Source organism: Sebastes umbrosus, chromosome 18 (genome assembly GCF_015220745.1).
Source record: "Sebastes umbrosus isolate fSebUmb1 chromosome 18, fSebUmb1.pri, whole genome shotgun sequence".
Lineage (NCBI taxonomy): Eukaryota > Metazoa > Chordata > Actinopteri > Perciformes > Sebastidae > Sebastes > Sebastes umbrosus.
The window spans coordinates 22,015,223-22,087,311 of record NC_051286.1 but is presented as its reverse complement, the minus strand read 5'-3'; the positions used below and the strand labels follow the sequence as shown (position 1 = coordinate 22,087,311).

The window sequence follows — 72,089 nt, the reverse complement described above, 5'->3', positions numbered from 1 at the left end:
TGCAGGACACTCCAACACCTGAGAGAAAGGATCCCGAGCTGGATTTCGTAGCACACTTATGAGGATTAGAGAGACAATACGTTAACTCCTGAACAGAGTCGGACAGGAAAAACAAAAGGAAAGAGGAAAACAGACATCCGTCTGTCTGTGAATGGTGCATTCGTGTGCTAAAATATCTGGACAACCAAAAGCCGAGCTTCAATTTCAGACACATTCGGTGTTACTAACCAAAAGTGTTGAATTCATTCCCTTCCTCGTAAAATATTTGCATAGCTGATTTATTTATAATTTTTCCCATTTTAAAACCTGCATTGTTTATGTCCACATTTACCTGATGCATTGGTGTGCATCCTTGTGCATGTGCGCGTGACTAACAGGGTAACTTTACGCCAGAAATTCCCAAACTTTTTCAAACCACGACAACCCAAAAGTGACGGTGGTGGGTGATTGATTGCTGCACAACAACAAATGTGGCTTTGACAGTTGCTGTTTCTTAATGTATTTCTTACTGCTGAACAACTCAAGTGCTGTAAATGGCATTGCAGCACCAATGTCACCTATCTGAGCAATCATCCTGGGCATTGGCCAAAAGAGCGATGTGACATCACATTACAATCATATATCACTGTTATTATTTGTAATGTCCAATCTCCATGATACTAACTAGCTTGCCATTTGCAAATTATTTCATTAGCTAACATTATTAAGCAAAACCACCTCGAGTTCTTTATATAGAAATCAGTCCACAGGCTGTTCTAGGCAACCGAGAAAGTCGTGGAAGGTCACAGTTTTTAAGTTACATTACAATCTGTTCACACAATGGCAACACAAAGCAATTCATACATGTAATTTGTTACATTTAATCCCCTTAACAGGGTATTCAACATGGTGATTTCAATGTTCGTAACATGTAAATGCAGCTAATGTAAGAAAAGGCTGCCTAATTTGTTTGTGGTGAAAAGTTATTAGAAATGCACAATAAAATTCTTTACCAAGAACTTCTTTTTTGGCCTCCTGATGGGGGTGAAACACTCCAACCTGGTCTCACTGGAAGGTGTATAAATACCATGACATTACAAGGACATTATGTGTGTTATGAGTACGCATTTTAGCCTTTTCACATGTCATTTGCACGAAACCTTTTGCATGTCATTTGTACACCATGCAAACATCCGCAGCTAGGTTTAGACAAGAAAACCACAAACTTGGGTTCAGGCAATGAAACCACTTTGTTAGGGTAATGGAAAATATCATGGTTGGGCTTAAAATAAGTAAGTAAACTAAGTAAAACGTACGGAAATAACGTAACACAGCTACGGAAAACGCGTCATAAACGTCGCTAACGTAACTTTCAAGACAAAACACCGGTTAACAACGGTCTCGAACACGGATCTCCTGGTTGAAAGTTCCGTGTTAAGTCTGGTGTTTGTTGGACTCATCCATCTCCCTACCTGTCCACCATAAGCTCGCTTTTTATACTACGTCACTAAATCTTACCGTAGCATTTCTATGCGGATACATTTTCATTGCAGTTAGTACATGATACATGGCGTTCAAATGACACGCGAAAATCAAGAAAGGCGTACTTGTTGCACGTTAAATGCCTTGCGCTTTATCGTGGCATCATACACCTTTTTGTGCAAATGACCTGAACACTCATATGGGTCATTTTGGATTAGGTAGGACTTGTTGATTTTAGTAGCCTGTTTAATTTGCAGAGGATAAACCCTATCATTAAAATGTTAGCTTTGCTCATATAGTGTCCTGAGGATGCCAAAGTGAATAAAAGTTTACGGTGAATCCACTGCTCTTCACCCGTAATCACTTTTGCTCCGGCTTTAGTGAAAACTGCACTGTGTTATTATGGAAAAATCATGATACCTCTCTGGACCACCAATTTTTTGGACCGCTAATGGACAAGTGGATCTGCCAGCGAAGCTGTTCACGCACACTGTTCGACTACATTTCCCTCTCATCATGCATGTATACATTTCAGCATATGGAGTACTTCCAAACTATAGTGGAGGATTGTCCTCCTCCTTACTAAGAGGTAGTCATTAAAGCATGCTGTTCCTTTTGATGCAGCAGCACATTTTAGTTATTGACAGTGTGAAAAGGAAAATTAGGTCACCGAAATGTGGAGCACGCGGCGTTCTCAGGACACACAAAGACAGTCTTTAGCTTTATAGGTTTATCTTCCAGCCCGTTTGAAGTCAGTGATTTCAGGTCATTGGCATTCAAGCACTGATGAGCAACAGAGATGGTTACTTTGTGTCTGAGGGTGACTGACGTTTTCGATTAAAGTAAATTTCGTGAGTTAACTTTAAGAGGTGGGTATTGATTGATCTTGTTTTTTAAAAGTCTTCATGCGTATGATTGAAACTGCTCAATCGCTCCTGGTTTCCTGGCCCGAATGTGAGTCATTGTAAGCTCCCCGAGGAGAAATGTGGTGGTTTGAAGCCGAGATCAAGAAGACTCGGCCGAATAAAAACAACACCAAAATACATTTCGCATTGATCAGTTTCCAGGCTTTTCAATAGCAATTGATTGCAGTTTAAACGAATGGACAGACCATTGGAGCTCTCATTGAGCCTACAGTACAAAGGCATGTCGGTAAAGATGACTCTTTCTATCTGGAGATTTTTTGTCCCCGTATTGAATAAGTCAGAAACAAAAAGAAAAAGAAAAAAATACACGTCACTAAAGCACACATAAAATAAGCATACACAGCATGAAATGCACTTTTCACCTCACCCTATAGCTTTGTGTGTAGGCTGGTAATGCACCACTAGGCCTATAGTTGCATCTTTTTAAATAACTTCCTCCACTTCTTATTAAAACTCAGGAAACTTTAGGACATAAACTCATAACTCAATCATAAATACATTATACAAACCCATAGCAACTGGAAACGATTGTATATCATTTTATGTTATCTCCACACAAATGTAAACTTAGCCAGATTTCCATCCACCTAGCAAATGTATAATTGAAGCAGACATTCATTTAATGAAAGTCAATGTATTCTCATACAACAGCTTGTGTGATATCTTACGAAAAAGTTATTCCTCCTTTTTTGTTCGTTTTCCTACGAATGAATAAACCTCCATCTTCACAGGAAAAAGCTTGGTTAGGTTAAGCCAATACAACTACTTAGTTAGATTCAGGAAAAGATTATCGTTTGGCTTAAAATAACTCCAGAAGTGGCGTTACTTAAGTACGTAACTTACGTGACAAATAAATCGTTGATTCCTGGTTTCATACGGGAAACAAACATCGGTCTCCTGGGTGAAAGTCTGGTATTTTTCTGACCCACCCTTCCACCCCGATCTCCTCCCTACGCGGCGTTCAACGCTATTTATATTTCCTGGTTCATGATTAAGTTAATGACAAACAAATTGATTTCGTGGGATATACACGTGTTACAGTGCATTACTTTTCATAGGTATAGCTACGAACAGTATGAGACCAGCCTGTATTCAGCAAGCTGTCAAAGTACTTGCATGGATAATGGATTTTTTTGGCCACTTGGGCCATCGCAACAAGTCGTAAACATGTATTAGTGCCTTAGAAAGCTAACTTTCCAAACATGTTAGCAAACGAGCTAAGTGTGTACTAGACATCCTCAGATACAGACCAAAATTTGGAATTATTAGAAGTCATGTTTCTATCCATCTGCCAAATTTAAGTCCATTATTCCTCAGGGATCTCCTCAAGGAAATATCTTTAGTTGCTAAATGCTTCACTATATTCATTAGCTAGTAGCGTAGAGTACAGTGTTTGGAAACAAGCTTTATGAAAGTGGTACTAAAACCTTAAAGTTGCAGGTTGTAAAACCAAAACAATGAAAGAAGATAAAATGCTCCATAGAACTGAGGAACTGCAGAGTTGGGTGATTGCCTAATTATATGTGGGTTCATCACTACAAGCAACCCTATAGTCAACTTTTTCATTGTTAAAATAAAAATGAGTACTGTCAAAGTTAACGTGATAAATTTGTTTTAACAACACTCATTTCTTTACCACTAATTTCTTTGACACTAACCATGTCATACTAGATGCAAAGGAGGCTAAATAATGCTCCAATCTTACGCTAAATTGTGGTGAGGAAAAACTGTCATGGCCATTTTCAAAGGGGTCCCTTGACCTCTGACCTCCAGATATGAGAATGAAAATGGGTTCTATGGGTACCCACGAGTCTCCCCTTTACAGACATGCCCACTTTATGATAATCACATGCAGTTTGGGGCAAGTCATAGTCTGACACTGACAGCTGTTGTTGCCTGTTGGGCTTGAGCTTGCCATGTTATGTACTTGAGCATATTGTTTTGGGTTGTTAATCTATTTCCATTAATAAATATACACATACATTTACATAAAGCAAGCATGTTTGCCCACTCCCATGTTGGTAAGAATAATAAATACTTGACAAATCTCCTTTTAGGTACATTTTAAACAGATAAAAAATGTGCGATTAATCGTGATCAACTATATTAATCGATTGACAGCCCTATAGAAAACATATTAAAACCTACGAAGGGGTGTTATTTTCATTTTAAGTGCTGCTCAAATTAAAGTGTCATGATTTACTGATTCATTATTATTAATTACAATGTTCTTAATTATTATTTTTGAAAGACAAGAGTTGACGAGGAGAATCCTCCCACAGAGTTCCCCGACAGCCTCCCTTGTGTGTTGTCTGAGCGGAGAGGTGGAGCCGCGTCATGAGAAGATAACACCAGGAGATTGAGCAATCCAGCGAGCATGACATCGCCTCTGGCTGGACTTCTTGATTACCAGCCGTTTGCTGCTTGTGAAACCTCAGCGGGGTCCTCCACCGTAGAAACTCCTCATCACTCGCCTCCCACCGCGCCTCATTACAGAGCCACCGCCGCGGGCACTGGTCCAGGATCAGCTCACCCGGGCCTCGGCGCTTAAAAACTCACACGTCGCCCGTTATTTAAGCTGATATGGGGTCAGAGCCCAGAGACGGTGGAAATTGGATGTGTGCCGCCGTGCCTGAAAGTCTGATTGTGGTTTCAGCATCAAATAGGCGTCCTGGTGTGATGATGTTATTGGCTCACCTATGCAGATGGATCATATGCTAATCAGGTTGGTGTGACATCTTCTTTTAGATCTGTTTGGTGGTACGACTCATCTACAGTGTTTGAATATTTCTACAGATGAAGGCAACAGAGGCTCTGATTGGAAAATCAATTTGGAATGTGGAAAGATCTTTAATGACTCAATTGAGCTGGTAAATAGAGTATTTTGCACAGTAAGATTCAGATCAAAGTAGTCATTTATCATAAAGACAAGCTCTTAAAGGACTATTCAGTCATTTTTGATGTTTGGCCAATATCAAATATCTAATATCTGACGAGAATATACAGCAGGTATTAGTGTGTGTGTCTGGTACATAGCTCTAGCTTTAGCATTAAGCATGTAAAATGATCATACAACAGAGGTAATTTTTGTGGCCTTTTACAGTATGTAAATTTTACCAATCCCCTAAACAAACTTGGCACGGTAACTGATTTAATTTGAATTACCTTATAGCTTTAAAGCTGCTAAAATATGTACTGAATCCGCACTTCCTCCTTTTAAAGTGGCAGTAGGCAAAAAAAAATGTTGGCATCATTGGGCAAAAATTCCATAATAACCTTTCAGTATATTGTAATTCAAGTGTTCTGAGAGAAAACTAGATTTCTGCACCTCCTCTTGGCTCTGTTTTCAGGCTTTAAAAAATCGGGAGACTTTGGCCAATCGCAGGTCATTTCAGAGAGGCAGCTGTCAATCACTCGCAAACTCTGATCAAACGGTCAAACTAGGCAGCGCTGATCAAATATGAATCAATATTCTGTTACTGCAATGCCTATTTCTCATCTCAAATGTTTTCAGGAACATTTTGTAGTGTACTGTTTAGCTGTAAAATGAGAAAGTTTGCTCCGGCTGGTGGACGGTGCTTGGTATTTCCTCGACTGATCTCAACATGGCTGCCGGGTTACAAACGTTCTCATTTTACAGCTAAACAGCATTACAGTTATAGAATATTGATTCATATTTGATCAGCGCTGCCTAATTTGACTGTTGATCGGAGTTTGCTTGTGATTGACAGCTGCTCAGAGACGGCAAGACTCCAGCTCGGCTCTGATTGGTTGTTTTCCTCCGGTCTGCCATTAGGAGCACCGGAGGACACCAGAAGACAGAGAGGCACATGTTTTATTTTTTTGTCATGTGCACTACTGTCAGGATATAGTGACCGTTTTATAAAAATTATCCGTGTCAATATTAAATGCTCAGAGAAAGTGGTCGGGGAGTGTGGTGACGAAGTTTAAAGAGCGAAAAAAACACACTTAGGGTGTGAGGGAGATGTGGTGGATGGGTCCAACAAACACAAGGCTTCCATCCAGGAGACCGCTCGTGTCTCGTGTGAAATCAACATGTTCTTTATCTTTGTGTTCACAACGTTATGTTTCACTTTCCCTTTACAAACGTAGTAATTTTAAGCCGTGATGTTTTTTCCTTAACCTTAGTGGCTTGGTTGCCAAAACATAAGCAAGTGTTTTTGGTGGAATTCACAATGTGAACCACCTATGTACTGCGACCGTAGTGGAGCGTCATAGCTTGACACGCTGGGCTATCCAGTGCGTTAGAAAGTAACGCTGAGGGGTCCTGACCAAGCATTGGGATAAGAATGTGTTGGGACAACATATTCGACTCAGGAAGCCCCGCCCCCGCTGCTGCACAGAGAGCTATCACTTGTTCATTCAAAGTTTATTAATATAACAAATTGCACCAAATTTGACACTGCACATCCTTGGGTCCCCAGCAATACACCCGCCAAGTGTGACGTAGATCGGATGAACGGTTCTTGAGATATGAGAAGGACACATACACACACATACATACAGATATTCCTTGCTTTCTTGTTAGAGGCAACAGACCACATGTTAGAACATGCATCAGTGATGACTGGCTTCATGTGAGAATCAGTAATTGCACACCACTCTTTTAGGTAGTGTCCTGGGACCGCAGCGCTAAGGGGTTCGATTCAGGCAGGAGTCTAAAGCTGACAGAGAGGAAAAATAAAGTTGGCTCCTCTGCTGTTCTGCTGTTGGGATGTAGCTGTAGATGTAGTTGGGGTACCCTGGAGGCATCAGCAGAGAGAGGGATGAGTACTCACATCTGTATCCCAGACAACACCTCTTATTGTCTCTGTGGTCGACTGATGCAACCGAGGAGCACCTTCATCATGCAGCACAAATCACTTTGGGTGCTGCTTCGTGCCGGCGGCCATCACATCTCGACACTCCATGTCCTGCTTCCAGTCCAAAGAGCTGCAGCCTCAGCCAGCCACGATGCAGCAGGGTCTGTGGGAAATACCCTAGATTGACTTTCGCAGACGATCAAGAGTAATTCATGCAAGATTTGCGTGCATTGTTTTCAATGTGTAGTGATCTGTGACATTTTTAACATGTAAGTAAGTATATCTAAAATCTATCTTTGTACATTGTGCAATCTGTGAATTTAATCTAGTATTGATCCCTAAATTCTTTATACATTCTTGTCTTAAATCGAACTGCAATGGCCATTTTTTTCTCAGGAATGATTCAAGGTTTTATTGTATAACACTAAGGTACCGTGCAATTCTTAGAAGGAAGGACAGTTCAGAAAAGGGTGAGGATTATTGACTTTTTATTTGCTTTCTTGCTGAAAAGAGTCTATTTGGAGTTTATTTTGGGTGGAGGTCTTCAGTGAATAAAGTAGCAAAAAATAAAATGCAAATGTATCACATAAAGTGACTGTAAGAACTCTTGAGTAAGAAAGGGCAGACTCGTGGGTACCCATAGAACCCATTTTCATTCACATATCTTGAGGTCAGAGCTCAAGGGACCCCTTTTGAAAATGGCCATGCCAGTTTTTCTTCGCCAAAATTTTGTGTAAGTTTGGAGCGTTATTTGGTCTCCTTCGTGACAAGCTTGTATGAGCTGGTAGCAATAACAATGGATTCCTTAGGCTTTATAGTTTCATATCTTACCAGTATCTTCACTCTAGCTTTAAAACTGAGCCCTCTACAATCTAAAAATTGCAAGTTATGTTAATGTGTCAAAGAAATGAGTGGTGTTAAAATAAAATTTCCGTTAATTTGTTATTATTGCATTAACTTTGAAAACTCTAATATTGGGTAAACAGGACATAATATTTCGATAATTCCACTTCTTATTGTGGTATTTGTGTGAAAATGATCATTACATAAACATATTGTGGTTTCTATTGGAGTACACCATTTTCTAAAGTTATTAATATTATCTTAAATGCTCCATGCACTTTTAGTTATTAATGGCAAAATGAATTGTGCCAACTCAATAGTGTTGTATTACTTTAAGATATTGTGGAGAAGGTGGTCTATTTTTTCTTTTCAAGTCATGGGGACAGTGCAAAGGAAATAGTAATGCTGGAGAAGGCCTTGCTTTAATAAAAAATAAATAAAAAAGCAAAGTTCACTCCCTACCTTCACACAGTCCCTAATGATTTTTCACTATGCTCTTTCTTTTCTAGTTACCTTTATGTGTTGTCCACCTTGAAAACAAATATTGTCCTTCTTATTTGTAACCATAACAGTAAAACAAATTTTCAGAATAAATGAGACATGCAAGAATTTTGAAGGAATAATAGAATGAATGGAGGACTGAATGAAAGTGTCCTCATTTGTTTGGACGATTGGCTGTTTAAAGAAGGATAATAGCTTCCTACTCTTGAAAAGAGAATTTGTCCTTTCGGTAAGAATACAGAGGCAAACACAGGCCGCAATGCAAGACTGAGGCCATTGCCAGGACTAAAAAATTCATTACTGCCCCATAATGACTGTGATTAATTGTCAACCTCGCTGAATTCAGCCCCCTTAAAACTGTTTCAAACGGTTATGAATCCGGAAATCCAATAAGGTGCTAAAGTGCATTAACGCTCGTGGTGAATTCCAATTAGTTACAATTAGAGCCTTCGGTGGTGTACGGCACGGCTTCTATTCGGCTGAGTGTTTTGCTGAGGTTGCCCCGTCCGTCTCTCAGGGAGCCTGCGGTTCCTGCTCAAGTAAACTGGTGCGCCCTCAGAAGCATATTCCCATTTTCTGCTTCACTGAACTGGTGGTCCCCAATAATCCTAACACCATCATTTAGTCAGGCAGGCTGTGTTCTCATTTTTTTTTCACTCTCCATACCACACAGTAGGCTTGGATTCCCCGAGCCTAGCAGAGTAGAATTAATGTGTATAGTTTGTTGGCCTCCTTTTTTTATGCACCTTGAAAGGAAGCGGAGTAGAATCGCCTCAAGAAAAGGTGTTTTTAAATTCAGTTTTCGGAAGCTTTTCTTCTGTTGTGATTTCTTCTTCTTATCCCGCTGCCGGTTCCTATCCTGCAGAAGGAGTTTTTTTTTGTGAGAGACCGCTCCCCTCTACTCAAGAAAAGGCTTTCAAATACAGGAGGCCTGGGCGAAGTGCTTTTCCATCATCTCTCCCGTGCTCTGTGATGCGGACAGCAGGTTGGAACCGAATGGCTGCTGAGAGAAAAGGGAGCGAGGGAGAAAGAATGAGGCGCTGGTGGTGAAAAAAAAAAAGAGAGAAAGGGAGGGAAAGTAAAGCCTCGCTGTGATGCTGGCACTCGGTCAGGTGCTACTAACTCTCCAAATCAGAGAGATGAAAAAATGGACAGAACTTATCTGTAATACCGAAAACTGGAAGGGACTGAAACAAAAAAAAAGACACGTTAAAAAAAGCTCAGCCAGATACTGTAGAGGCAAGGGAAATAAAAGTTAAGCCGCCTTGCTTGTCCTTTGCACCATGTCCTTTAAGACGCTGGCGTTTTTCCTCTTTAAAGATAAGGATTTGATTATCCAGGACAAGCTGTCCTTAAGCTTAGCCCTCTTAGTTCCACAGGCGGGGAAAAGGCATCATAGATGAAACAATATGTTGTGGATATGAATCAAATGGGGAACACTACACGCTGGCTGTGTTTACAGAGGTCTGTGAAGAACAAAGGCGGCAGAGGCTTACGTTTGATGGACGCAAATCCTGAGTCTCGGTAACTACCAGCTTCGACTTCCATTCCGCGCACGCCTGACGAGAACTTTGATCTCTCACATCCAGTCACCTGGCTCTCTTCCACTAGCCTGGATACGTCTAGACAGATAACGCGCACACAACTTTGTTCCATGAATTTCAACTGTTTACACCGTCGGGCCGGATTCTTTCTCTCAGCCGTTCCTCCTACATGAATTTGCGGGATCAGAGATAAAAAATGTACTTGTCACAATGATAAAAAAAAAACTGTTTCTTATCAAGGTTAAGGAACGTGAAAGATACTGACAATAAATTCACAAGCACATCCAATATGTGTTGTTCATGCTGGGACTGAATCCCTCCCGAAGCTACCAGGGCTGACTGTGGATTCATGAAAGTGAAACAAGCCTACAAACACATATGCGTCGGAGCCAAGAACTTGTGTATGATTGTGTGTGTGTGCCAGTGTGTATGTGTGTGTGTGTGTGTGGTGGCTGGTTGATGTCAGTTTAGTGTTTCACATCCACCTCTCCTCACCTCCTGCGCTTTGCCACCATATAATCGTGTCATGTGTGTTGTCAAGAGAGCAGGTTACAAGCAAACCACAGCGTCAGGGGCACGCTGACAACACTCCACAATACATTAGCTTTAAGTGGGCATTTCATTGGAAAAAGCAGTGTTTTACAAAAACACATTACAGTAATGTGACTTTTTTCAAAATGAGCAGTAATTTGCAATTTGACATTGAGTAATTACACTACTGAGTAATGTTTAAGAAGAGGAAGTTAAATTAGGCTACTAATCCCAGCAACGCTCCGGTACCGTCACCCATTGGTTTGTGGACTGCTGTTGAAGCGTGGAGTTCAGCATTTTGTCCGTCGCCATCTTGTTTTTTTGCAACCTGAAGTGACACAAGAGGGTGGAGCCAAGTACAGAACGCTGATTAAGACATTTTTAGGCAACCAAATTGTTACAATTAACATTCATGAGCTGAAAACACACTGTGAAAGGGTTAAAGTTCCAAGACGAAAGCACCCAAAAACTCCCATACTGGACAACGTCGTGGTAGCGACCTGTCAATCACAAGGTAGCCACGCCCTAAAGCATACCCTGTTTTATGTTCTATTCTAAATGTACGACTCTAAATGGGACCATAATTTACTAAATGAACATCATGCTGTATCGAAGAAGACTTGAAACTAGCGATTGAGACCATAAACTCATGTTTACAATGTTTCTCATTTTCTCATAGACCTCTATACAGTCAGACTTATTTTTGCAACCAGAGGAGTCGCCCCCTGCTGGCTATTAGAAAGAATGCAAGTTTAAGGCACTTCTGCATTGACTTCACTTTTCAGACCCGGAGGTTGCCCACTGCTTTGAAGGCTCGGCTTGTTCGCTGGAGTTTGATGGAGGGTTGATATCTGTTTTGTCTATCTTGGTTCAGTTGATAGACTGGTCCCATACATGTTAGCTTGGTGAGGGGGCTGGAGATTTGGGGAGGTGGTTAAGATCTATGAAAAGAGGAGAAATGCACCTCCAAAAATGTCTTGTTTACTTGTTGTATAAACACCACAATTAAAATTATAAGCTAATTGTTAGTATCTGACAATCAATAATTATATTACACCAATGCAATCCTTGTGTTTTGTGTTTACTGCTTTCAAAGAAACTATGTTTGGGTTTATTTTGGGAGAAAAAAGTTTTGGTCTGCCGAGGGGGTTTAAGGGTCCCGGTTTGGGGGTATGGAAATATGGTCACCCATATGTTAACGTCAGCATCCTAATGTGCTCAACAACAATGCTAACATGCTGAAGTTTAGACAGTTTAACATTTTTCACATTGTTAGTTCAGCGCTTTAACATGCTAACATGTGCTAATTAGCACTAAACACAAAGTAGGCTACAGCTGAGGCTGATGGGTATGTGCTTAGTTTGGCGGGTTAAAACAAATTATTGGACAAATTAAAGTTTTGACCTGATGATGACATTAAGGGAAAAGCTAAGGGTTAAGTTATTACAATTCATTACAAGCCACATGATAAGGAGGAGATGGACGCTGGGTAAGGGTTGGTAAGTGGCACACTTTCAGTTGAATTTTTCTGTCTTGATAAGTGATTTGAAAATATAAAGATGGTCTAACTGCCAGGGGGTTGGTTCTTCCTTCAAAAACAGTTTCTCTTCCTCTCTCTCTCTTGTGAGCAGCATCTGAATATAAAATATCAGAAGCAATTGAGAGACAAGAGATTTAAGCTTGAGTGCTGGAATTAGGTGAGGCTAAATCGCTGTCAGGCCTGTGTGTTAGTTCATAGCTGTCATTCTCTTGGCCTTTCAGAGAGGAATCTTCCAGGTCACGTGCGCCCTCAAAGTTTAAAGGGCTCCATTTTCTCTCCATTTCCAGCGTTTCATTCCGAGGGGCTCAGATGAAGCCATTATTGAATCCTCTGATCAGACGCTTGATATGGTGTCCCTGCCTGTATAAGCTGGCTGAAATATTGCAGGTTGATCTCTGTCCTTTGGAGAACATTAAGCCTCGCTGATCGCACAATATATTTTACCGGGCAGCGGCCTCTAATTCTAGGGTTTGTTTTAAAAGAAAAGATGCCATTACTCAAACAGGAACCCAAGTGAGAAATTTACTCTCCTCAGACTTTTTTTTTTCCCCTCGCTCCCTCAACACCTGCTGTCAAGGTGCCCTTGTGTAACAGTCTGTACTCCTAACTGCTTCAGTGGAGCTGTTGAGGAGCCATCAGAGGGGGGCTGAGTATGTACTGGTATTTCAGCCGATTAGACTGTCATCAGGCTATTAAATAAGCATTATCAGTCACCATAAGCCCCAAAGATGTGGGTCAATAGGGGCCTTCTACACCCACTAGGAAGTTTCATCATCTATTCACACGGTAGATCACCGAAAGAAGGTTTAAAAGAAAATGACAGTGACCTTTGAGGACTGTAGTAATTATGACAGGAGCAGAAGCGGAAATCAGGCTCTGTAGTATAGACAGCTTGAAACTCCATATGGGGTAGAGATTTTCACCCAGAAGACCAGAGTTCGCATCCCGTGTGAAACCAACAATGTGTAGTTGTCTTTGTGTTCATAGTTATTTTAACCCAAAACACATTTTTCCCTTAACTAAGTGTTATTTTGTAGTTTTGTTACCTAAACCTAATGAAGTTGTAGTCTTGTTCCCTAAACCCAAAGAAGTTGTAGTTTTATTGAATAAACCTTAAGAAGTTATTGCCTAAATCATAACAAGTTGTAGTCTAAACCTAAAGACATTGTAGTTTTGTTCCCTAAACCTAAAGAAGCCTTTTTGTTTGTGTTCAAAACGTGAAGTTTCATTCAGTTTTACAACTTAACAGCCCACTTCTTCTAAAATACTTAGGATGGGTTAAATGCAAAAGTCAAATTTCATGTATGTACCTGTATGTATATGACAAATAAATATTTCTTCTTCTTCTTCTTCTTCATGTTAGAACACTTTTTAAGTTTCACTTTCTGTTTTACAATGCAGTAGGCGTAGCAGGGCCCTAATGACCTACATCAATGTAGTTTATCGCGACTGATAACACCTGTTTAATTGCCTGATAACAGTCGAATTTGGTGGGTATTTCAACTGTAAGTGCAAAGGCTTAAACAAATACGTTGTTTCTCTTGTTTCAGTTAAGCAGCAGCAGCAGCAGCAGCAGCAGCAGCAGCAGTCCATGACCTGACCCTATGTTTAAGAAATCCTTAACAAATCACCACAAACTGTTTTACTCTTGTAACGATCATAAGCCCAATAAAAAGGCCTTTTCATCAAACGAATCCAAATGAGGAAGATGTACGACTAGCGATAAAATGAAAAGAATTAGACCTAATTCTGCACCTTTTTAATCCCTCCTTCTGTTGTCGCATCAGACATCTTTTAGTTTTGTAAGATCCAAGGATTTTTTTTTTTTATCTCCCTTTGACTGTCGCCAGTGCCAACTAAAGGGAATAAGGGATTCACCCAATTAATTTACTGAAGCCTGTAATAAAAAGGCTGAAAAGCAAGCGGACGGCCTCACTTTTCAATTAATTAAGTAGAGTGTGTATTCTGCTACACATGAAACACACAGTGTGGTTAAGAAGATGATGTCATGGTGCTAATGGAGAGGGAAAGTTGAGACTTTTGTCAACACTGCAGATGCATGTATGGAATGGGCGTCTCAGAGTTACGAGACTTCTGTTTGTTTAGACTTTATATGCAAACTTGAGTTCATGAAGCTTCAATAAGCAGTGTGTACTGTGTGGTGCATTCAATTTACTTCCTTGTGTAAAAGGTAGTCAACAAAATTGCCCCACTGAGATATTAAAGTTTTATATTTCTGCATAACAGACTTTGTCAAGCCTTGTACAGGTCTATAGGAAAATATAGCAGAGTAGGAATATTGATATTAGTCCACTCCTTGATCCTATGATTGAATTAAACCACACTGGTTGACAAATAACTCCTCATTCATGAAACATCTGTGCAAATTTGAAATTGTGCATACAAGCAAAATAAAAGCTTTTGTCAAATATTTTCTTACTTTTCTGCAGGAAGGAAAATAAATGTTTGGAACGGACTACTTCTTCACTGATACGCACAGATTCTTATTGTGGTTTGTGGTGCCTTCTAGTCAGGAAACAGAAAATAAAACATAATTATCATTGAGATTTACCAAATACAAATATTCTAACAGAATTAGTTTTACTTACGAGGTATTTTTGGGGTGTTTTTTTTTTGTCTTTATTACAAACAGTGGAGAGATGACAGGAAATTAGAGGAAGTACGTTTCCATGCACCTGCTTTTATTTGTGCTTAAAAACAACTGAATTGAAAAGTTTGAAATTCAAATGAAAAAGTGGAAATATTGCAAAAAAAAAATCCTTACACTTGCTGGTGGAAAAGTTTTCTGGAAATTTGGTTTAAATCTGCACTACATTTGAATGAAAACACAGATCCCCAATCAGACTCGAACCAGGGATGTGATATTGTTTTATAGTCACCATTAGGGGTGTAAATCACAGTTTTCATCACAATACGATATTATATTGATTCTTTGGACAACGATACGATATTTGCTAATATCCCAAGTCTGCCGCGATATGATGTGAATATCCCAAGTCTACCACGAAATGTGGTGTTTGTTGACAAAACTAAGATCCAATCAGCTCCTTGATTGATTCCGGGCAGGCCTGGCACATCTCGAACGAGCCTTCTGATTCGCCTGCTCAACTGTTTCCACTTTCCCTAATCAGCCCTGCAGGAAGCTCTTTTGCATCATCACCTGACCTTCCACCTGCCCACATGATCACCTGTTTCCACTTGCCCTCATCAGCCCTGCTGTATATATACCAGCCGGTAAGTTGCAATGTTGCTATATACCATTGCTGTCAAAGCCGTTTGACCCCTGTAGCTGAACCTGTACTCTGTTACCTGAACCCTTTACCCTGAAATCTGTCCCTACCTACCTGCCTGTGTTACCTTCTGCCAGATCCACTGACTAAATGAGTCTTTGCCTAAACCTTTTGGATGAGTCAGCCTGTTCACATTGTCTTCCTGGTTTTGATGTACCTCTCATTTTCTCATTAAAACCCTGACCTGTATCCGTCTGCCTAGTTGTTTTTGCATTTGGCTCCTATCCTTGTTGCCCCACTCACACCAGCTGTGACAAAAGGTTTATAATTATGTCCCAGTGTCCTGCCCCCCATGACCCTTATATCACACCTGACACCCAACAGATGTTTTTGGTTACACCCTCTTTCTATTTTCACATGCAGGTCATGGTGATAACAGAGCAATACGACCTTTTTCCCCAGCTTCTTTCTCCAGCTCGCCCTAGGGGATCCCTATGCGGTCCCAGGCCAGCTGGGCCATTTAATCCCTCCAGCATTTTATTATTAGGACTTCTTCTTATTATTGCCCTCGTTTGCTCAGGTAAGATGGCTTGCACACGGCACTAAGAATTGCACTTAAACAGGGTAATTTGGACGTTTCCTGAGTGATTGCCTGGAATGTCCATCCAATTTAAAAACAACCCTGATTCACAAATGTTTGCACGTGGGTAGGAAATCACTGGTCTTCACGTGTTTCGTGAATCTGTTTTGTTTTTCTCTTACCTTGTTTTTACAAACAAAATTAATATTTAAAAATGAGGCTTTCTGGCGGGTGGAAGGGGTGTTGGATGGGTCAAACAAACACAGGACTTTCAACCAGCTGCGTAGCTTTGGGTGGGCCTAGGTGGGCCTGGGTCCACCAATTTGGCACTCAGGGCCACCCAATCAGAAGGCTTCCTTTTTTTTGCTGGATTATCCAGTGAATAGCAGTCAGCGCTGTTTCAATTATCTGACTACAACCATAAAGTGGTAGTGCATTTCACAGCAGCCCCTCCTCTTTCACTCAGTGTACAGCCAGTGTCTGTCGGCTTCGTGATTGCTCGTAGTGACGGCAGCTGTCAAAAACACAAACAGAAAGCCTAGAATTTTACTTTATCCATTTAAAATAAATTCTCCTCTGTGTTTATTATCTACGTCAACCAGTTACATAAAAGTTACTACAAGTATGCATATACTTTTGGCTGAATGTCACTTGTTAAACAGAAACACGTGTACATTGAGGAACAGAAGCCTGAGGAGCAGGAGGAAGAAGTTCAGCCATCATTCTGAACCGTATATTGAAATGTGTATGTGTTTTGTGTTAGAGTGAGTGTCTTTGTCTGGTGAGGATCTTTGTTTCCCATCTAGGTGCTCTCTCTCTCTGATTGGCTGGAGGTGTGGGTTCGGTCTTGGGTGTGTCGGCTGCTGATTGGTCCAACAATCATCTCTGCAATTTAAAAATGCTCAGGTAGTCTGACAGCAGCCTTGTTCTGTCCTCAGCCTCCAAACTTTTGTGTTAAAGCTGTGATCTGGAGTTGAATTAGTAGCCTTGGTGCCATAGTTGGCTTCGTAATTGTGTAACTTGTTGTAGGTTTTCTTTGTTGCTAAAGATAGCACTTCAGTGGTAGGGGTGAACTGCCCTCTTCACCCTACCAATAACAAGGCCTACTGGTGGAAGACTCTTTTTAACTCTCAGTTGGATAAAAACTGGCATCAGGGCATCACATCAGACTGAACTCTTTGTCCCTGCTCACCTTTGAAAGGTACTATGAAGTCATTTCAGTGTTCAACAACAAGCCTCGTCGTCTCCTGCTGGAATCATCAAAAGTAAGCAAATTTACAATTATGGACTAATGGCCTATTTCATTATTATTGTTTCTTGGGTATATAATTTATGTTCGGTGAACAAATTGGATTTTATGCTGATGTTGCTGCCAGCTGTGTGTATGAATATGTGGCAGCTGTGCTAGGATATGTTAAATTGTATTTAACGTTAATGCAGGTGATCTATCCATACGTTTGATTAAACTGTGTGTGTGAATATGTGGCCACCGTGCCAGGCTATGTTATGCTATTCTATGCTATGCTGTTTATGTTTGTCTTGTTGGATCAAAATCAACTTGATTGTCCAGGTATGAGTAGACCTGCACACACAGAGGCTACCAGGAATTTGACTCTGGTTAATTTGCTCTCATTGTACGATGGAAATAGAAATGCAGCTAAAAACAAAGTCAACAAATCTGAACAAGAGTGAGGAAAGAAAATAAATATACATGTCAGGTGCCTGTAACATTACCTCTGATGATGATGTATAAGGCTTATAGGATTAAACTGTGGTGCATTCAGGCAAGTATAGCTGTAAGGGCCTATTTTGGTTAACATATGCCTTTCAGAATCTTATAAGTAGATGTTTGGTCTTGGACGGGACAGGCCCACCTGATTTTCTCTGTTTTATTAAGTAACACCACATACGTAACAAACATACATATTTTAGGTCAGAAATATACTTATTTTAACCCAAACCACAATCTTTTCCTAAGCCTAACCGAGTACTATTTCTTGCCTAAACCTAACAGGGCCATATAGGCGGTTGTTTAGGGCACCACCTTCTGAGAGGCGCTTGTCGACCTCTAAAAAAAAAAAAAAGGAAATGCCAGTGGGCAAATTTGTTTTTCTGCATTGAGGTAAATAATAAAAAAAAGAAATATACCTTTCACCTCTGTTACGCTTGATGTAGTGGAACTGACTAAACACTTTTAAGCCAACAATATCAGGGACCAATCGTTCATTTATATTATAATAAATACAGTTATTTATGAAAATAAAAATCGTATTTTTTGTCTCAAAACCATTGTAATGTCTGATGTGTGTTGCAGTTTATGTGGCTAGGGTTAGGGTTCTGGGAGGTTGAATCCTAACCTTAGAGTGGCGGACAAATTCAAATTTCGCCTATAGGGCACCAAAATGGCTAGAGCTGGCCTTGAAACCTAACCAAATAAACCTACGTTGGAAGGTTATTTTGAACGTCTCAAAAGACTCAAATAATGTTTTTAAAATGTCTAAAAAAAAGCTTGCAAATTCTGATCCTTATAAATTATGTTTCTGTTTTAACTGTTGTTGGATGTGACCAGATTCACAGTGCACTTTTTAGTAATTATTTAGATTGAAAAGCGAGAAAAACTGCCCTCAAACAAAATGAGCGCTGTGTCTTTTGTCGGCATTATGTCATGTTCTTTCTGTGCTGAAGAAAATGCCTGTGAGCCTAAAGTTCCTCATCCACGGCGTATCAAAGGGAACACCTTGTCTGGCTGCAAGCTGCAGCCTACACGTACAGATTACCTTCACAGCCAGCATCTTTCAAAGCACATCGACAGAATGGTGAAATAAGGGGAGATAAAGAGGCAAAGTCACATTTTCACTCTCAGCGAGGAGCGACGCTCTTGTAAAAACCCGGGAAATAATCAATTACTTTTCACTGTCATGTTTGTCCAATTCGAGCCGGCATCAAAGCTCGGTTCAGTCGAGAAAGAAGAATTTGCTTGCGTTTGAATAACAACTTTGATTTCTCTGCATAAATTTTCCCTGGTACTGATGCAGCGACTGCAGGCATTATCTGAGGACACGCGTCTGTGGGAAAATTCAAGAGGCAGCTTCTTGAAGAGCAACTTTGTTTACATCGCGAGCTTAAACTTTGACGACGACCCCTCTCCCCCTCCCCCCTCAGCCGTTTGCTGTGCTCATTCTATCAAACTCCCTCAAAACTGTCAAACGAAATTTCATACTGTCAAACTCTGACGTTTTTAAACTCTCTACCTTGTAAGTCACCCATACATTCTGGTCCAAGCCTCAATTGTTTAGTATGTTTATTTAGATGCAGTGTAGACTTTGGTTATATCCTCGGCTTTTAACAAACGCCTGAAATTAACTTTAACCCTTTGAGACCTACAATAGGCCCGTTTTTGTCTTTTTTTAGGGGGTACAGTGGGTCTTTAGGGGGAGATAGCAGGTCAACAGTAGATGTCACATAGAAGTGGTGTACATCATCTGACAGCTGGGAACCTGGAGATTAATTTGAGACGCAGCTCAGCACTGTGTGTCAAGTTGTTTTAGTCATATATCAGAAATGAACATGAATTAATTAATTAAAATAAAGTATGAAAGGGTATAAGGGTTTAGAACATTATAAAGGAAATATATGATGACCATTCACATGCTCTATTATGTTTCATAAGTTGTTGCAGCAATTTTTGGGTTGATACACAGATTTGGTGCTAAATTTAACCATTTTTCACCACTCGAGAATTGATAAAAATGATCAATAATCTCTCCAAAATACCACATTAAGACACCAAGGCCTTGAGGAACACCATAGAAAAAGCCATGCTGTGATTCTGTAACAAAAACGTTTGACTTTTGGAGATTTCTGCAAGAATTGCATTTTTGGCGATTGGATGGTGAGCACTTCTGTTCTGGAAACTGCTGAGAAACCCCCTTATTGTCAATCTAGCTAGGAAAACTATCCATCCTCTGAATGCTCTAGGTCACTAGTTTGTGGCTGTAAAGTTTCATGAGGCTGTGATTATCCTAGAGGTCACCATAGGTCATTTTATACAGTGACGTCAAATTTCAAAAAATTGTCTCAATACAATGAAATGGCTACTATGGGGACTAACATCATCACACATGAATCCAGTTGGGCTCATTTGATCCACAAAAGTCTCAGCTTTACAGTGAGACCCAATTTATGTAATTCCAAGACTGTTTAGGGACCTAAGTATATAGAATAGGAGAAAATATCACATTTATACCGCATAAAACTGCATGGTTTTTGCCCCAAACTGCATGTGATTATCATAAAGTGGGCATGTCTGTAAAGGGGAGACTTGTGGGTACCCATAGAATCCATTTTCATTCACATATCTTGAGGTCAGAGGTCATGTCCATGGCAGTTTTTCCTCGCCAAAATGTAGCCCAACTTTGGAGCGTTATTTAGCCTCCTTGCCAACAAGCTAGCATGAAATCGTTGGTACCAATGGATGGCTCATGTTCTAGTTTCATATGATGTCAGAACCTTCAGTAGCTCCAAAACTGAACATGCTACAGCCTCTGAAAGACAGTAAAGTCGGTCAGGATCGGCCAAACCATCTTATTTATCACCCACTCTAACAAACTGTACACAATGTGTCTCCAAGTTCCACTTGTCAAGGAAAACCACAGTAAACATTAAATATGTTATATCAATTATCAGCAACTTTTTAAATATCCTTTTTGAAAGTTGTTTAGCTCCGGGAGGTTTTACACGTCCTTTGGATTCTGAAAGATGGTTTCATCATTCACTTTCCTGTTATTGTTTGCTGCAACACATGGACGGCGAGATAATGCCTCGTCTACTGCATGCACTGATGGTACACATTTTGAATAGATTGTAAGAAACAGCCATGTCTCACAGAATATGAGAAATAACTATCAACCCTTGTCACTTACAACCAAACTGCTGTATTGATTTTTGCATATTGTACAACTACAGTCACTGTCCCATTCTCCCAGAACAATATCAGGTCTGCAGGCTGGTTATGTTCCCCCTTGCTCATATAGAGTGTTTGTTAAAGCTGAGGGGACCAAACATGCAGTATGACATTGTGTAACCTAACTTGATAATCAGACCGAATGGCCATTTGATTTGATTTAATTCCTTCAGTCTGACATCATGTTCATCATGTTAGCCAATTTATTTTTAGGAGGAGGATTATTTTGTTTTGTTACGACCATTATAACCAATCAGCAGTGATTGATATATGTATCCTGCCGATGTCTTTTTCAGTTGATATGGAAGCTGACAACACGTTCCCATCCCAGCTCGTCACATACCGCCGCTTTGTCACACCCTGTGGCGTCACTGTAGGATTAGGCAACAAAACCACTATATTTAGGTCTAGGAAAGAATTACATGGTTGGGCCTAAAACTACTACGTTATACAGTGAAAATGACACTGAACGTTGTGAACATGTGACACAAATGAACAGCGGTCTGCTTGATGAAAGCCTTGTGTTTGTTGGACCCACCCGGTGTATGTCTTTTCGCTCTTTAAACTACGTCACAACACTTCCGGCACTATTTCTTGGAGCTTTTTTATTAACATAATGACAAAATACTTTAATGAAGTTCTCTGCAAAGTTGCAAAATATTTATAATGAATGTATCCACAATATGTGTCAATCACATACGTTCATTACATCCATATTGGACAATTCCATACCTGACAATGTATGTCTAATGACAACAGTCAGTGCTAATGCAGGAAGTGCTGTGCCCTTAAGCGAGGCAGAAAGAAAGGGTGTAGAGGTTAGGGTTGTGGATGGGCGTGTAGCAGGGTCACAAAATTTCCTTTTTATTAACCATTTAAATTGTTATTTTTTAAAATTGTATTTATTTATTTTATAAACTTTTAATTGTATTTATTTATTTTCACATTTAGTTTGTATTTAATTTAAATGTATTTATTAATTATTAAATTGTATGTATTTATTTATGCATGATTTTCTCATTGCATTTTCCACCCTATTTATTTCCCCAAACTTATTTATTTCTGTATTCTTTTCTCTATACATTTCTTTTTACATTTCTTTATGCATTTCTGCCTCATTATTAAAATGAGGCGGCTTCATTCAATGTATGTCGTGGGGTCAGAGTGCATGGATTGATTATATGCTAGCTTGTTAACGCTGTGTGCTTATCAACTCCGGTCGTCATTCCCGGCTCCGCACAGCAGGTACGCTGTAAAATATAAACATCATTTTTAAGAGACAGGGTAGCTCCATCACTCACCAGTCGCTATATTTTCATTGAGACTATTAATAGTTCGTGGACAGGCTTTGAGCTTGTTTTTGGAAGACAGGATGAATTGAAAAGCCATCATTAACAACCCATATCTGACGTTAATGTGTAGCCTGGTCCCAGACCTGCCTGCCTCTCAAATGTTGTCATACCTTTGACCTGTAATGCTCATTAAGTCACACTGATTATGCATGTATGTGGGAAATTAAACATGATTTTGATGAGTTCAAAAGGAAATATTGCTTATCGTATTGATTCACAGAGGGGTTTTTCACACTAAAACACCAGTGTGTGAGGCGTGGGCGTTTTCCTATCACATGAGAAATCAAACACAAACTGAAAAAAAAAACAGGCAGAGAGGCAAAGAGAGAAAAATAAAAGGATGTGGGGCTGCATTGTAAACAACTCTCACCCTGGGCACCGCACGGTGTTCATATGAGGAGCACGGCACAAAAAAGCTCATCACATTCACAGATGGCTACCCAATCCAAGGCAAATGGCAAAATGAGTCACGTGACTGCCAGCGCACCTGTGAAAAAAAAAGCACACGATGGATTTACAGATGGTTGTGTGTGCAGGGAGATGATGGAAACCCCATCACAAATGTCTCTGTATCATCTTATTTTCACGGACATCAAATCAAAACACTCCCATTTGGTCAGGATGTTTATATTTGCTGATATCAAGAATAGAGGGATCCAAAACAATCATTTGTGTCGCTTTTAGATTAAATCAAATCATGCCAGAAAACACTCGCAGGAAGATAAGCAATGAGATTCGGTCAAATATAACTTGCTTGGAGTACTTTACATTGAGGCATTAACAAACCACAAAGAAGATACTGTTTCATGGAGATAAGCAGCAACACTTATGCTCCATGCAGGCTACTGTTTCACTAAAGGTCACTTTTAACTCAATGTAAATTAGCCCACTTTCCCACTTTCCCACTTTTTTAGTATTTCACATTTTGCTCCCTTGGGATGATTTGAATGACAAAGCTCCGCTCAGCTTTGAGGCTGAAGGCATGAGAGTCCGCACAAAGCCGCATTCTCTCCAAGAATATTCCCATCCAATACATATGCTAATACGTCAAGTCACAGCTGATCGAAGAACTTACAGTATGAAACATTTTTACAGTTAAATTTATTCAAACTAGCTTTTCAAAAATGTATCCGGGCGGTTCTGTCGGGCGAAATTGAGCAAAATTATATCCAAAAAAGTCGCCTTGTTTGTGAGCTTCTGTTCCTCAGCCAGGCAGGCAGGGATCCAAGATTGTCTTATTCTCAAGGAAAAAATATGCAGGTTAGAGAATAACACATCCTTTTGCATTCGAGACTCACTGCTATGGAAGATTCAACATGCCCCAAGAAAAACAAATCAAACACAGAAATAAAGTAAAATACAATAAACACTGTTGCTTGTATTTCCTTTTTATATACGCAATGTAATGTGTTAATTTTTAAATGAAAAACATACATATAATGAAAAATATGTATTTTTGTTTTTTTCTTTAATAATTGAATGAACTGTTTTTCATTATGGGCTTTTCCATCAGCAATCCTAGCTCCTACAAAATTATGTTCCCATACAACTAAATTGCATTCTCAATTACCTTTCAAGGGAAACATGTTTTTTCCCAGATTGCGGTAGCAGTTTTAAACATGTATCTAACATTGTAAATTGAACCAAAACAAAACAAAAAGGTAAAACTACCTTGGTTATGTTTATTAAACACTAAGACTGTCAAAGTTAATGCAATATTAAAGCAAATTTGTTTTAACGCCTTAACGCAACTTTGGGTTTTTAGGTTGTAGCGGGCTCAGTTTTAAAGCTAGGGTAAAGATTCTGACATCATATGAAACTAGAAAAACCTAAGAAATTAATTAGAAAGAAATTGTCATACTAGCTTGTCATGAAAGAGGCTAAATAAAGCTCCAAACTTAACCCAAATTTTGGCAAGTAAAAACTGGCATGGGCATTTTCAAAGGGGTCCCTTGACCTCTGACCTCAAGATATGTGAATGTAAACGGGTTCTATGGGTACCCACGAGTCTCCCCTTTACAGACATGCCCACTTTATGATAATCACATGCAGTTTGGGACAAGTCATAGTCAAGTCAGCACACTGACACACTGACAGCTGTTGTTGCCTGTTGGGCTGCAGTTTGCCATGTTATGATTTGAGCTTATCTTTTTTACGCTAAATGCAGTACCTGTGAGGGTTTTTGGACAATATTTGTCATTGTTTGGTGTTGTTAACTGATTTCCAATAATAAATACATCCATACATTTGCATAAAGCAGCATATTTGCCCACTCATGTTGATAAGATGTTGATATTAAATACTTGACAAATCTCCCTTTAAGATACATTTTGAACAGATAAAAAATGTGTGATAAGTTTACAATTAATCACAATTAACTATTTCAATCGATTGACAGCCCTTGTAAAAGTATCGTGTTTGACTCAAAAATAGGTATATATGTTACGTTATTTAAGTTACAGACATAAATCAAAATAAGTCAATGACATTTGATTTCACACGGGACACGAACAGCGGTCTCCTGGGTCAAAGTCCTGTGTTTATTTGACCCACCCATCCACCCTGATATCCTCTCTATGCGGACTTCCACGGACTATGATTAGAAAAGTATTTGTCAAAGACAAACATAATCCAGGAGAAAATACATTTCCCTCAAAACGCAATTATTATAATATTATGATATATTTAATATTTTCTAGGAGACCAGGCTGCCACCACAGGAACTTTCCCATGGTACCAAGAACCTTTTGAAGAACTAAGGAACTAAACCCGCGTTTCAAAAACTAAACTTAGTTCCTTCCAGGGGGTTATTAAGGTCAGAAAGCTAATTGTCCTGTAACGTATGTTTTTCATTTAATCCTGCCACATCAAATGCATACATAAAAATACATACCAATCTACGTTATATGTGTTTGATTTATTTTTATGTCTGCATTTTAAATCTTCCGTAGCCTGCAGGCAGCACATCAAAACAAGCGATAAAACCAGTTTGCCCTTTAGCCCATGTCTGTGTCTTTGAGCATAAAAGAGCTCTAACTGCTTCAAATAGGATATTATCACTCAAAATAATCTAAAAGGCAGAATGTCTGTAAATTGGAGAGAGGGTGTGTGTGTGTGTGCGTGTGTGTGTGTGTGTGTGTGTGTGTGTGCTTTAAGCATAAATGAACAATAGAAATTAAGGATGCTCAGGGGACGTCAGAACTGATTCCTAATTGAAAACATTGACATATCAAAGAGGTTAAATTTGATGCTCAAAGCAAAACAAACACTTTTGTGTTCTTACAGGTTACGGGCGGATAGAATACGATTAGCTTGATAGTAAAGATCTCAGCATCACATGTGAGAAAAAGGCTTTGATGAAATAAATTTGCATAGATATCTCTCCTGTTTCCTCTTTATTTGTCAGCTCTTGTGCTTCTTTAGCATCTGTCTCACCACCTGCTGAAGAAAAGGGATATTGTCTGTTGTTGTGGAGGTTACTCTGCCCTGTATCACATTCATTTTCATAAGGAGTCTGTTGCATTCAATGTTTAGACAGTGATCCAATTACAACTTTATATCTTTGTGGGTGTGTTTGGGCAACTTTGCACGACCTGCGTCGGTTCAAAGCAACAGCTTGCCCCCGGGGACGTAACAATAATCTGGATCAAATCGAGGAGACCAGACCAGCACTGCAAGATGAGGCTGCCTCAATTCAAACATATGGGACTTGAGAAAGCTGACAGATTGGAGTCTTAATTATACAAACATTTCATAGAGGCAGAGCTGCTCTCTGGAAGGAAAAGCAACCTCATGGTGCAATTAAACCTCAACGGACAGAGAAAAGGAGCATTTATTTATTTATTTATCAATGTGAGGAGGCGGTAAGAAAAAGACTATTATAATCAAAGTTTATGCAGAATTCTAATTATGGTTTAAGTTTCAGTCTCGACCTTGCAAACAGCGGTTGAGAGTCTCACCACTGTAGGTCCTTTCATTAGCTGTTCTGGAGCTTTTGATCATATCACATGATCTTCATCAGCAGATGGTGTACATGATGGAGTTTAAAGGAGTCCTCCAGTGATTTAATATTTCACTTCCATAACGTTTAGGGACTTGGGAGAGACAGATGGACGAGATATCCTGAGTTAATTCCCGAGTATGAGTCTGGCCTCCTGATTCCTCAATTTCCCATAATGCAACTTGATAGCTTCTTTGATTAAACTCCTCCCTGCCTGGTCAGCACCCTTGTCTTTCAAATTCAACACCTTCAGTTTGTAGGGCAACCGTTCAATTATAAATTTGCCTCCAAGGCCCATGCGAAGATAACCCTGGTGACATCACTATGACATCATCAGGGTTATAGTGATTTCTCTCTTTACAAATCCCCTAAGTCGTGTCTAGAAGGGAAGCAGCAAATTGGGGAAACTCTCGCAAGATGGTTAAGGTTAGGCATTGATATTGAATAGTTAAAGTTAGGCATTAATCTTGAATAGTTAAGGTTAGTCATTGATCTCAAATAGTTAAGGCTCTAGGCACTGACCTCAAATAGTTAAGGTTAGGCATTGACTTTGAATAGTTAAGGTTAGGCATTCACCTTGAATAATTAAGGTTAGGCTTTGACCTTGATTAGTTAAGGTCAGACATTGATCTTGAATAGTTAAGGTTAGGCATTCACCTTGAATAGTTAAGGTCAGACATTGATCTTGAATAGTTAAGGTTAGCCTTTGACCTTGAATAGTTAAGGTCAGGGATGGATCTCGAATAGTTAAGGTTAAGCATTGACCTTGAATAGTTAAGGTTAGGCATGGATCTCGAATAGTTAAGTTTTGGCATTTACCTCAAATAGTTAAGGTTTAGCATTGACCTTGAATAGTTAAGGTTAGGATAGGTCGTTGGGCAGCAAGTCTCACAAGAGTTTTTGCAGATCTCAAATCTTTGCGACAAGCTAGTATGACATGGTTGGTACCAATGGATTCCTTAGATTTTTTTTTAGTTTCATATCATGCCAGTATCTTACCTCTAGTTAAAGAAATAAGTGCCGTTAAAATGACTTTGCGTTAACACGTTATCACGTTAACTTTCACAGCCCTAGTTAACTTACATACGTAAGTTAAAATAAACTCAACTTTGACATTTCACACGGGTGACATCCTGTGTTTGCTTGACCCATCCATCCACCCCAACCACCTCCCTATGTGGACTTCGTCATTCTTTATACTACGTCACATGACTTCCTTTGCTCCCGGCCACTAGAGGTCAGCGCCTAACAATAAACGTAAATATGGATTGTAACGAAACGACCTGTCGGGTTGTTTTTTGGGGGAGGACAGTCTCTTTCAGTTGTATGCCTTTAAGAGGAGAAACTGCCACTTTCATATAATCATTTATGTAACACATTCTTTCTTTCATAAAACTGCTGTCATTTTCTATTTGATCCAACGTAATACCAGCAGTTCTCCGTCCCTCACAGGGTCTTCTAGATTAGCTCCTCCACATAAACGCTCAGCTTCTTAACAAAGTCACTTTCACTGGTATTTCCCCTTTGTGCACTTTCACCACTTCAGGTTGCTGTTACTGCTTGAGTGATTCTTCACCTTCCTCCCTCTCAAATCATTTTTTCTTTTTCATTTTTTCTTTTTCATTTTTTCTTTTAAGACAGTTTTCTCTCTCTACAGTCTGTGCATTGATTGTTAGTGTTGTGTGTGTAGTTGTGTGCAAATGCATATGTACCAATCTAGGAGATCCTTGGAAGCAGCTGAGTGCTGTTTGTATCACATTAGATCAAATAGAAAATGGCAACAGTTTTATTAAAACACTAATTGCCTAATTGGTAACTTTCCTGTAGTTAATCGTTCACTGAGTACCAGGCTATGTGTTAACAATCAGAGACTTTCATCTCTGTGTGTTACTTGAGCATTATGGCATCTGTGGTGACATTTTGTTTTGGATCGATGAAGATATTGACGCTCGGCCGGCTTGTTTTAGGAGAAGAAAAGGTGTCTTTGCTTTGTAGAAAGATTTACTGTAGCTCTATTTGGTTGTTGAAAGTTGATGTTTTGACCATGGCCTTTCATAAGTTGACAGACAACAAAGCAGAAGCACTTAGAGAGCATATTTCTTTAATTTCTCAACCAATTATCTCTCATTTCATTCAGTTTCCCTTAAGTGAGTTTCTTTGTTGCAAGCATATGGTTTTCTTAAGATTGCATTGATGTTTTTTAGAAGGAAAGTTTTGACTGAAATTGGCTCAAAACAACTTGAAGTGTCGTCACATTGTCTACGTTCAGCCCTATTCTTTACTGCAAATATTTCCATCAGGTTTCTTCCCCAATTTAGGTCTATGGGTATAACCATCGTCATTATCATCAACAGTTCTCTGAATCACCCAAAAACATATTAACCCTTTAATGTCCTCACTAAGGAAAAAGCAATGAAAACATTTTTCTCTTTGCATTTTGTATGTCCTATGGAGCAATTATAACAACAATCAATGTTTTTTAACAGACCCCACAATTCTTTTTAAATATAGGCCTCTACCAAACAGTTGGGATATGTATGTACTGTTATTATGCAGTAACAGGTTAATATACCAGCATATGTCAATTTGTTACTATGCAATTAGTAGTATTACCAGTACTGGTATTATTTCCATGTATTTATTCTAGATATTAATCATATTTACATTAGGCTACTTTCAAAACATCTCAGAAATGGTGAAAAATAACACTGATATATATTTTTCATCAAATATATAATAAAATAACATTACATTTATGATAATAACATATGATAATAACAATAGTGAATGTTGATACATTTATTATTTCATAAAAATAGTACATTTATTATCTTATAATCACTACTTTTACCCGTACAGGACAATTCAACCGTTTTGTAGCGCATGTTTTTAGACAGTAAAAAAATCCTACTTATTAAATTATCTCTGCATATATATATAATGAAATAACATTAAATGTACTATATTAACAACAATGAATAATCAAAAGTTGTTTTATTTAGTAGAAAATAGTAAATATTAATTACATCATTAGCTTTTCTACCTTTATCATTAAAGGACAACTGAACTGTTTGGTAGAGCATTTTTAGGAAATGATTTTCCCCATATTAGACTTTTTATTTTAGTACCAAGGTACATAATTGTGTTCAGTAAGGCCTCTGAAACTATGATATGTCAAAAAAATGAGATGAAAATGAGACCAAACAGAGTCTAGAGTGACTTTTTTGTTGCTAACTTCCTGTAAGGAGGCGGATTGTAAAGGTATGCTATTTGAAGACAAAGCAATATGTAGTGGATTTTTTTTAGCATAATGGCTCTATCAGGTTGAGTTCAACACATTTAGTGACTCAAAGTGTCCTCTACCAAATAGTCGAGCAGAACATAAAAGGGTTAACACCATCAAATATCCCCAAATATCTACAACAGAACCATTGATTGTGAAGTATTTATTTCATAATAAACCCAGACAATCATATGTAGCAATATACAGTAGATGCCCAGCAGATGACCTGTCATTGGTACCTTTAGTTGACGTGTGCATTTGTTGGGTTCAATATGGAGACACTGTGTTGGAGCTGAATGAAGTGGTTACCATGGAGAGTCCTGATGGGCCGTGGTTATTCCCACCTTGCTCTGTCACAGAGGCTAGCCGCGGCCAAAAGAGGAAAAAGGGTTATCTCGCTCCTTTTTAACTTTATCTCTTCAACCATATTGTGCCTCCAAACCAATCCCCTGCCCTTTCAAGTCTGTGGCCTCACGATTTCTTCCTTATTATGTCAGATAGAAAAGGATATTACCCTCCGTTCTCCACCTGGGGGAATTCTGAAGAGGAGTCATCCCATTTTCAGCAGGTGATTCTGTCCCTGCCTTACTTAGGAAACGGCAAAAATGACTGCCAAAATCTGACAGAAGACTATACATTAAAGAAGGAAATGTAAACATAATTATAAAACTGGCCTGTGGGCATCAAAGCCTCATGCACAACCAGCATTCATGGAAAGTAATGCAGCTTGCATTCTTGATTTGGACCCAAATTGATCATTTTCTGCCACAAAATGTGTGCTATTAAAGCATACCTGAGGGAGAGAGCAGTCGCTGAATGTCCACCCAGCATTCACATCCAACTAGAGGCAGAAACTTGGAAACCATGACTGCTTTCAAAGGAAGAAGGAGGAGGTGGGAGAAAATGAAAGTGGAAGACAGCAAGGCTGTTAATAATTAATTCGGCAGAGTTTTGGTCCTGGGAGGCCAGAGGAAAATATATTGATGTTTGAAAAATGCTAATTAAAGAAAGGAGCACACTTTGGTTTGGAAGGCATCCGTCTGCCCAGGCAGTTTAAAATCTCACTGCTGCCTGGGCTAATGGTGCTAGTAATGCCTTTGGGGGAGCACGGCATGAAACACAGAGGCGGGCGCTAATGAGTCTCGTGGACCTCTCCGGCACACAGGATGAATGAGAGCGATGGGGAGAAGACGCTGAAAGCGAAGAAGGAGCCACAGTTGGTGGAAAACGTCTCATTTTCTTTTAAAATTTCACTGCAAATAAGGGAAGAAGAGGAGAGGGATCCTTTGGTGGGTAAAACTGGATCCACACGTACCCAATAGGCACTCTGCTGGCAGCTAATATTGAGTCACACTGCAAATGGAATACACAAACAACACACAATGAGCGACACATTTACAGTATCTGTTTCACATGTAGCACGAGAAAGTAATGTAAAATAACACAATTACATAGAAACAGTCTCACTTGTGCACACACTTCCATTTCAGCCCATTTCTCTTAAGTGTTTAGTCAAATTGTGAACAATGATTTGTGCATACCATTAAACATCATTATACTTGCTTAAGAAAGAAAAAGACGGAAGCAGCAGTGTGGAAACACGAGTCTACAGTCATGCTTGCAACTTTGATCGGCACAGCTGTTCTCTGGCCTAAATGCTAACATGCTCACAATGACAATGCTGACATGTTGAAGTTTAGCAGGTATAATGTGTTAACCATGTTAGTTTAGGGTGTTAGCATGCTTACTTGCTAATTAGCATTAAATGCAAAGTAAAACTGAGGCTGATGGGGATGTCATTAGTTTTGCAGGTTTTTAGTCATAAATCAAAGTATTGGACAAAATCACCAAAGTTATTACAATTCATCCTGAGGGGGACATGAATGTCTGTACCATATTCCATAGCAATCCATTCAATAGTCGTTGAGATACTTCACTCAAACCCACAAATGTCAAAGTCAGGGGATAGAGTTATCAGGATTCGTCACCTGGGAACCATGAATGTCTGTACAACATTTTGTGCCAATCCATCTAGTCAGGTTGTTCTCATATACCATTTCATAGCTATACCTACTGTATGATAAATAATGCACTCTAATTTGTATACATGCCACAAAATCAATTCATATGTAATCCACGTAATCCAGGAAGTATAACGAGTGACAAACGTCGCATAGGGAAGAGGATCGGGGTGGATGGTCGGGTCAAAAAACACTGGACTTTTGCCCAGGAGACTGGTGTTTGTACCACAAGTTATTTTATTCCAAAACCACGATCGTTTCCTAAACCTAACTAAGGAGTTTTGTTGCCTAAACCTAACCAAGTCAATCTTTTCCTAAACCTAAGTAGTTTTGCTGCCTAAACCTAACTAAGTAGTTTTATTGCTTAAACTTAACCAATTTGATCTTTTCCTTAACCTAACTAAGGAGTTTTGTTGCCTAAACCTACACAAGTCAATCTTTTCCTAAACCTAAGAAGTTTTTCTGCCTAAACTGAATTATTTTTGTTGCCTAAACCTAACCAAGTCAATCTTTTCCTAAACCCAACCAAGTAGTTTTGTTGCCTAAACCTAACCAAGTTGTTTCCTGTAAAAATGGACGTCTTTTTTTAAAAGTCTGTATGCATGTAATAAGTGGAAATTGACACGTGTTGCTGGACATTCGTAGGAAAACTAACGAAAAATGAGGACGATTTTTCGTACGATATCAAACGAGGTCAGTGATCACCATATCCATTAGGATTCACCCTCTGGGGACCCTGAATGTCTGTACCAAACTTCACGGCAATCCCTCCGATAATTTATAAGTAATTTCACAAAAAACAAAAAGTGTAAACGTCATGGTGGCACTATAGAGGAAAAGTCAGGTGATCACCTAAGTCATTTGGATTCATCCTCTGGGGACCTTGACAGTCTTGACAAAATGCACCCAATACTTGTTGATATAGGTCAGTACAGATCAAAGTGGTGGGCGGACTTACAGACATTGTGCCATGCAATTACAATCGACTCGCACTTTCATTTCTCCCCGTTTCTCATAAGTCGTCGGTCAATTTATTTAATTTGTGCGTTCTATTAAACATCCCTATACTTTCCCATTTCCCATGGTAATGGAAGAATAGCTAATAAATGACAGTCATTAAGTATTAATTTCCAGGCCTGTATGAATTCTTGACATTTGCCTCCAGCAAACAAGGTGCAGTGAACAAACAGGAACAAATTAACCATCACTGTATGAATAGGTTTCTCATGCGCCGAGCGCACGCGAAATGTAAACACTGCGGTATGCGCCTTGTTCTTCAACATGAAAAGAATCTATTCCTGTAGGTAGTGTTTACTCGGCGCTCTCTAAGGAGTTTATTCAAATGATTTTCACATGTAGGTTTGTTTGATCTTGTGAAGTGAAGTGGATTTTGTTGCTCCTCCAAATCATATACAGCAGATATATCACCCCTGTTCTAACTCAACTGGTGAGTTAGATGGTAATTGCTAAAGTAACCTTTCACGTGTACGGTATATTTGTTTCAACCCAATCAAAGCCACGCTTAGATTGGGGGTAATGAGGTTTACATTGACGAGATTCCCTTATTTAATGGGCAAATTTATGTTTAATGTATTTCATGAGCGTGTTGTCAGCCGGAATAATCTTTATTGCACGCTGCTTCATTAGACGTCCTCCACAGCTTGATAAGTGTCTTATGTCTCTACAGTATTCTCTTTCTGTCCCATGAGAGATAGCAATCTGAGGACGGAGGAGAGATATTGCCTTTGTAGTGGCAGATCGTCAGAAAAAAAAACGAGATCCAATCTTTCTCTTTATACCTCTCCCTCTCTCTCTCTCTCTCTCTCTCTCTCTCTCTCTCAGCATCGGGACAGATAGGGCTGATAAATTGCACATGCAAGGTCTCACCAAGTTCCTTTTCAAAATATGCGATGCACGTAGATGATAAAGTTGAAAGCAAGTGTATTAGAGCGGATATCTCATAACCAGGAGATAACTCACATAACTTGTGACAAAGATTAGAGTTTGATTAGACACAGAGATTGTTTTATTGATCTCCGCGCCTCCATCTGATCTGATAAGGCCGTTAATTCAAAGCGTCCCATTAAACGATGTAACCTTGCTGCCTAATGTGAAAATCCACTCCTAACCGTCCATTAAGCTGAGAGGTATTACCAGTGGTGAAATGTAACTAAATGCATTATCTTCAGTAGGGTACTTACAGTTAGTACAGTTTTGAGGTACTGGTCCTTTACACGAGTATTTCCATTTTTTGTGTCTTTATTTTTTATACTAAGATTAATATGTATTTTAGAGGAAGATATTGTACTTTGCAGTCAACTGCAATGGTCTGGCAGCTGGAGTCACTAGCTATTTATATTTATGTATGTATATAATTCTTTTTCAAAACTTCTGTTAAGTTTTTCACTAATAGATTGTATATGTCAAAAGCAGATTTGGATGATTAAGAAGGTTTGGTGTATCTGGAGTTGACTTCTCTTATTTTTTCTCTTAACAGAAAATGAAGAGAGCAAAATGTAAGAGAATGTTGCTGCATGAGGCCCATCGTGTCACAGTTTGTTCCTTTGTCCCTCCTTATTCCCCGGGTCCTTCCTTCCATTGCCATTTCACTTTCATCCACCAGATGTTCTCGGACTTTCCCTCCCTTTTTCAATCACCTGACTGCCACACCCATCTCCACACCTGCTTCCACTTTCCTCATCTGCTCTTCCTGAAAATTCCCCACTCAATCACCCAGCTGCTTCCTATTCCCTCTGATTAGATCCAGCTCCACACATACCAGTTCCTTTAGTCCCTGTCAGTTTGTCATCGTTATTGATGCCTTTAAGTCTATCCATGCTCATGGTTCTACAATAAACGTCCCACTGTCTGCATTTGGGTCCTTCCCCTGGTCCTGTATTCCCCACACTGACACATTTGGTATAAAAAGTACTTTCACTTTTCTGCCTTTATGTACATTTTGCTTCTTGCATACTTTTACTTGAGTAAGATACTGAATACAGGACTTTGACTTTTACATTATTGTATTACTACATTTCTTTAAAAAAAATGTAAATGCTTCTTCCACCCCTGGGTATTGTACAGCAAAACCCTGGAGCATGCAATGTGACACGATCATACACATCGCAATTACAGCTCGCTTCAAACTGGGGAAGGCGAACGGTTAATGTTCCCGGGCGCTCACCTAACAATCGACGCCAGGGGTCATTAGCATTCACGGCGGCTCTCGGCTTCCCCCTCGCCATCGGTCCCACTTCATCAGTTAAACAGCGAGCTTCTAACCCTGGCTTTGTTTCGTGGGAGCGTCCGTGTCTGATAAGGGCCCCCCTGATATGGCTGACATCATTAATCACCAGCACTGTGGGAGGACATGGTGGGCAGGTTGAGAGTACCACCGTCTCTCCCCGCGGAGCCTTTTTAACGGTGCCACGCTCCTAATTAACAGGGCTGCCCCTCTCTCTCTTTGCAGATATATACAGTACATCGAAATGCACGCAGGAGGAGAGATAAAATAATGGCAGGCAGTTTACTGTTCTCTGTCAGAGACGTATAGAAAGCGAGAGAGATGAGCAAATCAGAGAAGAGGCTGTGAGCTTATACTGTATATAAAGATAGAGAGACAGTGAGAAAGAGAGGGAGACTCAGTGGACAGAAAACTGATGTTGCCAAGTACGTGAAAGGTGGAGCCGCAAATGTCAGCACCATCGATAACGCCGCCGGGTTGGTGACCATTTTTCGTCTTCACATTAAGCACCCAGGAGGGCAGTAAAAACAGTTGAAGTGGGGGAGAGATGGAACACGGGGCTGAGGCTTTAATTTAACTCCTCATGCTCACTGCTGATCTGGAACCAACTTTTAATTGCCTGTTTACAGATGATGGATAGTAAAAAAGTGGGGCAGGGTGTATTTACGTACAGCTTTGTCAGTCAACCAGCTTACACTAAGGCCCTATCTACAAGTATGCAGATATTTTTAAAAACAGATATTTTCCTCTACGTTTTGGCTTCCCGTCCACTCGCAGAAGTTTTGGGTCACAAAAACGGATATTTTTAAAACTCCGGTTACTTTGTGTGGATGTGTAAAACGGAGCATTTGGGAAACGATGACATCCTCTCCTCATTTCGCGCATGCCCATTGTTGCTTTGTCTAATGAGCATGCACCAGAAACAATAAAAAAGATGGCGGACTACCGGCTTTTTTTTCTTTTCACTCACATTTTTAAAACTATCTTTATACGTGTAGACAGGTCCCTAATTTAACTGCTCCTGCTCACTGCTGGACTGGAACCAACTTTTAATTGCCTGTTTACAGATGATGGATAATAAAAAATTAAAAAAAAGTGAGGCAGGGTGTGTTTATGCACAGCTTTGTCAGTCAACCAGCTTACACTTAAACTGTTTATAGGATCCTCTCACTGTGGGATCATTAGATGAGATTCAAAGAAAAGAGTGTACAGTGATAAAAATAGTGGTGAATATGGTTATTTTTTGCAATCATAATTTCTTGAATGAATGAATCGGTGTATTTGCATAGTGATCAAATGCAGGAGATGAAATAAAACAGGCAAAAGACAGAGCTGCAAATTGCTTGTGTGTGCAGGTGAGATTATAAAAAATAGGTGTTATATAACATATCCCCTCACTAAGCATATATTTAAACAAAACACCAGATAGATAATGTGTTACAGAATGCAGAAATTGCTGTTTCCCGCTTTTGCTCTCGAGAGTTAAGGCATCCTATCTCCATACTAATGTCCCCGCTAAACTCATAACCACTCCTGTCACGGCTCAAATCAAGGGCACTTAGTCATTACCCGCACCTGAGGAAGAAAAAAAATGAATATAAAAAGCTTGTTCTAAAAATTTTTTTTCATTTAGAACAAAATGAACCTCATCATTAATTACATCAAGTTGCCAGGTACCGGCAGAGATTCCCAGTATTTTATTATTTCCCTCGAGTAAGGCACCTCTGGGATTCTGTCCCAGTCTGGATATTATTTTGGCAGCAACTCCAGAATTTGAATCTAATGAAATATCAGTCAACATCAATTCATTCAGTAAGACTTAGTCCCCCTCGGGCATGTGCAATTGTACTGTACAGACGCAATAATCAGTGCAATTTCAACCAATCACTGGCAGCAATTTAGCAAAAATTACTGCAATTCTTCTGCAGTGAAAGTAGCCAACAGAATAGCCAGAATCAAAGTAGCTGGAACAGACACCTGTGTTGGTTAGTTGCCAGCACAAAATAGCTTTGTTTCGGAAATTGTGTACAAAGAGAAGATGAAAGTGGATTCAGAGGAAAAGGAGTTGTAGTTTTATTTAACAATGTGTACCAATTTTGGGCACTTTCTTTTCTGCATTCTAAATTTCGACAGTGAATAAAAGATACTAGGAGATATTGGATTAAAGACCTCCCTCAAGAAAATTTGAAGGTTCTTGACTTAAAACTATGCAATTTTACATCATTTTGGACCATTATTAAATTATTTTTTTATTATTTACACACATCGCAACCTTCGTCTGAACATTTAATTCTTCTGGAAATGTTTGCCCTAAAAGAAAAAATTCAGAAAACTTTTAAATAATGTTTCATTAATTATATTTGTTCACAAATAATAAAAAAAAAAATGACACAGTTCACTAATTATTTTACAAAAAGGACGTGAACATTGTACTGATAAATTACAGCTTAAAGTTACAGTTTAAAACCGTGATATCGCAAAGAGTGAGCAGAGGGGTATTCAGTTGGTTGCAATCTGCAACCACACCACTAGATGCCGCCAAATCCTACACACTATTCCTTTATTACAATATATTTGTAGTTTGGCATACTATTTTGTCTCACATTCTATAAAGGTGAATAAGAACACTTACCAAATCCCAAATGTAACATTCTCATTTTAGTTTTGGAATCACATCAGGTAATGTAATAAAATATTATAACATTTTTTATTATTAGACTTTCTAACCCACCCTTGAATATCACTTTCCGTTTGCTCCCTCATGGACAAAAACTTTAAACAGATAAAAAGTGCTATTTTATACTCTGAACTCTCTTAATTAGCTGTGGAAGGTTCACCTTTGCCCACCTCTCTCTTAAGAGAAGCCTGCACTCTTGAGGGCTATAAAAGGGTAGGACTGGCGAGTCAAGTGGTCAACTATACTGCCTGTGTGTGTGTGCACGTACGCGTGTGTGTGAGATTAAAGGAGACACTGATGAAACGACTCCTTTTCTGTTGGTAAGCATGCAGAGAGAAAACAGGCAGTGGGATGCTTGACACCCAAAACCCCCGGCGCCATGGGAGGGCCCGGCGTCAAGCGTGAGTAATTATATGTGTTAGTACTTTGCTGCCCTGTAGCTCCTTCACAATGATCTCCAAAGACAAGGTCACACACGTGCACCAACACTGAAACCACATTCATATCGTTTCAATCAGTCTTTCGGGCGTGCTAATTATGGCGATCGAGAATCGATTTTCGTCTGCTGTAACATCCACGTCGGTCGGTCTCATGTTTTAACAAATGGAATGAGTTTTCGTGGGCTGCGATAGTCACAATATACACAGCGGAGTTATTAGGCCATTAATCTTCTGTAATCCTGAACGCGTCTACATCACGTTCTATTTCTGACTTGGTGCGATTCTGTCTTCCCATATTGGGGCAATCAGATACGCCGAAGCGATCTCAGCCTGTTGGTTTACACACATTCCCAATGAAAGCACTCATCTCGGTTACACTTAAACAATCGAGGCGAGCTCCCCCTCACCCCCTAATCCATAATGAGATTCCTGGCGGTTTTACAATTGATACTGCATGATGAACTTTAATGAGATGCTTTTGAAAAGATGAGCCCAAATCAGCACTTTTCCTTGGATTACAGGCACAGCGTGTAGGAAGAAGGAAAAAAAGATTCTTTTGCCAAGTGAGGGGAAAGCAGTATCGATCCATATGCATTGTCTCGTTAATTTTGCCAGAGGTGTGGATTCCTCGTGATCAATATCTAGCGACTGCATCTTTATTCTTCTGTGTAACCTATTACTGTCTGTGAAATGCGAGGCCAGCACCACAATTAGAGCTCTGGAGCAGGCAAGGCCAATCAATAGTTAGATGTATGATCTGTACAGCAGGAAGCAATAACTAGTCAAAGGTACAGGGTGTATTCTGCCAAGGCTAAAGGCTAATCTGGGTGAGTGACTCCATCTTAGTCAATGGCCACCTTGGTTCCCCAAAGCCCGGTTTTAATAAGAAGAGGGGACCTCAATGATTTACTCAATAGGGCTCCGGGGCTCCAGGGTCATTTCCATCTATCTGCGGCTGTTATTAAAGTAATGATCGGCTTGACTTCTTTGCCTTTTTGCATGAAGCACTGAACTACGAGAGAGGTTATAGTGTACAAACTCTCAGAGTAAACATACCTGAGGAGAAATATACGGAGGCCTTGCAGGATAAATCACAAAAAATGAACTCCAAATCTAGAAACTAGGGCTGTCTATCAATTCAAATACTTAATCTTCATCTTCATCTTTTCAAAATGTACCTTAAAGGGAGATGTATTTAATCCTCTTATCAACATGGGAGTAGGAAAATATGCTGCTTTATGCAAATGTATGTATGTATGTATATATTTATTACTGGAAATCAATTAACAACACAAAACAATTACAAACATTGTCCAGAAACCCTCACTGGTACTGCATTTAGCATAAAAAAATATGCTCAAATCATAACATGGCAAACTGCAGCCCAACAGGCAACAACAGTTGTCAGTGTGCTGACTTGACTAGGACTTGCCCCAAACTGCATGTGATTATCATAAAGTGGGCATGTCTGTAAAGGGGAGACTCGTGGGTACCCATAGAACCCATTTTCATTCACATATCTGGAGGTCAGAGGTCAAGGGACCCCTTTGAAAATGGCCATGCCAGTTTTTTTCTCGTCAAAATTAAGCGCAAGTTTGGAGCGTTACTTAGCCTCATTCTCATTCTAGTATGACATGGTTGGTACCAATGGATTCCTTAGGTTTTCTAGTTTCATATGATACCTTCACTCTAGCTTCGCCCTAGCTAACTGAGCCCGCAACAACCTAAAAATCACATGTTACATTAAAGCTCCTAGCACTTCTATTATATAAAAAAAGGAAAAGAATGCAAGATAATTGAAATGCTTTATTTCCATGTCTGCTGATAAATAAATGATAATTAGCAAATAACTTCTTTGAAATTTCTTCAAAAAAAACTCCCTGAATCATGACATTAGCTACCAGGTTACATTTGTGTAGACAATAAGTCACACAATGGTGAATTTGTTCCTGATCAGAAGTGTCTTCTACTGTATTAGTTTTGGTTTTCCACCTACGATGAAGATCAGCACACAGCCGCTTATCAAGTCTAACGGACCTATTTTAACCATTATATGCTATTTTAGCATTTAATTATTAAATAATGTTTATAATAAAGTATTTTTTTTTTTTTTAAATGACAGGTAAATATTGGGGTAATTTGACAGAATTACCAAATCAAATAGGTTACTTGCTAATTATCACCTATTTACAATGAAATTTGCGGACCTGTAAAATTAAGTGTTACCGAAAATATATATATATTACGAGTGTGTCAAACATCTTTGGCGATTTGGTTTGCCTGGAACACTCCAAGGAATAGACTCAGTCTTTGTTGCTTTGATTTCTTTTTCTTCTTTAATATTGGCAAACCAAGCAAGGGAAATGCATTGCTGCCTTCCTCTGGTTAAAAACAAAAACGCTGACAGGTCTTTGCCAATATAAAGCAGGGAGTTGAAAATCTGATCACAAGTGGTCACTCATAATGTGCTTGGAGATGCATTCTAATGCCAGGTGCCAACTGACGTGCTTAGAGCTGTCTACTTGTGATCAGATCACCCAAGACGCATGTTAATGCCAGCTGAAAACAGGGGCCAGAGAGTGTAAATGTGCAGGGAAGATGAAATGTGTTGCTACTTTTTTCATATGGAAAAATACGTCATAATTATGATGATGTTGATAAGAATGAAAGGATTTTAAAAAATACTGATGATAATGTGAATAATGATGACACGGCAGCGGTGATTGAGCCGATGGCATCATGGTTTTCTATGGGATGATGTAAATGTTTCCATGTAATCATCAGCGCTGCCAAACTCAGCACCGATGACAGGTCTGCAGCTGCACAGCGAGACGCCACATTTGCATAGCTCAAAGCTTCCCCGCCCAGCTGTATTTTCATATCAGCAGAACAGTGGCTGTTAGCATATTAGGCTGTCCTTCTCTGCCAGTCCCTGCCGTGGTTTACAAGTAAACTGAGTGACTATAAATCACTGCTAAATCGCACAGCAGAACTAAGATTATGTTTAGAATAATGCCACGGCAATAAATCTTCCATGCTGCTGACTGGACTGGACAAAAACACAAGTTTATTTCTGGGGTTTGTAATATAATTTCCAATTCAGATTAAGCCTGACATTGATGGATTGTATCATCATCCCCTGAAAATGTAAACTGACTTTTTTTTTGTTGACAGGCTGACAATTTGACATTGTGAGCGGGTGGGCGGCTCTATCAATAGTTTGGGCGGTTTAAAAATCAAATCAAATAGATTGTCAAATTTGGAAGTTTTCATGAACTTTGAGAGAAAGTTTTGGAGGGCAAACTTCGCCCGCTCGTCATTTCGGCATGTCTCCACGTCGTGTTATGCATCCCATTGCTCGCATCCTAACAGAGAAAGAGCTTATAGATATTGGTGGATTGTGTGTCTTACAGCCTCCTGGCTTTCTTTTTTCTGAGTGCAGAAGCACTTACTGAAGAACAGTGATGGCTGTTGGTCATTTGTATATGGATTTCACTGCCACGTTTGAGAAGTTGCGGCTCTCAGGTATTCACTGCAGCATGAAAAGCAATAAATAGCAGAGCTATCTCACTGTTAAAGTCCACTTACCTCCTGAGGGCCCAGTGCTCTATATGTAAATGAGAGTGCCTTGTAACAAGTATGCACACACACATATATATATATATATATATATATAGGTATTCTCCCTCTTTCTTTCACACACACCTTTCGCCAAGTGATTCCGCCTTAGATGAAAACAAAATACTCAATGAAGTCCTTTCTTCAAGCAGGTTGGACGCGAGGTGACTGCGTCCTCCTCGGCCATTCAAATGTGATGCCTCTGTTTTTCTTTTCTTTTCCTCCGCTTCACACCAGCTCTGAAACAATTGAATAAGACAGTGTTTGCCAAGCTGTTAATATCCTGAAAATCATTGGGTGGTTTGGAGGTGTGGAAGCCTTCTTTGGTTTCTACATCGGTGTGCTTGTTCAAAGCGGGAGCCTTTTCAGCTTTCAATCACGATATTCGGATCGGAGATGAAAGCCGGAGCATTGTTTTCGACCCCCGCCCCTTCGCCGAAAAAGTCTGAAGGTAATGCCAGTTAATCACATACATCAGTCAAACCGAAGAGAAAGGCAGCAATGACCCCGCGTGTCCACCGCTCATTCCCACGGCGTCCTCATGATGGAGAGGGTCAGACAGGGAGCAGCGGAAGAAAAACAAACTTCAAATATGGAGTGGGTATTTAATTAACCATGACAACATAGTTCGGCCTAACGAGCGTTTCTTCCCAAGTCTGCCAGCCCATTCTCTATATAGCTTCTCACAGTTGCTCAGGGCAACTCAACATCTTCGCCAGTTAGCCACAAAAAATGAGTGGGATGCTTGCCAAGGCTTTGTAAATATGCACGAAGATGAGACAGCTCTGCCAACATCCTCCTGGTACACAGGGAATGAAGCTTTAATGACGATATTTCATGCTAACTCTTTTTTAAAGAGGCCTTGCTTTTTCCTGAATGATGATGCACAGCTGCCTAACACGGGTTGTGCTTTCTTCTCCTTCGCGTATTGACCTCCATAAATGCTTTACTTTTATACAAATAACATCCAGTAAGGATAATTAGACTACATGTTACAGACTCATAATGAACTTTACCCATGCAAAACAAATGTAGGACCGCAGTGGGACACTGTTCATATCATCTGTTTGGTGTTAACATGCATCAGCTCTGCTATCCCTCTAGAACAGGGGTCAGCAACCTTTACTATAAAAAGAGCCATTTTAGGCAAAACAAACAACAACAAAAAATCTTTCTGGAGCCGCAAAACATTATACAGCTTATACACAGCTAATAGTCTACTGTAAGTCTAATGCAGTGAGGGCCAAAGTACAAATGTACAATTAGGGTATTAGTATTAGGGTCACATTGAAGGCAATATATATATATATATATCGTAATATAACGAGAATAAAGTCATTACTTTACGAGAAAAAAGGCGTAATATAACGAAAATAAAGTCGTAGTATAACGAGAATAAAGTCATAACTTTACGAGACAAAAAGAAAATAACACGTTAAATTACTACTTAATAATATTATGACTTTATTCTCATAATCTCAGATTTATTTTTTTTCCTCAACATGGCCCTAATACTCCGTCGTGCCGTCGTACTATAGACCTACAACAATGATAAATAAAAATGAGAATGTAAACAAAGAACACCATTTTTAAAAATCCACAGGGAGCCACTGGATAGGAGCTAAAAAGCCATATGTGACTCCGGAGCCGCAGGTTGCTGACCCCTGGTCTAACCTATAGACTGGCTAAAACCGTCCCATAAGACTTCACAGTAGGCCTACAAATATCATTCTCCTTACAAAAAAAATGAACATTAAACATAGAAAGCAAAAAGCGTAGTTTGCTGTTTGAGTACAACTCTTTGCTTACATATAAGGTTATTGCACCGTTAACTGCATTTGCTGCCTGTAGATAGTCTAGCTACCTGCTAATTTCTGCTGGCTGTATAATACAGGAAGCCTTGCATTTCAGCCTATCTGATTGAGGCTAAACCTGCTATAGCTAACTTGCTGCCTGTTTCACTTTTAAACAATACACACAACAGTGTCTACAGGTCACAGCAGTGGTGTAGTGGAGAGTATACGTAGGTATAGGATACGGAGTGTCCATTGGAATATATTGGAGATTATTATACTCACTTCCTCCCCTGTAACATACCCATCTCTACCTAGTAGTACACCCATCTTATCCACGACCACTGGGTCAAAGTAATACGCTATAAAATAACTCAAACTTATTGGGTTAGCCACACATTTTATTTGTTTCTATTTTTCTTATGTATGTACACTTAACTCTGTTTTGGAAAAATGCTAGGCCTATCAGTTATAAGTACAGTATATATCGTAGATTTGGGACATCACAAATGTACAGTAATCGTGACGGCTCGTTTAAGGCACAGTTTGTGAATACGGGCTGTGTGTATTTCTCTGTGGATTGAGCATTTCACTACTTTCATATTATTTATATAGCACTTAAACCTGCTTTATAATAAAAAATACCTGAACATCTCACTTTTTATAATATGGGACCTTTTAATGCATAGAACAGTTAAATACATTTTACATTATTTAGGTTTTTCAAATTAACATTAACATAGTAGTAATCACAGTTCCCCTGATGAAGTCAATGATCTCTGTCATTCAGACTAAACTAACATTCCTGTGACATCATCAGTGGTTTCATCTGTGAGATCATAAATAATCATGTCACATAAACTGTGACCTCATCAGTGACATCACAGTTTGTGGTTGCGTCCAAAGTTCCATACTAACATACTATTTAGTACGCTAAACAGTATGTGAGATATTTTAGTAAGTCCGAAACCTTAGCATAAAACCAATAGTATGCGAATTGCATACTATTTCCGGTAAAATATTACAGTATGCAACGCTGAACATTACGGCGGCATAAATATCCCACAATGCAATGTGGTAGTGAAGACAACGTTCATAACAGACGTCGACAGACAGCTCTGTAACATCAATAACACTGCAATTTAACTGTAAATATAAGATTTCACTTTGCTCGGTTTATAAATATTATAAATGAATTCAGACTTTGCATCACACAAACCGTTGATTTTAACACATGAGGTTGGCACAGGTTACCATGGTTATGCATCTCCAACCGGCAAGGGGGAAGTAATGACGTAAATTACTTCTCAGTGTGACCGAAAAGATACATACTACTGTTTATTCGCACAAAAGTATGTTGAACTTCCTATTGTACTATCGTACACCTATTGTGTCCTATCGGACACAATAGGTGTCCGATAGGACACAATAGGTGTACGATGGACATCACCAGGAGATCGCCTGAAAGTTTACCTATAGGCTACTGTTGGCTGTGTTGTTTGTCATTTTCAGTAAATATCACAGTATAAAACCTGTGCTTTCTGTATAAGAAACACATGGCGTAACAGAAAGTTCATATTTAACGGATTCAGTGTGGACAGAGAGTTTATGATGTTATAAGTAAATAAAAATACCAAAAAATATCTTGTTGGTTTCTTATTCTGTCAATATGAAGACACAACAAGGTCGATATTATTCATCATTACAATAATTTATTAGTTCTGCGTTATTATGAAAAATATGAGATGCAGTTCTAGGGGGTTCCCCTGAACCCACGCAAACTGTGCCTGTGACACCGCAAAGCTTATAAAGTCCATATTAGCACACAGACACATGTACACTTAACAGCCTCCAGTACTAACAGTGGCACAAAATAAAGTAGAACTATATGTACAAAATGTTTTGAAATGAAATGTACTGTAAAATGATCTATTAATCCTACGTACATTGTACAAAGGTTGGCTTTCAATGGACCACAGTGTGGTGAGAAATTCACTGTTGAGATGCGTCACCATTTCCCACATTAAAAGCTGCATTTCTGAGTTTACCAGACATTGCCATTCCAGAAGCTCAAAACCATTAGGCAGCGCAAATATAGAGATATGCGTGGCTGAAATTGCTCTCGTTGAGGTGAGTCACACTCAGTTTTTCAAGGTCAGCCATGGCATTGACAGTGCACGCTGTGCCTCACCTGAAATACCCAAACAGCAACCTTATTTTTAATCAAGAATCAACAGCAGGAATTCATTTCCAAAGCCCCGCTCCCTACAGTTTTTAACTTAGACCTACCTCCTCGTTTATCCAAAGCACAGATCATTAAATATCCTAAAATACCTCTGGGAAAAAAATGGCCACAGCAATTCAGCGAGTGACTGTGACTCATTATTAGATGTTGCTTTATTTCCCCTAGCTGTTAAATGAGTTTTTCATGTTAAAGTTATTTAGGGAAGCATTCTGGTTGAGGTCTTTCTCGTAAACTTAAATTCACCGCAGGCTTATAAAAAAAGGGAGAAAACAATGCTTCAACTTTATGTGGTGATGGAAAGAAGTGAAGTATCTTCATATATAGTTTCAAGCTAACCACAATCTTTCTGTCTATCTCTGTGCGGAACAGCCCGGCATGCAATTGTAGCCCATGCCCAGCTAGATCATAAATGAAAGTGACTTTGAGAGCAAACAAACAAACAGAGCCTAAGTGAATCAGTTAGGGAGAAAGAGGCATGTGGCAGGCAGGCAGGTGATGGATGGTGGCGCTTAGGAGCCGTGACTTTTGGGTAAGTGACAATGACACACATAAAGGCCACCATTACCCATTTTAAGATGCGGTTAAAATCCTTATCGACCCGCCCGCCTCACTTGCCAATATGCCAGAGCATCACGCCAGCTGGAGCTAGATGGCAGGCGGGGAATGATTTGCATTGACGAGAACCACCCCGCCCCCTCTCTCTATAACACTCACTCTCTCACACACACACACACACACACACACACAATTTATACACAGACAAGTTTCCTTATGTGAGCAGGGTTTAAAACCCAAAAGAGTAAAGCACCGGTACTAGCAAATTATCGGTGGATTCCAAATGCTGCACTCTGCAATTCGCCACAAATGCACTTTAGAGTAAAGTGTGATGCAGGGTCAAATTAATGCCTGACACCAATTTGGTCGAGGACACTTTCTTCCACAGCTCCTAATGCTGCTCGAGACACTCACCTATGCCGGATAATTGCATGAAATTATAGCCTTTTTCCACACTTTCCGAATCTGCACTTCCAAGGCAAGTTCAAACATCACGTGATGCGCACTCATTTTGAATGTGATCAGCCGACTCAATGGGTGTTATCAGGTGTTATCACTGCCATTCGAATTATTCAGACGGGCCCTTGCACCTACCACGTTGTGGAAGTGAAACTTAAAGGGGCTATATGTGGGAAACAGAAATTGCTTAACAGTGACACCTGTGGCCGTTAAATCAACGACAGTCATTGTGCTGTTGCTCGCGCTCATGCTCGCACTACGTAGACACGAGCATCGGTTAAAACAGTGAGGCGACACACACGAGACTGAACGTAATTGACAGGCATCATGTTGATTAACATTAGCAACATTAGCCAGCTAAAACCACAATATCATTATATATTCCACATTTTTGGGAGTAATGTCAGCTCACCTGTTCAAATGGAATTTTTGTCAGCTCCGGGTCCGTTTTGATATCTAAAACCAAACGAAGGTCCCTCCATGAATCGAGGCCCGGTCGATGCTGATCCTAGTTTTACCCCGACGTCGGTCACATTCCTGTTTTGCAAGACGGGCTTCACTTGATATGTTTTTGTGTTTCCGTGGAGTTTGTGTTGGAGTCTGAGTCGTGGTGGGGGCTGGTTGGCATTAGCGGACTCCATTTCTAACCGAACGCTAGCTACGGTTGCACACTGTTAGCCCCGTAGTGGAGCTGAGGAGAGTAAAGGCACTCGCGAGCATCACATCCGTTGAATTTTCCTGGGAAAAAAATGTCCCGCATTCTTCACATTAAAAGCAGTCTACAGGCTGATAGAGAAAACCCCGAATGTCGTGGAAGCTCATTGTTTGGGTTAGGTTACAACCTGTTCACACATTGGCAATAAAAAAACGATTAAAAAACGTTTATGAAAAAAACAGTCCCTTTAACATTGTGAAGTGAAACAAAACAACTTCTGGTTTGGGTTCAAATGAATATGCTTGTTACATTACTTGGTGCTAGTGAAGTATGTAAGTTACCTAACAAAGGAACAGTAAAATAAGTCAGTAATAATAAGTTACTGTTTCCTTTGTATAATTGCTACGGCCACTATAGGTCGGCGTTGTCGTCTTGTATTCGTATCAGTGATCAAACATGTGAATAGATGATAACGGCCTTCTGAACCTACTAGTAGGTGTAACAGGCACCTTCTAACCCATATGTATAAGGATGATAACCGCTGATAACGGTAAATTCAATTGGCTGATAAAATTTGAAACGGGTGTGATGCATCAATAACTCAAGCCATAATTCTTTTCCACTTTAAAAGGCACATCTGTTCACATTGCATGAGTCAGTCAAAAAAGTTTTTTTTTCAGTCAGGAATTGACAGACACACCTGTGCTATATTTTGACGTGATATTTTGGAAAGTCTATCTATTTACCTCAGAGGTTTACATTTTACAGGAGTGTATGAAAGCACAGAAGATAGCACAGCATCCCACCACTTAGACCCTTGCTGTCATTTTAAAGGCACTCTAACAAGCCAGAAATTCTGGAGTGAAAGCTGTGAGCTTAATCTGGGCTGTGTTTTCAAGGATTTACCTGCTTTCTTGAGCGATCTTAACACTTTATTTCTGGCCTAAAAACTGTTCCAATAAACTAGCTGGCTGTTTACTCAGCCATCATACAATTTTTCATTTTTACTTTGACAGCTACTGGTTTTGATGTGATGCCTTGGCGAGGGGATGTGTGAACGAACTTCTCGACACTGAAAATATGACTCGAAGCGGGTGTTAGTTTGAAAACTGCAGATGTACCTGTGAAGGAAGATGTTATTGATGTGAAGTTTAGTGTTGTGGATGTTATTTTCTGGGGGCAAGACTAGGCATAAAAAAAACCTGAAGAGGGTCGCTAGGGTTGGAGTTTTATAGCAATTTATTAATATTTTTTTTTCTCTGTATAAATGTATTGGGAGTAACAAGCAACAGAGCAAGATAAAAAAAAATATAAAAATAAAATAAATAAAAATAAATAAAGTACACATTGACGGTAATAATAATTAGAGGATAAATCCCACACTTTACCATGTACAAATGGACAAATGAACTGTTTGTGGTCATTTCTGTTAACATAACTCCAACTTTATGATGTCATACATTTTTGCTTATGGAGAAAAATACATCTCATATAAGTAATTGATTAATTTGATGTGTAATATTGGGTCTGCTTATTGAATTTGATTCCTTTCGAACCTCTATCAAATCAATTTATGGTTCAGCTTTCTACTAAATGTGAACAATATTTGTCATTGTTTTGTGTTGTTAATTGATTTCCAATAATAAATATATACATACATTTGCATAAAGCAAGCATATTTGTCCTCTCCCATGTTGATAAGAGTATTAAATACTTGACAAATCTCCCTTTAAGGTACATTTTGAACTGATAAAAAAGTGCAATTAATTTGTGATTAACTTTGCACAATCATGCGATTAATCGCGATTAAATATTTGAATCGATTGACAGCCCTAATTTGACTACATGCAGACACAAAATCCTTCCGCTAACTTCACCAAGTCCATCATGCTGTATACATGTATAAATCCATGCTGTCCACTCGATCTGGGCAGTTTGAAGGTATTTACCATCGGCTGATTTGACCCAAACATTATAGTTATAAAAGAAAACAACCTTTTGTTTTCTAGTGATAATGAGTAAATCGTCTCGTTCGAGAAAACAAACTTTGTTCTCTTGAGATAACAGTATTAAAAATTTGAATCACTTCCGTTTAGGGCTGACATATATAGGGGTGTGCGGGACACATTTGTTTTAAATAACGTACTTCCTCACTGTGATGCGTGCAACTAGTTTGGTTTTCAATGACAAAGAAAACTGAATAATTTATATGTGATGAGGAAAACTTCTAAAAGCCATTTTTGGAGGGAAATGGCAAAGCGGAGGGAGAGTCAAATTCTCGCCGATAAAAAAAACAACATTCTCATCATCTCTCACCAGCCTGTGGAGGAGGAGGCAAGGTTTAATCTTTTAACTAAAAGGAAAATGCAGGGTCAACTCGCAGCTGCATTATTGTCTGGGCAAGTTGGCCTATTGATTATAATATAGTTGTAATATTTGACAGTGATCTGGAGGGGAGCAAGCAAACAGTACAGTATGCTTGTATGCTAACCCAAGGGATACAAATGGATGCGTGTCTGTCAAAAAAACATCAAAGATTTATTAGAGTTTTACTTCAAGTCCTCGAGAGAAACAGAATAACCTCAAAAACATTTTAAAGTCATCTTTTCAGTTAAACAGAAACTTTATGTGGGTTCATGTTAACATATCAACGATTCAAGCTGTGTGCTGACACTTGCTTTGGGACTGCTGGGAGCATTACATACAACTTGCACCTGACTATGAAATGATGGTTGGTGAAATGGATTTTAGGTCAAAATAAATGATTCACAAGACTGTATGGTGGAGAGCTCTTTAACCCTCTGAGACCCACAAAAGACCAGTTTTTGTCTTTTTTAGTGGGGGGACAGAGGGTCTTTAGGGGGAGATAGCAGGTCAACAGTAGATGTCACATGGAAGTGGTGAACATCATCTGAAAGCTGGGAACATGAAGATAATTTTGAGATGCAGCTCAGCACTTTGTGTCAAGTTGTTCTCGTTATAAATCAGAAATGAACGTGAAATATCAAAATAAATTGTGAAAGTGTATAAGGGCTTAGAACATTATGATGGAAGTATATGATGGCCATTCACATGCTTTATTATGTCTCATAAGTTGTTGCAGCATTTTTTTGGGTTGATACCATTTGTTACACAGATTTGGTGCTAAATGTAATAATTTTTTACCCCTCAAGAATTGATAAAAATGATCAATAACCCCTCCAAAATACCAAATTAAGACACCAAGACCTTGAGGAACACCATAGAAAAAGCCATGCTGTGATTTGGTTTCAAAAACTTTTGACATTTGGAGATTTTTGCAAGAATTGCATCTTTCGTCGATTGGATGTCGGGCACTTTCTAAAAACTGCTCAGAAACCCCCTTATTGTCAATCTAGCTAGGAAAGCCATCCATCCTCTGAATGCTCTAGGTCTCTAGTTTGTGGTTGTGAATTTTTCATGAGGCTGTGATTATCCTGCAGGTCACGTACAGGTAATTTCATACAGGTAAAGAGGTCAAGTTTTTAAAAAATGGTCTCATTACAATGAAATTGCTATTATGGGGATTAACATCATTACACATGAATACTATTGAGCTCATTGAATCCACAATAGGCTCAGCTTTACAGTGATACCCAATTTATGTAATTCCAAAACTGTTTAGGGACCCCAGTATGCAGAAATATTCAAATACATATTTTTAGAATAGGCAAAAATAACACATTTATACTGCATTCAAAAACCTGCATGTTTTTTTCCCCAAACTGCATGTGATTATCAGAAAGTGGACATGTCTGTAAAGGGGAGACTCATGGGTACCCATAGGCCTTAGCTTTCAAGCCTTCATAGTTAGTCCGTAGACCCTACTTTGTATTACAGATTTTGCCTCAGCCTGATCTCTTGGTACTTTGTTTTTCTACCTGGATATGCTCCTTGAATATCTTTTCTAAGTAAAGATGCTCTAATTGTGCATCTGCCTCCTGAGTCATGCTCTTGGGTTCATTTTGTCTTTGAACTGTGACATATTGAACATTAAACATAGCGAGCGCTTTCAATTTGGTTTCAATGTCAGGCACCAAAGTGGATTCAATACTTCTGCCACTGACAATGCTTCACTGTTGATTCACTCATATTTGGCTGTCTGGGTAATTAAAAGCTACTTGAGAACAGAGTGCTAGATGCTGTAGATGTCTGAGTCTGCACACTGAGCTCTTTGTGAATCATTCTTGATTAACTCTGAATTGCAGTAGCAATTGAAATTGCAGAAGACCTAACTAATCATTACCTCCATATTATGTCAATCAGTCAGTATTTTGGAAGCCTATCCCCTCAAGTAAAGTATAGCATTATCTTACCTATGGGATGAAAGAAGTATTCAGATCGTCTACTTAAGTTAAAGTACCAATACATTAAGTCCTGCATTCAAAATCCTGCTTATGTAGAAGTACAGAAGTATCATCAGTATAATCTTAAAGTATCAAAGTAAAAGTACTTTCTCTTCCTCAAAATTGTACTTAAAGGTGCTCTATACAATATTCAGCGCATTAATATAGCAACAAACAACTATTTGTTATGTGAAGATTTGAAGGAATAATGTCTACCTGAGCAGAGAATTAAGTCACTCGCCCTCTGTGCGTTTTGTTATCCGAGTTTCTCTGCTTTGTTTACATAGCCGGGCCGGCAGCGCGTGCATGCGCTAATCGCAGCCGCCAATCGCAGCCGCTTATCGCTGCCATACGTCGGATACCGCTTATTACACTGCCAGTCCGTTACGGAAAAAAAGGCAGGACTTCAAACAAGGTGTTTCAGGCAGTTCAGGAGCAGTGTTTCTGTGGGGGAGAGTAACTCCATATAGTAGCTTTATAACTTTGCAGACATTTTACATGCGCAAATAAAATATATTACACACTAAAGGGAAGAGGAAATGCACAAAAGCATAATAGGTCCCCTTTAACGGGTGTTGATTTAAGTTTTATGGTAAAATCGGAGGCTGCAGTTTTAGTAGTGTTGTATTGGATTGCATTACCCCAACCCCCCACCACCACCATTATCACTTGTGGCCACAAAGTCATGAACAAGCGGCCGTGTGCCCTGCCCGTATCTGACAGTCCTGCCTGCCCATGGTAAATCGTTTCTGCGTGAGTGGGACTGATTCCAAAGGCCCTCGGTCAAGACTGTGCTGGAGATGAAATGGATAAAGACTATGAATAGAGATCCCATTTCCCCCAAGCAAGAGCATGACACACAGATACACGGTGCTAGGAGAAAATCCATAAATGCAAATGGTGTTTTGGATGCGCTGCGGTGGCTGCAGGACACAAGGAACTTCATATTATAGCTCAACAAGCTCATTGGTTCGTGGACAGCCGAGTGGGTGCCGCATTGATTCCTGGCAAATGCACGGATGTTGATTTGCTTATTCTAGGGCTTTTTTTTTTTTTTTGGGGGAGGGTTGTCACGTCTTTTTTTTTTGCTGATGCAAATCCTGCTATTATTCCACACAACAAGCCAGGGGGAATTTACATACTGCATCATTCATAGGTGTTTCAATTTTCTGTCTTAACCAGGAAGAAGGGAATATTACAACTCAAGATTACATGACTCACCTTCAATCGTCTTTTATGTGATTGAAAATAATTGATCGCAAACAATTAACTCCAAGAGATCCTACAGATCTTCTTTGTTATATATATTAAGTACCTGTTAATTAAAATTCTATATAACCCTTTCCATCTTCTTTTTTCTTTGTGCATCTACTCAACCACATTATATCATCGCCCGACACATATTCTGGCTCGTGAAAAAAGCCTTAATTCCTGCAAATGTCCTCCATAGCGCCTTGTACTTTGGTGAAGATGCACCGAGACTATGAATAGAGAGTTGTTTTACCCCCAGCGAGAACATGACACACAGATACACAGAGCTAGGAGAAAATCCATAAATGCAAATAATGCTGTGTTCATTGTGGTAGCTACTGAACAAGGGGAACTTCATACTGAAGTAAAATAAGCCAACTGGCAATGCACAGTCCAGTGGGTTTCACATTGATTTCTGGAAAAATAGCCTTGCAGAAGTTGAAGTTCTTCTTGTTCTGGGCTGTTCTTTATTGTCCTGCTTTTCTGACTTTAAGTCAGTTAAAGTTGCTAATACTCCTGCGCTTACACCAAACTTCATATCTAAAAGATTTTACGTTTACTGCCCGATTCAACTTGGTCCCATTTGGCATCTAGTTTGAGAAATAAGTTTCAAACGTTGCACCAGTTAGAGGTAAATACAGTTTTGCTTGTAGAAAAAGGATGTTTGTATAAAAAATGTATTATATTGACCTGTATTGCGAGCTAATGGGCTCCATTGGTGTGCTTGTCATCCAATTTCTGTCTTTGATGTTATCCTCGTCTTGACTTGGCATTAATAGATAATACCCAGCCCAGCTCTTCCTTCATGCCAATTTCTCTATGGAGAGTGATGTACTGTGCTGTATGTAATGCATCATTTATACATCAGAGTGAAACATTTTTGGTCCTACCTTTAGGACTAGGAGGAGAAGAGTTGCTTTGTGAATTAGTCATAATAAAAAATCAAAGATACAATAAAGGCAAATAAATGTTGTTTTAGATCTCAGACTTAAATGATGAGATCATGGATACAAGCGGTGGAAATGAGCTTCCTGAGTTCACCTGTAGAGAGAGGTTATAAGGAGCTCAGACTCCCGGAGGGAGCTCGGAATAGAGCCGCTGTTCCTTCGCATCAGAAGCCAGTCGAGGTGGTTCGGGTATCTGATCGGGATGCCTCCTGGGCTCCTTCCTTTGGAGGTTTTCCAGGCACGTCCAAATTGTAGACCCAGAACATGCTGGAGGGATTAGATTTCTCATCAAGTACCTATCAGTCTATCTGGCTGGCTGGCTGGCTGGCCTGGGAACGCCTTGGGATCCCCCAGGAGGAGCTGATGTTGTTGAGGGAAGTCTGGAGCACCCTGCTTAGCCTACTGCCACCACATAAGCAGCAGAAAATGGAGGGATGGATGATAAAAAGGGATAAAATATAACTTCAACTTAACCCTAGCAAAAAAAATACTAAAAAAATCAAAAGGATTGTCGGTGGTATTCCTGTGGACTATTGCAGTAGTATGCTGCTGCGGTCATAAACCACATAAAACGGCTCACGTTGCGCTGATTGGCGCCACTTCCCATAAACCAATTCTCACTGGCATATGCAGGTACCTGTACCACTAACTGTAACCTGATCCACTTACCGACACCACTGTTCTTTCCTCTCTAGTACACCGACAGGAGGCCGGTGTAGCTATTATAGTAAAAAAGAAAAAGTACGGCCTTTTATTCCAAAAGTCGTAAAGAAAGCAGGGAGGTAATCAAGCCATGGAGGGCAGAAGTGGATAAACGCGGTTAAAGAGTAAGCACCTGTAAGGGACGCTCTAGTAAAGCAATGACACCACGCAGCGAGGCTAGGATCATGTCATTGGTCAACACTACACCTGGCATTCTATTGGTTTGGGTATTTCGACAAGGTTATTGCACAGAAAATCTGAGAGCAGACATTTCATGTGCACACAGAAGCAGCCTGAGTGTGAGGAGAAGAATATATCTGAGTGCAAGCGTACAGTTTGAGCAAAAGCAGAGCAAAACTAAGCGCAAGCAGGGGCTATTTGACTGCGAGGACAGGGTTTTGAGGGAAAGCATTACAAGATCTGAACGTGAAATCAATGAGTCATGCCATTTTTTAAATTGAAAGCGCACGTTCTTGAATAAAGAGAGGGAAAAAAAGCTCAATACTTTGTCTGTTTTGGACTTTGGCTGTTAGAGAGAATCTAAGTTTAAGGCACTTCCACATTGGCTTCACTTCTCAGACCCAGAGGTTGCCCACTGGCTGTATTCTAGCATCATATGCCTATAGCTATTTTTAAAATAGTATATACTTGGCCTATATGCACTAATAAATGTACAGTAATTAGAATATGAAGCAAGAGTTGGATAAAAATCAAATTTATACCTACATATAAGTACAGAAAGAGTATGAAAATATTCAATTCATGTAGACATTCTGCTTGCTCATGTATATAGGCTAAGTGAAATTGTAAGTGTGTAAATTTACAATGTCATTTATCCTGCATTGCAAACAAATTATGAGAGAACCGAGAGAAGCAAGCTTCTTTGAGGAAAAAAAAAGAAAAAAGAAACGGCACATAAAGTGTGTTAACAAGTTCAGCATGAATTGGTCCGACAGTTTTGGAATATGTTACGCCTAAGCACCAGTTCACTTATTTACTGGGTGGATGTCAGCTCAACTACAATCATAGATTATTTATTGCCACAGTCAACGTCTTCTCCACATGCTTGCACACGCCTGGTGTGGGTGTAAGACATGATTAGGAAGCGCCCGATGAGATGCTTCGCACAGCCCACAACATTTGCATCCGGTCGGTCAAACAGATGTCATCTAAAATGTGCCATAGTAAAACGCTGACTGAAAATGTTGGAGCACCAAAAACAAGCAGCAGAATGTCATTTACTTCTTCCGCCCTTGAAATATGAAATAAGACTTTACTAACAGATTCAATTATCAGTGGGCTCGACGGCATAAATGAAGTAAACAATTCTGCATCAGTTTCCCTCTGAACAAGCGCAGAGAGGAATAATTACCACATGTGTACTGTCTCTGCAATTAAACATTTCCATAACAAGTAAAAAAACAAACGTACGGTATTCAGTGGAGAAAATGATTAAAAGCGGGCCGAGTGCTGGCCCTTCCCCAGTTGGTACATGAAGCAGGCAGGGAGGACGGCAGCACTCTGCGGTGTGTATCTGATGGAGATTAGTTTGAGATGCATAGAGAAGTAATGACAGCTGATTCAGCAGCTGAACAGGTGTTGTTAGAATTATATCAGACAGAATCCATTCATATTTAATATCCCTCAGCCATGCATGCTGTGCATTAAGCAGCATTAAAATCTACAGGAACATCATGGGTAATTACTATCCTGACTCCAGGATTACATGAACACAACATCTCATCACTTGACTTGGATGAAACACACCAGCACATACCAAGACACATTTAAATATCTTGCATTTAATTGGAAGTTCAAGATAACATATTCTGTCATGCAGCTTAATTTTGATCGGAATTTATGTCACTTTAAAGTTGCTGTATAGATGAGTCACTTTCAGTTTGCAGGAGGAACTTACTGTACAATTTTTAAGTGTCCAACAGAAAACAAAAATAGTTGATCCCTAAAGGTGATTTAAAGGGGTAGTACTGCAATTTAGTTGCGCACTTCCATAAAGTTGTAGAACTCACAAAAGACAGAACAAAAAAAGAATGGTCAAAACTGATGAAGTAGAGAATGAAATATTCCAACTTCCTAGTTTTCTAAAACACTGAATACTACATTTCCCATAATGCAACTTAATAGCTTATTTCGTTAGTGTACCAGTTTACAGTTCACCACTTTCTGTAAAGCGAGATGGCAAAAGGGCCCGTTAAACTTTAACATTTAGCTGCAAAAATAACACAAATAATACGTGACCAGCTCTGACACAGACACTTGATCAGGAGAGCTTTTCAGAGTTTTTTTTTTGCATGGCCCTGAGGGAAGTGTACAACTCTCCAGAGAATGCATCAATCCTCAAGAGTTTAATTTGAAGTTCAAGACAACAAATTCTTTCATGTGGCTAAAGAAGAATCCGAATTTCTGTCACTTTAAAATTACTGTGCAGATATATCACGTTCAGTTTGCAGCAGGATCTTACTGTACAAAGTTAAGTGTCCAACAGAAAACAAAAAAGTGATATTTAAAGGTGACTTGAAGGGATAGTATAGCAATTTAGTTGTGCGCTTCCATAAAGTTGCAGAACTCAACGAATAGAGAACAAAATATCACAACTTCCTAATTTTCTATAACACTGAATACTACAGTTCCCATAATGCAACTTAATAGCGTATTTCGTTAGACTCTTCCAGCCTGGTAAATGCGACCACATATTTAAATCCCCAGGTCATCAGTTGTAACACAGGCTCTTAGTAAAGAAAGATTAAACATTAAAATTAACGCTGGTGACATCATCAGGTTTATTTTCTCAGACTTGACAAATTTCCCCCAGAGCCACAAAGACTAGCCTGATAATCACATTTCATTCATGTAGCCTGAAATTATCATGTTAGCCGACTCAGTATCGAGTGACATATCTGCAACCATAACTATTTGTATCTATGAATTAAATATGAAAACAATTATGCAAAGAGCCGACAGCCATGCTAGCAGCTCTGTGAGGCTGTATTTCGGCACAGTTGTGCTTTGAGCTAAATGCTAATTTCAGCTCGCTAACATGCTCACAATTGTTAACGAGTGTTAACATGCTGATTTTTAAGTAGGTTAACCATGTTCATCATCTTAGTTTAGCATGTTAGCTTGCTAACATTTGCTAATTACCACTAAACACAAAGTTCAGCTGAGGCGTATTGGAATGCCATCCAGTCATAAACCAACAACACTGGCATCCATAGAGCCATGCTCTTACCATGGCTAAAAATCACCTGATTGGTTGGGCTTTAAAATTATTAATTTAATAGCACAATATGATTATTTAGACAAATCCCATGTATGCAGGTCTGTGTAATTGTTGTGTTTAGGAGGACATGGTTTGGATGTTGCTGGGTTATGTTGGAGAACAGCAAACTGAGAGAACTGACATAATTTGCATCACAATTGTTTGGCATGATGGCAAAACCTAGAAGCATATTTTCGAAAATAACTGTTATTATCCTTTTTAAGAGTTTGGTCACACCGGAGAAAGATCACGATCTTTGCCAAAACCTCAAACCAAACAGAACCTCCATCACATTCCTTCACACACCAAATCCCAGCAGAGACTCATTTCTTTGAATAAACGTGGAATAGCAACTGATGTTAAGAGGGCATCGGGTGACCTGTGCAGAAAACCAAACTACTGTATGTGGGAAAATGTGGCTTCTCTGCCATTAGCTTTCTCCCACTCAGCTCAGAGCAGGCTGTTCTCATACACCATTTGCAGCTATATCTAAGAAAAATAATGCACTGTAAGTCGCATATACAGTATGCCAGGAAATCAACACATCTTTAATCCACATAATCGTGAACCAGGAAGTATAAAGAGCGACAAACACCACGTAGGGAGGAGGTCGGGGTGGATGAGTGGGTGAAAAAAAAGCCAAAAAAGGAGGCAGCTGTTTGTGTTCCGTGTGAAACTGACTTATTTGTCACATAACTTCCGTACTTAAGTAGCGCCACTTCCGTAGTTATTTTAACCCAGACGTTCACTCATCAATTCAATTCAATTCAAACAACTTTATTAATCCCTCTAGGGGCAATTGGTTTGGAGCAGCTTGTACATAAAAACATAGATAAAACATAGTGACACATAACAACAACAACAACAACAATATATGTAAGCTAAAAAAATAAAAAACTTACGTAAATGAGACTAACTAATAAATAAACAGACTGAATAAGAACAAAAGAAGGATCAGTCTAATAAACGATAAAAGGATCTGTGACAGTAAAAGGATAAAAGTCCATAAGAAATATAAAATATAAGGAGCATTCAATCATCTGATTGCAGAGGGGATAAACAATCTAGAATAGCGGTTAGTTTTACAAACTGGTAAACCATAACGACGTCCTGACGGCAATAGAGGAAATTCACTAAAAAGCACATGACCAGAAGATGCTAAAATACCTTCCGCCTTATGGAGGATCTGCTGGTTACAAAAGAAATTCAAGTCTCTCTGTTTCACACCAATAATCTTAGAACAGATTTTAACAATACTGTTGAGACTGTTTCTGTCTTTAACTGAGAGGCTGTGAAACCAACAGTGAAAAACAAAGGAGACTCTCAATGAAAGACTGATAAAAACGACAGAGGATTACGGGACTGACTGAGAAGGAATTCAGTTTCCGTAAGAGATGAATTCTCTGTTGCCGCGTCTTTACAATAGCCTCAGTGTTGACATCAAATTTAAGTTGATCATCTGTCATGTAACTTCCATACTTAAGTAACACCACTTCCATTTTTATTTTAACCCAAACCACAATCTTTTCCTAAACCTAGCTAAGTAGTTTTGTTGCCTAAACCTAACCAAGTTGTTTCCTGTGAAGACGGAAGTTTATTTTGAAAAGACTGGATGCATGTAACGTGCGTAAATTTACACGTATTGCTGGACATTTGTAGGAGAATGCACAATTTTTTTCGTAAGATATACAAACCGTTGTATGAGGATACGTCGCTCTGAGCATAACTGCAACAAACCAGCCGGCCTAATTCATCCGATCCCCCTGCTCGTGATTTATTGGGGCCTTGTGCAAGGTTAAAAAGTTATGGCTGAGTTACTACTCGTCTTCCATATTAATTACGTAAACAGAACGGTGTGAGAGGCAGAGATGGGTACTGATATTCCCTGAAGTTGCACAGATCAATCAATATTGATCAGCAATACCTTGATGTATGGCAACATCTCACGCCTGAGACCTTGGGTATCTTGAGTGATGATGGCATCCACAAATGGTGCTGCTTCTAAAACAATCCCCCTCCAAAATAGATAGGATGGAATTGAGATCTGAAGCACACACACTCACAAACACATTTACTCCCTCATTGTTTCCCCCTGTTTCTTTCTTACTTTTCTCTCATGCAAACACTACTTTGTCTCACCACCATAAAGACACGCTCTTGTAGGTCTTTTTTCTCCGGCGTTGGCGTGATGAATAGGAAATGAAATCCATATGGTTCTGTCAATAACATAGCTGCCAACACCAGCTCCACAACCATTATAAGCGGCTACACCTCGGGCAATACACAAGCTAATGAATAGTGCAAGCAACCAAAACGAAACATTACTTCATAGCCTCACCGTAAATGAATAAACATGAGCAAGAGTGCGCAGAAAATGAAATATTTACTCATAAAAATCCTGTTTCACTTAAAAAACATTTTTGGATTTCCACCCTGACACTTCAATTTAACTGGGTGGCTTTTATTTAAATCAAATCAGAGGGGAGGAGGAAGGAGGCAAAAAATGGTTAGGGAAAGAGGTTGAAAGTAAACACACAAACACACACATCTATTTCTATACACTCTCACATGACCACACACACATTCAAGGACAGAGGGGAATTAACAGCAGGCGGAGGCAGGTCTCTTTCTCTGGATGCCTCAGGCTATTTCAGGAGGCTATTTCAGGTCTTCCGTCTTCTTCTTGTGTCTCTTCTCTCCATACATCCATCTGACTGCTGCTGAGGGAGGGCACAGGAGTATTTTTAACGCCGCGTCTCAACAACACCCTTTTTTTTCCAGAGGTACCTTTGTTCACAGTTTACCACGTTCTGTAAAGCAAGATGGCAAAAGGGCCCGTTAAACTTTAACATTTAGCTGCAAAAATAACACAAACACGACATGAAGACGACTCTGACAAAGACACCGGATCAGGAGAGATTTTCAAGTTTTTTTTGCATGGCCTTGAGGGAAGTGTGCAACTCTACAGAGAATGCATCAATCCATAAGAGCTTATGGGACGAGCAAAGAAAAGTTGTTTTAGAGGTGGTTTTTAGACTTGTACTCCTCTAGTATTTAAGCTTAAAATCTTACATTTCTCCAAATAGATGAAAAAAAGCTCCTGCATTGCGATTTAACTTGTTTTGAATGCAAAATCATTTTCAACGATACTAATATTTTTTTCTTAGTTTCTGTCAGCAGTGACAATGAAAAACATTTTTTTTCTTTTGTTTTTAATCATGAACCTCTAATGAATGGTTGAAATGTAATATTACTGTACAAATTCAATTGCAACAAGCTGCTTAAATTATAATTTTATGCACAAGAAAAATGTTCACAACTAGGGGAAACAAAATATTTTACAACATAAAAATTTAACATTTTCTAAAGGTGAAAAAACAAAATTCAACAAAAATTCCAATTCTTTTAATAATTTAGATATGAAATATTTTTTTTTAAGTCGATCAGACTATTAAAAATAGCACCTTGGAATTTAATTTGAAACAGACTTTACTTTACTACTTTACTGTCTTAACCTTTAACTGAATTAATGATGAATCATTATCAGTTCCACCGCAGGCAATTTTTGTGTAAATGAGCACACCTTCAGCGCTGAAATTAGATGAACAATTTGATCTGATGTGTACTGTAATGAAAGCTTCTTAATATAAAATAATGATAAAAATGATAATTGGTGAATATAGATAAAAGTAATGTAATGGTTTCCAAGCCCCCATGTTTAAAATTTTTTTTTGCAATAAGTGCCCTCTTGGATGCCCCGATGGAAGATAAAACTACGGTGGGCAGTGGCCCAATGTCACAATGTGTCCTCATGAGTAGCTTCTTGGAAAATGCTCTCCTGGTAGATTGATAGTTGGTTGAATAAACTGTTTGCTGGTGCCCTTTTTATTTTTTTCAACCCTGACCCTCAGACAGCCTGAGTACCCATTCTATTTTGGAGCGGATCTGAATCATGGAGCAGATACGTGCATTATTTTTCATTTATGTCGTCTTTTTCACTCAGGTCTGCACTTCTAGTCTTATTTGAGGCTCTGCACTGCCTTAAAGACATATGGAGTTACCTCCCCCATCTGTTTACACTCTTTGGTTGTTTATCCCTGACACTGAAAGCAGTCTTCTTCACAACCCCCTTCCTGTCCAGCCTTGTTTCTTCTTGGTTCTATGGTTGGTTCATCTATTGTCCTTTTTTTATTTTTCATTCCCATGTTCTTTGTCTGACGAGAGTTCTCTGTGATCAAAACTCAATACACAATTGTTCACAATATAGAATCGATGCCCAACAATCAACGGGCAGTTTATAAACTAGGATACATTCATTGTATGGCATTAACACCAGCATCATCTAAACCAACATGCATTAGAATAATCATAATGATCACTTGGGATCCCATCAGGTTCAGGAAAGTTTTGCAACAATCAGGCTCATATAGCGCTGACATCTGTGTTTCACAATGACATTCTATAATGGCAATGTTACACTGTATGATGTGCAGAAACAAATGAAATCTCACACCTCTGGCACATTTTGTTTTTCACTTGCTGAGAGATAATTAGATCAAATGACTCGGCAGGATTAATATGATGGATATTGTGTGCGGTGAGATGATGAACGGCCGTGTCCTTTGCAGATTCATGGTCAAGGAATAACGCATTGGTTTTGTGACTGTGGTCCTGTTCGGACATGTCTTGTATCCTGATATGTCTACAGTTGCTTTAGATCGGTTTCCGGTCACCAGAATACTTCTTGAAAGTCTTCAGAGTGACAAATTAGAAAGTGCAACCGCTGCAGAACCGAAAAGAATACATGCTTGGCCGTACAGCTGGCAGTGGCTGTTTAGTACCTTGCCTCAGGTACTGACTTCACAACCTTGTCCCAGTTGTTTGGCATAGACAAATGAACTGTATCCAAATGTGTCTGGGACTATACGCAAACTAAAAAAGTTGACTAGGCAGTCCTTCACTGTGGTCTGGGACACTTTTATTTAGATTTTTATCCCCACTTGTGTCTCCTGCTTCAAGAGCTGTTCACAGCAGTTTTCAGTCGAGGACATGGTAAAGGTTAGGCAAGTAAAACACTTGATCAAGGTTAGGGAAAGATCTTGGTTAAAGTACATAAGGTGAACGTTAATTGCAGGTTACAATCTGCCTCGCTGCAGGAGTGACTTCTGCATTGGCCCTGAACGTTGGCAAAGTGATTACTCTTCATCCTCGGGGGGCACCATGGATCTATATTACGGAAGTCCATCGAATTGTTATGGAGATATTTAAAACCACTAATGTCAAACTCCAGGTGGCGCTAGGTCCAGTCTGGAACAAAGTGGTGGACAGACCATAAACTGTAGAAGTGGACGTAGTCATCTTGACGTCACCCATTGAATTGTGGACTGACGTTTTGAAGCCTCGAATTTGACATTTTGGCCGTCGCCATCTTGTGTTTTTTTGCAACCAGCAGTGACATGAGAGGGTGGAGCTAAGTACAACCGATTGTTGAATAAGACATTGCTAAGAAACCAAAAATGTTGTTATAATTAACTTTCATGAACCTGAAACCCACTGTTAAAGGGTTAAAGTTCTAAGACGAGAACATGGACAACTTGCAGACTGGACAAAGCCGTGGTAGCGACCTATCAATCACAAGGTAGCCACATCCTAAAGCATACCCTGCTTTATGGTCTATTTGACTCTAAATGGGACCATCATTTTCTAAATGAACATCATGCTGTATTGAAGAAGACTTGAAACTTGCGATTGAGACCATAAACTCATGTTTAAAATGTTTACTGAGGTAATAAATCAAGTGAGAAGTAGTGTAATTTTCTCATAGACTTCTATACAATCAGACTTCTTTTTGCAACCAGAGGAGTCGCCCCCTGCTGGCTATTAGAAAGAATGCAAGTTTAAGTCACTTCCACATTGGCTTCACTTTTCAGACCCGGAGGTTACCCGCTGGGACCCACTAACAGACTGATTGAGTCTGAAAGGGACAGTATGTAGTATTTGGCGCCATCTAGCGGTGAGGTTGCAGATTGCAACCGCCTGAAACTTCTCCTGTGTGTCAAGCGTGTAGTAGAAATGTGGTGACCGATTGCAAAAATGTGAGTTGCCCTCTCTAGAACCAGTTTGTCCATTCTGGGCTACTGTAGAAACATGGCGGCCGGCTTCGTGAAGAAGACCCGCTCTGTATGTAGATATAAACGCAGGGTCGGCTTAAGGTATAGGCCATATAGGCGGTCACCTAGGCCGCCATCTTCAAAAAAAAAAAAAAAAATGCCGTTCCTCATTTTCTGCATTGAGGTAACAAATGAACACATAAAGAAAGACTGAAAGAAATACACTTGTAACTCTTGTTGTAGTGAAACTGACTAAACACCTTTAAGCCAACAATAGCAGGGACCGATTGTTTGTTTAAATACAGTTATTTCTGAAAATTAAAATTAAATTTAGTCTCAAAACCATTGTGATGTCTGATGTGTGTTACGGTTTAGGGGGCTAGGGTTAGAGTTCTGAGGGGTTGGACCCTAACCCTAAAGCTGCGCTGCCGGCAGCGGCAGGGGGGGCTCAAAATCCAAATTTTGCCTAGGGCATAGAGAGCCCTGTATAAATGGCTCATTCTAAGGTAATGAAAACACAATGATTCTTAATTTCAGGTGATTACACACTAAAGAAAATTATTATTAATATTATATTCCATTTCTGCCAATAGATCCCTCTAAATGCTACACATTGGCCCTTTTAAATCCGATTTTTACCTGTTTCCAATATTCAAAAATAAACCGATAAATTCCAGGATAAAAAAAGAACAAGATAATAATATTCAAAAGTAATGAGCCCTATGTGCCAAATACAGCTTAAAAATCTGATCCCAATGCATCATCAGTACATTTGGGTCTAATCACGTGTTTATTTGGAGCTGTCAGCGTGTGATTAGATTAGTGGAGACAGATTGTAATGCTAAATTTGACTAGAGACTGATGAAGACATTCATGTTTTTTTTTTTCCACACGGTAGTCACGCTTGGTTCCCTGTAACATCCGTCATTGAAGTCTTCAGTCACACAGCTCCTCGTGGGCAATATCAGCTCCCACTAAAACAGACGTCGGGCAGCAGCGCCTGGCAGCTGATGGGGGAGGTTGGTGGGGGGCACAGCTGCTTTATGGAACTCTGACATTTTCTTCACATTTCCCCACGGGCCTCGATGACAAGCTGACCAGAAAGAGAGAAGAACAGGACGTATTGATCAGTGGCTAAGAGTAGAACAGAGCCACTCAGAGTATCAAACCCAGAAGGGGAGGACAGAAGAATTGGCACTTCTCCCCAGCGAGTGTGAAGGACTCCAGTGGGGTCTTTTGTCTCCGGTCTGACAGGGCCCCCGGGTGCCTCATTACAGTCGGCCCTGTCTGTCCCCGAACCTGACGCTTTTAGCTCAACTTTTCCACTGGACACTTCTGTCTACAGCTCTTCAGCCAAATAAACTGTTGACTCTTTGAGAGTGAGATATTTGGAGTGTTAAAACACTGAGCTTCAGCCCTTTGTCTGTCTGTCTGTCTGTCTGTCTGTCTGTCTGTCTAATCTGCTTTATATTTCTCCGTGGATTAGGAACAAAGGAAACCACGTACACGTTTGAAAGGTAATCAGGATTTCTGTACTGATTGTAGCTGCGGAGAGAAAAACTCATTTCATTTCATTTTCAAAGCGCCGGCTCCGCGGCACCTTGCTTCGGTAATTGTTACCCTCGGAGAGCTGCCAAGAGGTTTGATGGTGTGCCAGATTAGCTGTGTGTGGTTTGTGTCTCACTCGGGCCCACCTTGTACCCGGCCTCTCGCTCAGGCCTACGCTGGCACTGGCCCCCACCATCTGTCAGAAACCTGGGCTTTCAACCACTCCCCCCTTTCCCCATGTACAAAACACAACACAGACAAATGGTAACAAGTGAAGACACCAAAATCCTACATAACATAAATACAACATAATTGTGTGTGCATTTAATTGAGACAGTTTGATGAGTTATGCTAAACAACATGTAGTAATATTCAAATGTCTAGTCTTTTTCCCATTTATTCAACCAGTTTCTCTTCTTTCTATCAGTATACTTATACTTATAGTTGAAGTAAAAAATAAAACTTAGGTGTAAACTAGTTCAAAGTTTACTATTCTTACACTTAGTAGTTGTAGTATACTTGTAGTATACTTAAAAGTATACTTTTCAAGCCTAAAAAGTGGGCTTGTTTAGTCCCAAGAAGTATTAAAGTAGTACACTTACAAGTATACTACTAGCACATTGATATTAGTATATTAATTACATAAAGTATACTTGGGAAATATATACTTGAACTTTACTTAAGTATACTTCATAAAATAAACTTCAAAACAAGATATTCGCGAGCCAGCTTCCAACAACACTGTCCTTTTGTTATATTGGAAAATCTCAGAAATAAAGGGTTGATTCACCCATTTAAAAAAACATAAAACATACATAATAGGAAAATGAAAATCCATAAAAAATCATCCAACGGAAACATATCTTACCAGAAACAGCTCCCCTCCACTGAACACAGTGATTTTCATTGGGACTATTTCTTTGCTATAGTAACAAGGGTGGACTGGGTTGTGAGCCGCCCTCCCAATGCCAATTACATTTGGTCACCTGGCTGGGTCATGCAACACCGCCTGCCCCTTTTCCATATCCATGGAAGTATCTTTTAAAATCATGTCAACACTAACCCAGCTAGCGGTTGACTGCTGCTGACCCATTTTTACATGGTTGAAAAGCTCAAGGAAAAGAAGTTCAAACCCCAGAAATAGAAGCATCTGAGGTTATTTAGCTTTTTGCGTCATGTCAAGTTAATTTCATTTATACAGCCCGCTATCACAAATCACATATTTGCCTCAAGGGGCTTTACAATCTGTACAGGATACAACACCCTCTATCCTTGTATGACCGTTGCATCGGATGAGGAAGAACTTAACCAAAAAAAAAAAAAAAACCTTTTAAGAAGGAAGAAATGAAAGAAGCCTCCGAGCAACTGAGGAGGCGATCCCTCAGGACGGACAGACGTGCAATAGATGCCATGCTCTGGTTTTATCAGAAATTCGAATGTGCTAATTAACCAAAGTGCTCAAAGTATTTAGTGTGTGTGATTAGCTCAGACCTTACAGAGCTCAGACGGATTCAATGAAGGAAGAAAAGACACTAAAATGAGTTATGTTGCTGCTGTAAATTCTAATCTTATACTTTGTGTTCATTTTGTCAGCTATTTCCTAATTAAGTCTTAGTCTTAGTTCTGTGTCAAATGCCTTTGTTAGTTTTTAACTATAATTAGTCAACCTCATCCTGTTTTGTTTTTTTTGTCAAATTTAAGTTTACTAAAAGTCTGGGCATTTTATGTCTTATCTTAGTCAATGAAAACAGTAACTACTTTAGTATAGCTTTAGTCAATGAAACCTGAAGTCTGAGAAGTGAAACTAATGCTGAAGTGCCTTAAATTTGCATTCTTTCTAATAGCCAGCAGGGGGCGACTCCTCTGGTTGCAAAAGAAGTCTGATTGTTTAGAAGTCTATGAGAAAATGAGCCTACTTCTCACTTGATGTATTACCTCAGAAAACATTGTAAACATGAATTTATGGTCTCAACCTCCGGAGCAGGTTAGCTGTTCAGCATAAGTTACCATGGCGATCTACCCCGGTAAAAAGTGATCCACCTTCGTAGGACGGAAAACCCAGAGTTAACCCTGAAGTTACCTCGCTAACGCCAAATCCTGCGTCGTAGTACAAGCCCCTTGTTGTATTTGTGCATGAATGACAGGTAGGTTTTGAAATTCAGCTCACATAATCCCAGATGTTTTCATCACTGATCCATGGTCAATGTTAGAGACAAGCAATAATAAAATAATTACTTTTTTGAAAGAGTGTCATAAAGGCATCAGCGGTTGGAAGCCTGTCATTTCTAATCACTCATTGTAGGGGGGTCAACACATGTGACCTTACAAGCTGCAGTTGGCAGACTACGAGCACGCTCGAGAGACAACAGACAGTCTGGACCCAAAGCACTGCAGGGAAGGGCAAATGTGTCAATAATATTCCCCGAAGCACACACACACACACACACACACACACACACACACCCACATCCATAGATACTCAACCTCCTGCCCCCATCTCCTACACTGCACCAACGAGCACCTTTCAAAGGAGCCACACCTGCTTGTCAAAGCCGTGGTTTGAAACCACCTGATCACTGGTGCAGATGGATGGTCATGCACAACCAGTGAGCCTGGGGAGAGAGAGAGAGAGAGTAGCGAGAGGGGAGACGGAGATGAGCGAGAGAGTGTCACTCTGATGTACATGCTGCAGCTCTGCCCCTCAGAGGAACACGTAACACCTCGGGTTTCACAGACAGCGACATCAAACAAGGTCCGGTTGATGCGTAAAGGCTTCATTTGTCATTTTGCACACAGTCTTTCAGCCGCCGCAGCTCCCTAATTATGTGCATCCGAGAGCAGAGTATCATTTATAATTCCTACTTTCATTCCGCTATCTCAAAAGCGTACTCCTTCTTCCTTCGTCTCATTTTCCCCGTGTGGAAGGCAGAGGATGCAAATGGCATGGCTTCCTCCCACTAGAGCCCTTTGAATAAGTTGTTGTGCAACTAATTATAAAGTAGATCAATGCAGGAGAAGGGCACCTGCTGATGTTGCGTAACCTTCCGTGGTTGGGCTGGAAAAGTGTCAACCCAAAATGATCTACAGTAGCATGGATCGAGTACAGTAACTAATAGGGATGGGTGATACCAAACTTTTTTATTCAATACGATAGTTACGAAGTACGAAGTTTTTGTTACAATTTTATTTCGGTATGTGATTTTTCAAAATGAAAGAAAAAAAAACACCTCAAAGGCAAATAATATGATGCATACCGAATTAAAGCAGCAGTAAGCAGAATAGTTTTGGCATCATTGAGCAAAAATTCCATAATACCCTTTCAGCATATTGTAATTCCCGTGTTCTGAGAAAAAACTAGACTTCTGCACCTCCTCATGGCTCTGTTTTCAGGCTTTAAAAAATTTAGCCCATGACGGGAGACTTTGACCAATCGCATGTCTTTTCAGACAGAGAGCGTTCCTATTGGCTGTGCATTTAACGGAGGCAGCTGTCTATCATTTGCGAACTCTCATCAAACGGTCAAACTAGGCAGCGCTGATCAACTATGAATCAATATTCTGTTACTGTAATGCCTATTTATCTCCTCAAATGTTTTCAGAAACATCTTGTAGTGTACTGTTTAGCTGTAAAATGAGAAAGTTTGCTTCGGCTGGTGGGCATTTCCTCAACTGATCTCAACATGGTGGCGGAGTCACAAACTTTCTCATTACAGTATCAGAATATTGATTCATATTTGATCAGCGCTGCCTAGTTTGACCGTTTGATCGGAGTTTGCAAGTGATTGACAGCTGCTCAGAGACGGCAAGGCTCCAGCTCGGCTCTGATTGGTTGTTTTCCTCCGGTCTGTGAAATCTTGCAGATGCCATTAGGAGTACCGAAGGACACAGAAGCACATGATTTTTTTCAGATTACCTGTCTCAAGCTCTACTGTCAGGATATAGTGACCATTTTATAAAAATATATATTATTTTAATCATATTTTCTCCAACCTGCCTATCCCAGCTTTAACAAAATCAGACAAGACTTTGTTAGTGAAACATCCGGTAATTTCTTGGTGAGGTTATTGTAATTCTTGTTGGGGCTATAGTCCCATCTGACCCCGCCCTAGCACTTTGGTACCTATCGGCAAGCCTGAGATGCATCATCAAATAAATTTGGTCAATTTTACTAATGCAACAGCAAACTGTCCTCTGTAGCAAAATTTGAAGAATGAATTGCATTATGCACAGATTCACCAGCTACCTTTTATGAATGTCTGAGTAAATGCATCTGAATATTTTGTGCTGGTTGTGAATATGCTAAACTGAATCAATTAGTGTTGTATTTAATGTGCAACAGAAACACATTTCCTGAGCTGAAGACTTTTTTTTGCTATTATTTGTTCATTAGCCAGATATGAGCAGCAGTCTTTTGTCTTTGTTTTCTATTTTATGGACGGTCTATCGACTCTTACTTGATTTCTTTGGCATTTGAAGGATATTGACGCCCTCTGTTTGCTCATGGGGGCTGAAAGCAACAACACATTCAAGCATTCCCCTTCATTGTTTTGCCATCATGTTGTGTATGCATGTGTGAGAGTGAGAGGAAGGAAAAAAAGAACGACACACTCACGCTCGCATAGTGCAGTGTGGTATTTGCTTTCTCCTCTTTTAACAGCAGCCCATAAAAAGTTTACTGAGAGCCCTTCCTTCTGCTTTCATCAGCATATCACTTTGAGCTCCTATTATGCAAATGAAATCACAGCTCTATAAACCATATGTAAATGGAAAAACACAAGCATGTCCAGACGAAATTACAGTCATAAATTTGATCAACAGCGCTCTAATAATCAGAACGGTGAGCGAAGCTTTCCTGCTCCGTACTGTATGGTAAGATCCTTTCCATTCATCAGCAAGACGCGCCAGCCGAGACGTGTCAAATTGCCAAAATTTGAGGGCTGATTGTCAGGATATTTGCTCGCAGCTTCAATAATTGTGTGTCGCATTTCCAAACATCTTTTTAGAGCACTCAAAGTACTCTTAAAATACACTCCTGGCAGAGAAAAAGGCAGACGGCTCGTGTCCGTCAAGTCAATCGACCACGCATGATTGAATTCTTTAGCAATGCCATTTAATCTAAAATACATCTATGCAAAACCGTCTCCGATGTAACTATGATGTATTGATAAGCTGGATGCAAAAATCCGCCTCGAATCAGCACATAAAATATTCATAATTGAGAGCGAGAGAGAGTGAGATGGCGAGCCAGATTTAAAGGCCATGTGGACCGAATGGATCCCATAAGCTTTCGGATGTCCAACAACATTAATAATAAATATCGCCACAAGCAGCCATTAGTGCGAATGGTCCGACAGCGAGGAGATAAAACTGATTCATCATTTTGGATAAGTGCTAAGTATCTAGAAACTCCAGCAACTGCAGCTGAAATGTTGTCTAACAAATTTCCATTTGAAAAATTGCCAATTTTGGTGAAGCTACTGAGTGCAACCAAAATCTTGCACACTTTTAAGCCCATCTCAACAATATTAACTTTGATACAGCATCACTGAATTATGCATACCTTCTTGTTAGCACGTCTTTGCCTTAACCTTTTTTTTTTCAGTGTCATAGTTAGACATTGGGATGTTTTGAAATCCAGTGGTACAAAGATGATGTAACCAATTGAAATAACAATAAAACATGATTAAAAGATACAGTAGCTCACATGCTCTTTACACGCTAAAAACAAAAATGTTGGTTGGACAAGAGATAGCTATAAACAACTTTGTGATTCATACAGTAGATCTTTGCCACTAGTGGTGCAAAAAAACATCAATTGTTATCTGAGTTAGCATGGTAACATGTAAAATGTTAAGAATATTAGCATGTTGGCTAAATATAACATGCTAAATATTTAATTTGTCTCAATACTTGATGTTTAAACCGACATTCATTTAATTTATTTGGCCAATTTGGGCAGCACAACAAGCTAACAAAACAATGGGGTCATTCTTATATTCAGGGTCCCATGTTCCCCAGATTTATATGGCACATAATGGGAAATGACAAAGGGTCCTATGTTCCCATGGTCCTATGTTCCCAGGGTCTTTTGTACCCTTAACCCATTCTTATTCTCAGCCCATCACATTCAGACACTTGGTCAGGACCCCTTGGCATCACTTAACGTAACAAAACAGGTTAGGTTTAGGAAAATATTGTGGTTTGGTTTAAAATAAGAATGTTTTTGACAACCTGGGAATGAGACCCAGGGAACATAGGAATCTGGGAACATTAGGCTCTGGGAACATAGGACGCTGGGAACATAGGACCCTGAGAACATATATACATCCCAAAAACAATGACATATTATCACCTTATAAAGCTGCTACAGCAAACATGTTAGCAAACAGTTATTCACACATCCAGCAGGTGTACTGAACAACATTAGCATTCATTTGGAGTCGTGTTTCTGGCCACCTGGCGAATGAAAGTCCAACATTCACTCTCCTTATAGCTCAATTTTTGGTCTCCACCAACCCCGAAATTACATATTTGTCTCTTTAACAGCTAAATGTTCCACTATGGTTACTAGCTAGTGGCTGAC

At 39.6% G+C, this 72,089-nt stretch overlaps 1 long non-coding RNA gene across 1 annotated transcript; it reads left to right on the top strand.

Moving 5' to 3' along the window:
- Window positions 1–16,978: 16,978 nt before the first annotated feature.
- LOC119477177 lies at window positions 16,979–38,940 on the top strand. The gene is made up of 4 exons (XR_005204191.1): window positions 16,979–17,265; window positions 34,117–34,135; window positions 37,866–37,941; window positions 38,502–38,940. It is a non-coding gene; the product is annotated as an uncharacterized LOC119477177 (long non-coding RNA).
- Window positions 38,941–72,089: the final 33,149 nt, after the last annotated feature.